General features: G+C 33.6%; 5 protein-coding genes across 5 annotated transcripts; 2 read left to right on the top strand and 3 right to left on the bottom strand.

The window, feature by feature from the left end:
• Positions 1-6,230: 6,230 nt before the first annotated feature.
• On the bottom strand, positions 6,231-8,050 carry LOC114755196 (uncharacterized). The gene is made up of 2 exons (XM_028944066.1): positions 7,733-8,050; positions 6,231-6,937 (listed from the first exon to the last, which is right to left on the bottom strand). The coding sequence occupies exons 1-2, from the start codon at positions 8,048-8,050 to the stop codon at positions 6,872-6,874; spliced, it is 384 nt and encodes a 127-aa protein (XP_028799899.1). The 3' UTR covers positions 6,231-6,871.
• Positions 8,051-26,063: 18,013 nt separating this feature from the next.
• LOC114755203 (somatic embryogenesis receptor kinase 2-like) lies at positions 26,064-32,261 on the top strand. The gene is made up of 11 exons (XM_028944072.1): positions 26,064-26,465; positions 27,249-27,381; positions 27,518-27,589; positions 27,912-28,055; positions 28,814-28,885; positions 28,977-29,048; positions 29,134-29,246; positions 29,478-29,609; positions 29,713-30,054; positions 30,783-31,177; positions 31,601-32,261. The coding sequence occupies exons 1-11, from the start codon at positions 26,381-26,383 to the stop codon at positions 31,913-31,915; spliced, it is 1,875 nt and encodes a 624-aa protein (XP_028799905.1). The 5' UTR covers positions 26,064-26,380; the 3' UTR covers positions 31,916-32,261.
• Positions 32,262-36,737: 4,476 nt separating this feature from the next.
• Positions 36,738-41,540, bottom strand: LOC114755188 (protein phosphatase 1 regulatory subunit 37). The gene is made up of 7 exons (XM_028944061.1): positions 41,451-41,540; positions 41,206-41,282; positions 40,593-40,725; positions 40,351-40,454; positions 38,058-38,229; positions 37,797-37,937; positions 36,738-37,709 (listed from the first exon to the last, which is right to left on the bottom strand). Exons 2-7 carry the CDS (start codon positions 41,253-41,255, stop codon positions 36,738-36,740), a joined length of 1,572 nt encoding a protein of 523 aa, XP_028799894.1. The 5' UTR covers positions 41,256-41,282; positions 41,451-41,540.
• An 8,762-nt stretch (positions 41,541-50,302) lies between these two features.
• On the bottom strand, positions 50,303-51,103 carry LOC114755195 (L10-interacting MYB domain-containing protein-like). The gene is made up of 2 exons (XM_028944065.1): positions 50,786-51,103; positions 50,303-50,704 (listed from the first exon to the last, which is right to left on the bottom strand). The coding sequence occupies exons 1-2, from the start codon at positions 51,101-51,103 to the stop codon at positions 50,303-50,305; spliced, it is 720 nt and encodes a 239-aa protein (XP_028799898.1).
• A 2,565-nt stretch (positions 51,104-53,668) lies between these two features.
• On the top strand, positions 53,669-58,619 carry LOC114755194 (angio-associated migratory cell protein). The gene is made up of 11 exons (XM_028944064.1): positions 53,669-53,848; positions 54,737-54,927; positions 55,117-55,158; positions 55,517-55,636; positions 55,764-55,906; positions 55,980-56,127; positions 56,224-56,307; positions 57,022-57,137; positions 57,390-57,448; positions 57,939-58,029; positions 58,197-58,619. The coding sequence occupies exons 2-11, from the start codon at positions 54,780-54,782 to the stop codon at positions 58,419-58,421; spliced, it is 1,176 nt and encodes a 391-aa protein (XP_028799897.1). The 5' UTR covers positions 53,669-53,848; positions 54,737-54,779; the 3' UTR covers positions 58,422-58,619.
• Positions 58,620-72,089: the final 13,470 nt, after the last annotated feature.

The raw sequence follows: 72,089 nt of genomic DNA, 5'->3' as shown, positions 1-72,089 counted from the left end.
GTTTCCGAAGGGATTAAAACCATCGGTTGCCAATGCAAGACGTACATTTCTAGGATCATTGGCAAAGTCTGGAAATTTCGCATCAAACGCTTTCCACGCCTCCGAGTCTCGTGGGTGCCTTAACCTACCATCTAGGTTTTCCTCAGTCGCGTGCCACCTCATGTGCTGAGCCATTTTTGATGACATATACATTCTTTGCAACCGTGGTTTCAAAGGAAAGTATCTAAGAAAATAATATATTAAAAATTTAAAATACCGAATATTTAAATACTAAATATTGACTCAATTTAAAAAATTGATGACATAATCAATTGTTTTAAGAATTTCAAATATCGAATATTTTTAGAGACGGAACAAGTAACACGCTGTAATAATTTGTACCTGAGAATTTTGGCCGGTTTCTTCTTTTGCTTCTTGCCCTTCCGTACCGACTTATAGCGTGACGTCTTGCATCTCGTACAAATCTCTTTGTTGGCATCATCTCCCCAGTATAGCATACAGTCGTTTGGGCATGCATCTATCTTCTTATAGTTCAAGCCAAGCTTGTTAATAATCTTTTTTGCTTCGTAAAAAGATGGAGGGAATTCAGCTTGGGGGAAAGCATCTCCCAGTAATTCCAGCAACATAGACATCGCCTTGTCAGTCATACCGCACAAGCATTTGATGTGATACAGCCTCACCAAGAATGACAACTTCGAATACTTTGTACACCCAGAATAAAGAGGCTTGTCAGCTTCGGTCATGAGGTCAAAAAATTCCCGAGCAGTTTCGTTTCTTAGAAACTCCGGTTGAGGTCCCTCTACTTCATCTTCGTTGGGATTCGAGCTTTCGTGAACACCAAAAGCATCACGCACAGCATCATTCACGGCATCGGCTTCATCCACTCGAACTCCCATCCGTGAAACTACTGGCACTGACTCAGCACCCATATCTAGCCGTTCCCCATGTAGTTGCCAAAATACGTACTCTCGCGGAAAAGGCTTAAAGATTAAATGTTCCCTAACAATATCTTTGGGATGCCACTTTTTGAAATTACATTTAGGACAGGGACACTGAATCTTACCATTTACGGCAGCATTGGCGAAAGCAAAATCCAAGAAATAGTTTAGACCAGCCAAGTATTGCGGAGTCGACCGGTGCAAGTTGATCCACGACCTATCCATCACTAATAATGCTCAAATTTCGTGAAAATATGACACAGAGCTCAAAGAGAAGTTAAAATGGAATTCAGTTGGAGTGCTTCAGCTTATAAAGGAGGCTGGTGGAACGGTCATTTTTTTGTAGCGGTTACAAAACCGCTACAAATTTGTAGCGGTTTTAACGGAAATTTTCATTTTCCAGCGGTTATTAACCGCTAGAAATTCTAAATATCGGTTACAAACCGATAGAAATTTCTAGCGGTTTAACGGGAATTTTGTCTCCATCGGTTTTGAATTTTCTAGCGGTTATAAAACCGCTAGAAAATTAGGTAAAATTTGCTAATTTTCTAGCGGTTCCTGTGAACCGCTAGAAAATAAGCAAATTTTCTAGCGGTTCACAATAAAACCGCTAGAAAATACAGTTAAAATCCAGTTGAATTTTCTAACGGTTTTTGAACCGCTACAAACGATATTATTTTTAAATATTAAATAGAAATACCGCACAATAAATTAATAACATTACGAAAATAAATATTTATTAAATTAATAAATGATTATAGAATTATTTTGATTAATTAACATGTTTAACGTGTTTAATAAATTGTAATGTTGATGTTGTAATAAATAAATAAATATTTCAATATTAATTAGTACTTGACATAAATAAAATTATAGAAATAAATCAATAAAGTAAACAAATAAATATAAAATTTAAATAAATATCTAAATAGTATATAAAACCGTAAAATCAAGATTCTAATAAAATCCCATACAATGAAAGCAAATCATGGGTGGGGGCAGAAGCAGCATCATCGTGATCATCCTCTGCTGAATCCTCCGGCTGGGGGTGGGCAGGCCGCTCAACCTGCTGGGACTGGACTGGCGGATGGGGGGGGTAGGGGCGGGACTGGTGGCATGTGTAGGTCGGGGATGTCAGGAACCGAGATGTTTGGAGCTATACTGACCACCACATGACGCAGAGCCGTAGCAGCTGCCAAGAGCTGGTCAAGCTGCGTCTGGAGCTGACGATCACGCTCCTGGAACTGACGATCACGCTCCACGATCCTGGCCTCGAACTCTTGTCTGAGCTCCTCTCGCAATTCCTCTGAGGATGAGGAACCCGGCCGCTTCGCACTCGCATGAGAGCTCCCAGCAGTATATGAAGGGCCAGCGCCACTTGAGCGGGGCAACCTAGTCGGTGTAGGTCCAAGTCCAAGCCCGCTAACTCGACCAGGGTGCTGCGGCCGGCCACGACCCGCTAAAAGTGAGGCGGTGGGATCCAAGGCAGACCCCTGAGACTCACGCAACTCGGAATCGACCTGAGTCATCCGTGCCTACCAAAATTAATATAAAGAAGTTAATTATAATATAATGATATCTACACTGTGATATTATATTAATATTTAATTTATTACTTACCGCTATCTCCTCAACCTCATCCGACGCACGCCCGTCTCGGGGTCTATACACCATCGGCCACATCTCGCCATAAGTGGGCGTGTATCCCCGCTCCTGCTGCGTCTTTTCCCTCTGTAAATGAAATCAAAGAAATAATTAGTTACAAATTAAATACATATACATATTTAATAAATTTATTTCAAGTACTCACAATCTCGTCATAAGTGATCGCAAAGCTCCTGGATCCAGCCCTATGACGTATCGTCTGATGCCTGACGCTCCCAGCATTTCTCCTAGAAAGAGCCTGAAGCAAAATGTAAAAAAATTAAATTAAATGAGTCAAGTCGGATAAAAAATAAAGAAATTATAATTAATACAATATTATCATACCATCTGGTCAGCCGTCATCCTAAAATAGACGTAACTGGACCAGTCTTGGTCCGGGACTCCACCAGGTACATCTGCCAGTATCTCCTGGAGGGGCCTCGTCCCGTCACCTTTCTTCTCCCTCCACAGGTCGGCCCTCCTGTTCTTCCATGCCATCCCAAGCCTCTTGATCGTGTCAGCCCTCAACTCCTCCCCCAGAATAAATTTACTCTATGATTAAAATAATAAATTAACTAAATAACAAATTATAAACAAATAATTAAGCAATTTCAATAATAAAAAAAAATAATTAGTTTTTAACTAATTTAAGAATATTATAAATAAAATATAAATTAATCAAAAACAAATAATAATTAAACAATTAAGTAATTTAAATGAAAAAATATTTTTACTCAACTAAATTTAAAATTATTATAAGTAATAAATTAATGAAATCAATAACAAATTATTTTCATTTAACTACTTTTAAATAATTTAAATAAAAAATATATATTCATTTAACTACTTTTAAAAATATTATAAATAACAAACAAATTAAATAAATAAAAAATTATAATCAAACAATTAAATTATTTGAAAACAAAATATATAATCATTTATTTAAATTAAAAAAAATTATAAATAACAATTTTATATTACCTTCATCATTTCCCACCTTGCTGCTTCTTGTCTGAGGTGATCTTCTTCCAGTCCTGCACGTAGATGGGGAACAGCGTCCACTGCTGACCAAGGAGGCGCACGTACTTGTTGTACAACTGGCCACCTTTCTTCGTCGGTTGGCCCAACTCATTGAGCGGCACAACCACTCGTCCGCTCGTCATCATAGACAGCTCTCTGGCTGTCAGCCTCCGATAGGACCTGTTCCCCTCAGTGTCTGCAAAATTTAATTAAGAAATAAATTATATATCAATAAATTAATACAATTTCTATATAAATTAAATACTGATCAAAACTTTAAAAAGTTAAATAAATACTTACCGACAAATTCCACCTCATAACCAGCCTGACGTCTCGGAGCAGGACGCTGCGCAGCCTGGGGATACTCATTCCCCTGATCCTGCTCCTCCTCCTCCTCCTCGTCAGCAGCATCAGCATCAGCATGGGGTTGCTCATCCCCAGTAAAATGAGCCTCCTCAGTCCGCTCAACATCATCCTGCTCCATAAAACTGAGGATATCCTCCTCGCTGAGATCGTAGTCATGAATGCTGGGGAATGGCTCACCAGCATCATGATGAACCTCACTGGGTCCAGCTCTCTCAGGATCAACTGGGTCTTTCCCGTGTCGACGAGTCATCCTAATAACAACAAATAGTAATTATTTATAAATGAAATAAAAAGAAAAATTATTTATAAGCTACAACATAATAAAATAAATAAAATAAAACATAAAATAAAAATTATTTATCAATAAAATAAGGATCTGCAACTGAATCAGAACTCGAATATGTTTGTGGAGAAAATTCAGCAGAGCTTCGCTTCCAGAACGATTGAAGAAGTGAGAGTGTGGGGGGGTATATATAGACCGAGAATTTCTAGCGGTTAGGCACAAAACCGCTAGAAATTTCTAGCGGTTTTGGGCCGAACCGCTAGAAATTCCCAACGGTCACATGTGCCTCGGGAATTGGCTAGCGGTTCGGTCCAAACCGCTAGCAATTTCTAGCGGTTGCCCAGAACCGCTAGAAATTCTGGCGGTTCGGTCTAGAACCGCTAGAAATTTCTAGCGGTTCGGTCCACAAACGCTAAAAATTTCTAGCGGTTGTGGACCGAACCGCTAGAAATTTCTAAACTCCTCGGGGAATGAAAAATATTTCTAGCACTTCATGCATCAACCGCTAGAATTTTTCGGTGTCTAGCGGTTTATTAGCCTGAACCGCTAGAAAGTAAACGCTACAAATCTGGCGCCAAGTTCCCGCCAAAGCCCGGGGAATTTTCTAGCTCTAATTTTCTAGCGGTTAGGTGGTAACCGCTAGAAATGTGCGGGCAATGGTCAAACCGTCTGTATTTTGCAGCGGTTTTTATAGGAACCGCTAGGAATATTTGGAATTTCTAGCGGTTTTGTTGAACCGCTAGAAATGTTCCGCTGCTACTTCAACATTTTCTTGTAGTGAATCCAATATTTCTCGTTCTAAATTTTAGACACTTTTTTTCCCCCCAAGTGTCAACTAGACACCTTTTGAATGTATCTTATAAATGGGATTATACTTGCCCCAAAAACCATATCCTACTCCTCTGATCATCTTTATAAGGAGGAAAGAGAATGTTTTTTTTATATCCTTTTTATAAATCACCTCATTTAACTTTTGGCATGGATGTACTATTTTATCAATTTATTACAATATAGATAGTTATTTTTTTTCAAAAAACGATATCTATATTACATAAGAATAAAGTTAGAAAGTTACTATATTTTAATTGAGAGTTAATACAATTTGAGATTTTTCTTAATCTCTATGAAATAAACTTAAATACCTTATAAATAGGACTAGAGGAGTATATACGAGCTGGAGAGAGTATTTTCTATGACATAATGTTTTCCAGAATGTGACTTATGATCAAAACCAAGGGAGTGATACTTCTTTTTTTTTTTAACTTAAAATGCCCCTAAGAGTTCAAATAATTATAATAATGGGGATTAGATATTAAAATGGCCAGCTATAATTAAAGAAGAGTAAATTTGAAAATAACTTCAAATATCAACTACTCCCTCCGTTCCTTATTATAAGAGATAAATAATCAAATTACGTTGCTAAAAAAAATAGTTAAAATTAGTTGAGAACAATTAATGTGTAAAAAGTATAATATTTTTTTCAACAATGCCCCCATTAATAAGGAGAGAGAGTATGAGAGAGAACAATTAAATTATTAAAAGAAAAAGAAGTGAGAGGGAGAGAGAGAGTATGAGTTGGAGAAAAAATAAATAAAGGAAAAATAGGAAATCAATACAAAAAAATAGAGACAACTTTTAAGTGTCTCTTATATATGGGAACATGCCATAAGCATCAAATGTCTCTTATAATAAGAAACGGAAGGAGTAACCGACAATATTTTTTGGTATGAGTCAATTCGTTAAAGATGCTTCATAATAGTAAACTGAGGGAGTTGTGCCTTGGGGAGAATTAATTTACCAATGCTCACATCCAATTTAATAATACCAAATTTCATCTAGTTATATTAAAAAATGTAAATAACAAAGGGAGTAATTTTATTTATTTATACGTAAAGTAGATAAATTTTCTCTTGTAATATGAAGGAAAAAAATGTAGAGGGGTAAGATTGTCTTTAAGAATAAAGCAGATGACTTAGCAATAGAAGTAAAGGAGCAAAATAGATAGACATGAACAAATGTAGCTTACACAGAAACAAATAAATAGATAAGATACATGAAAAGCAAGGTTATCTACTTCAATGAACATGTCAGATGTGACGAGCATTTAACTCATGGACGTTCTCATTTTGTCTTCTTATTACCGACTCTTCTGTTTATAATATATTTAAATTAATGATAACCACTTCAGAAACTGAGATATTATACTATAATAAGGTTAATTAAGATTAAGATTAATTAATTGTTCAATATTGTCATCTCTTCGACGAGTTCAATATTATAATGTCTTGAAACTTCATCTCCTGCAAGTTTTTCTGTGTCATCTGTGTTGTTTTTTCTCTTTTTGTTCTCTTTCTTGTTCATAGGATTCATTTTACTAAGAATGGAATTTGTAGAGATGCATTGGATTGGTGTACGGCCTTTGAAGCTGAATGTTGGGGGGTGGCTGAGGGCTTGAAGGTGGCAAGAGATCTAAAAGGAGAGGAGGTTGTAGGGGAGAGGCCTGCTGACTGTGTAAGAATGGTAAGGGAGAACGTAGCTCTTTGTAGACAATTTAAAGTATCTCTAAAACGCAGATCTAGTAATCAGTATCTCTAACGTTTGTTGGTTTAGTGAAATCCAGCTAATTAGTTTGAGGACCTGGTCCTGGAGTTGGCCCTGGCCTTCCAGAATGACGCCTTGCTAGTAGCTGCACAAAAATGCAATAACCACATCAATACACGCACATAAATCATCGTATCAATGTAACAATCAACATATCAATATACTACTTCAGATTCAACTTGCAAAGATATTTATAGATCATGTACTGATAATATATATACATATGTAATATTTTTTTCCCCTATTTTTTTACTTTTCACTGAATTAAAAAAAAAATTCTCACCAGCTGGCTATATCCTGTACATACTATAAAATTTAAGTTCTCATAGTTTGCCAAAAAAAAAATTGTAACACGGGTGAAATTTGACTGTTCAATCAATCCAAATCTATTCAGAACTTTTTTCCCCCCGCATAAGAAGTGTAGAACATCCAAAATTAATGAACATAGAACATCCGAAATTAATGACCAATCAGAATATTAACTCAAATAAATCACTTCTTATTAAAAAAAATTAGAAACTTTATTAGTGGATGAAGCTCCAAAGCTTAAAGCTTAAGAGTGTTTGATGATGATACATAAATAAAAATTAGTACTAGAAGCTACTTCATCGGTTCTCTATTATAAAGCATTTTCAATCACCTCACTTAAATCAAGTAAGAGAGGTTAAATCATTAAATATGTCTTTAAAACTACAAAATTTATCAACTCATCCGAGGAGTAATGTGGAAACTGATTCAGAATTAAATTCTTCTTTTAGTAACTTGGAACAGGAACATAATAAAATCAAAAAATGTTAATTAATGCTCCTTTAAAATCAACAATAGTGTGGGTTTTTCGCAGAGATCTTAACACTGAGCTGGAATATATATTTACACACACCTGGTCTGTTGTTGTAGCACTTGGATCTGGAGCTGGTTGTGGAGGGGAAGAAGGAACGACGTCGTCTTGTTTACTTGCTGCTGCATGATTGTTGCATCCACCGGAGTAATCTGCACCGCATGAGAGAGCATTGAGGCTCCTTGGATCGTCGTTGTTATGGACTGAGATCTCATGTAACCCTAGACACTTCAACAGAGACCTGAGAAGTTGTTGAAGGAAATGGCTTGGGTGGTGAATATAGAAAATGGCTTTCTTCGGCGGCGGCTCTGAAACCTTCGGTTTTTGTTCTTCTTGTGGTGGAGTCGGTGACCTCTCCATTAGAGATTCTTGTTATTGAGCCTTCTTCTTCTTCTGGGTCTTGTCTATGTCCGAGTGCTTTAATAAGCGCACCTAAATGCTTTGTTTGTTGTGAGCTCCCACGCCTTTAATTGATTCATGTTTCATAGCGGACAGGTGGACAATACTACCCTTTGACCAAATTTATTTATTGATTACTCTGTACTAACACGGCATTAACTAGTTTCTGCAATTTCTTTTTCTGGTTTAAAGAAAGCAAAAGGAAAGAAATCTCTCAAACTGATGGGTGCTTGAAATTAAAGAAAAGGGGGAGTGAGAAGGAGAAGGTCAATTTATATAAATGATAACTTTAGCATGACATAGTATATAACTTCAAAACTATCACCCAAAAGCCATAAAAAAAAGTGCCTGGTATTAATTGAGCCACGGGCTTCCACCCATCTATTGATTATTATTTAACACGTTGTTCTGAAAATCCTATATTTCTTGTTCTAAATTTTAGACACCTTTTAAATATATCTTATAAATGGGATTATGCTTGCCTCAAAAACCATATCATATTTCTCTAGTCTTATTTATAAAATAGAGGGATAATATTCTTCTTGATCCTTTTTATAAATAACCTTATTTACTTTTTAGCATAAATGTACTATTTTGTTCATTTATTACACCATAGATAGTTTTTTTTTTAAAAAAAGTATGTATACATTAACTAAGAGTAAAGTTAGAAAGTTACTATATTTATGGAGAATTAATGTAATTTAAGGTTTCTTTTATCAGTCTGTATGAAATTCGTTAGAAACGCATTATAAATAAGACTAGAGGAGTATATATGAGACTAGAGAGAGCATTTTTTACGACAAATGATGTTTTTCAAAATGTGACTTATGATCAAAACCAAGGGAGTAATACCTTTTTTTATACTTAAAATGCCCCTAAGAGTTCAAATAATTATAATGATGGGTATTAGACATTAAAATGGCCAGCTATAATTAAAGAAGAGTAAATTTGAAAATACCTTCACATATCAACTAACCAACAATATTTTTTGGTACGCGTCAATTCGTTAAAGATGCTTCATAATAGTATACTGAGGGAGTTGTGACTTTAGGAGAGTCAATTTACCAATGCTCACATCCAATTTAATAATACCAAATTTCATATAGTTATATTAAAAATGTAAATAACGAAGGGAGTAATTTTATTTATTTATAACTAAAGTAGATAAATTTTTTCTTGTAATATGAAGGAAAAAAATGTAGAGGGGTAAGATTGACTTTAAGAATAAAGCAGATGATTTTATTTTTATTTTTTTAGCAAGAAAAGCAGATGATTCAACAATAGAAGTAGAGCAGGAAAACAAATAGACATGGACAAACGTCGCTAATATAGAAATAAATAAATAGATAAGACAAATGAAAAGCTAGGTTACCTACTTCAATGAGCATGTCAGGTATGACGAGCATTTAACTCATGGACTTTCCCATTTTGTCTTCTTATTACCGAATCTTCTGTTTATATTGTATTTGCATTAATAATAACCACTTCAGAAACTAAGATATTATACTATAATGAGGTTAAGATTAAGATTAATTAATTGGTGATACGTGATAGTATTTAATTTGATCAAAGATCCTACCTTCCCACTCTATCTTTAGGTCATCTCTTGGACGAGTTCAATATTTTAACGTCTTGAAACTTCATCTCCTGCGAGTTTTTCCATGTCATCTATGTTGTTTTTCTCTTTTGGTTCCCTTTCTTGTCCATAGGATTCATTTTATTAAGAATCGAATTTCTAAATTAAGAAGGGAGAATTACAATAAAATTTTTTTAAAAAATAATTACTAAAAAGTCCTAATAACACTACTACAAAAAAAGAGTTTTCATAACGCTAATTTATAGTGATTATTAGAAAAAACATTGTAAAAAATATAACGATAACATTTCTGTAATTATAGGCGTACTTTTAATGGTAGTTTTTTAAATATCCACTGTAAAAAATAATTTTAACAGCAGTTTTTAAAATAACCGCCATAAAAAGTTTATCAGAATTTTTAAATCCATCACGCGATAGTTTTCACTTTTCAAATCAGAGCTCATAGTCCTCTATATCATCCTCACTCGATTTTCTCCCTCCTCCTACATTTGTCGACATTTATCCATTACTTCTATCATTTCTGTCATGTTCTTCCATTATCTTCGTTGTTGCTATTGCCGTCGCCATCTCCTCATCCTCTTTATTCTTATTAATGAGTTTTTCACCTCTATTCTTTCTGTGGATTTCATAGTTTTTGTGGTTTGATATGATCATTTTCTTTGGTTAAAAATATGATGTTTAATATGAGTTTAAAGAGATTTAATTTTTAGCAGATCTGAGTCTTTGATTTTATCTTTATTAAATCTTAGTGGCTTCGATCTGGTGGCTGAAGGTGAAGCTAAGTGACGCTATTACGGTGGGAAAAGAATCTATGTTTACTCCATCAGAATGCTTTTAACTGGTGAGAGATTTCCTTTAAGGCTTTGTTCTCCAGTTCCATCCTGATCAGTAGGATGAAACGTAGCCTAAAAAAACAAAAAATTTTCACGATAGTTATTTACATAACCTTCGTGAAAAGTCACATACCACGGTGGTTCTTAAAACGCTGTGAAATCCTCTACATTTTACTTCGATGGTATAGACATCGGTCTCAAAACCGCTGTAAAAAGCTCATTTTAACCGCCGTTAAATGTTTTTTTTTGTAGTAGTGATAACAACGTAATCAGTCTGTAACGACAAGTTCTAACCTAAGAAATAATAACTTCTGGATTTGCTTTATAATTATTTTCCTTTCTTATGTAATTTTCTCAATTAATAATTTTTTTCATGACAACTATTTACACTATTTATTATTAGTTTACAATTTTAACATCATTGAGTTTTAAAGATAGTAACTTTCTTGACATAATATTCCTCATCTATAAAACACTAATTTGATCGAAAGTTGACACCTGCCACATACCTCTTTGCCTTTATCTGTAGTCCTGGTTCAACTCATACTTTTAGAAATGGCTAACGTTTCCTTTTTATCTCAAGTTTTTGAAGGCTTTAATTTCACAGTTGTTAGAGGTGTTTATATTATAGCAATTTTAGTCTTCAATATAAGAGTAGAATGTTCTTATAAAATAAACAATTAAATGACAAGCAGATATGGATAATCTAGATTTATTTATGCATATATATGATGTTCACTACAGTATATATCTAGATACAAGCTCAACAATCACATGATAAGAGAAAAGCACAGGAAAGGAGAGAAATCACCAGAGGAAGAACAGAATATTCAAAGAGGACGAGAAGGCACAGAAAGAGAGAACCAGAGAATCATCACATATTGCACACCCTTCCCTCTCTCCTCTAACGGCATATATCCTTCAGTCATTCCTTAATTTCCATGTGAGCCTCTTCTCATGTGTGCTACAATGTGGGCCGTTTTCTTCCTAAAGCCTCGTTGTCTCCTACATCAGCTCATTCTGTCCAACCTGGCCCACATCATTTTGATTCACTCCTTGGCCCATAACATTACCCCCCATTCGAAAGAGACCTTGTCCCCAAGGTCAAAGGCTAGGTAACATTGCTGAAAATCAGAGACAGTCTCCCAAGTAGGAGCAGGAAGTCCTTCCCACTGATCAAAACTTGCAGTATGAGGTGGTTCCCTTGTTGAAGCATATTGGAATCCACAATAGCCATGGGTTGGATGATAAGGCCTTCTGGTTGTAAGATTAAGTTCTTCAACAATGGGACCTTTGTTACACTGCACAGCAGAACCCAATCCATCGTCAGTCAAGTAGAATTTCACCAGCTACAACGTTTGGTTCATATGGATGCTGTCTTAGAATTTTTTATGATGCAGTGTGACACGATGAATGCGAGTGATCTTGATCTGCCCACAGATATTCCTGAAGATATGAAGGCTCTGTTACATGGATACAAGCAGGTGTTTGCCAAACCTATGGGTTTACCTCCACTAAGCACTCATGAGCATCATATAATACCGTAAGAAGGTGTTGGGCTTGTCAAGATGAGACTGTATCAGTATCCCTTCGATTAGAAAGATGAGATTGAGTGGATGGTCATGGAATTACTGCAAGAGGGTTTGTTACAACCTAGCAATAGCCCAGTCTCTACACTAGTTATTCTTGTCAAGAAGAAGGATGAAGGATAGTACCTGGCGGTTCTATGCGGATTACAAAGCCCTTCATGCCGTCACCGTAAAGGATTCATTTCCTATGCATGCCGTGGATGAACTATTGCATGAACTTGGTGGGTCTTCTTATTATTGGAAGCTTGATTTGCGTTCCAATTATCACTAGGTTTTGATGCATGTTGTGGATAGGGAGAAAATGACTTTTTGAACACATCATGGGTTGTATGAGTAGCTTGTAATGCCTTTTGGGCTTACCAATGCCCCAGCTACATTTTAGGCTCTTAAAAAAAATTAATACAAACTTGCACAAAAATGGTTGGAAGATTGAATTAATAAGAGCCTAAATGTAACTGGGGTGTTGGTCAGCTCAAAAAGCATTACGAGCCACTCATATAATGCATGATGTGTCCAAAAAGTCGTTTTCTCCCTATCCATAACATACATTAAGACTTGGTGATAACCAAGACGCAAATCAAGCTTCGAGTAATAAGAGGACCCACCAACTTCATCCAATAGTTCATCCAAGGTAGGCATAGGAAATGAATCCTTTATGGTGATGGCGTTAAGAGCTCTGTAATCCACACAGAACCGCCATGTACCATCCTTCTTCTTGATAAGAATAACTGGTGCAGAAAATTGGCTATTGCTAGGTTGCATCAAATGCTCTTGCAATAATTTCATGACCATCCGTTCAATCTCATCTTTCTGACTGAAGGGATATTGATACCATCTTACCTTGATAAGGCTAACACCCTTTTGCAGTATTATATGGTTCTTGTAAGCCCTTAGTGGAGATAAACCCGTAAGTTTGGCAAACACCAACTTGTATCCATGTAACAGAGTCTTCATATCATTAGGAATGTCCGTGGGCAGATCAAGATCACTTGCATCTGTCATGTCACAATGCATCATAAAAAATTCTGAGACAGCACCCATACGCACCAAATGCTGTAGTTGGTGAAATTCTGCTCGATTGACAGTGGATTGGGTTTTGCGATGCAGTGTAACAAAGGTCCCATTATTGAAAAACTTAATCTTAGAGTGGCCAATAGTATAATCAGTGACATGAGGGCCCAATATAGCGAGCCATGATGAGCAATCACCACGTTGGATGCTGCGACAGGTAACACATAGGCAGGAAATTTGATAAGATGGCCCTAAATCTGAACTGGAAGAGTGCAAATCAAACCCTCACTGTTCATGGCATGCCTATCTCCAATCATCACCCATACCTTGCCCGTTGCTTCAACAGGTAATTTTAAATGTTTCACAACTTGAGGACGAGCAAAACTGTCAAAACTGCCCCCTTCAAGTAACACTTGTAACACTAAGCCATTAATGGAGCCCTCGAACCGGGTAGTAGCTTTACCCTGTTGACCTTGAAAGGCGTGAAGGGAAAGATAATGCATGCTAGTAGTGTCGTCCTTAGGCTTTTTAGTCCCACCAAATATTACACCAATGCCATCATCATCACTATCATGACAATCCATCAACACGTATCGTCGATTACAGCAGTAGTGTGTTGGAGAAAATTTCTCATTTCATGTAACACAAGCCCTTTTCTTGTCAGATTAGCATCTTGGCCAGTGACTTTTTTTTTTTATAGTAGGCAATGGTTTCATCATCAAGGTATGAAGGTAAGGTGCTCTTTGTCAATGCTAGCAGAGACTGTATTGTGGTGGTAGAAGCAAGCAAGGGTTTCCTATACCCTCTACCTTTACTTGGGCCCCACAACATGGGCTTAATTGAATCGACCGGTGGCCCAATTTTGGCATTAAATAATTTGGCCAATTCAAGAACTGCACACTAGGTTTTAATCCACCTATAAAGCAATCCAACAAGGCGTCATCTGATATGCCATCTGTTTGGTTAGCGAGGGCCAGAAACTCACGACAGTAAGCATTAGCAAACTCTATCTGCGTCAGTTGAAATAAACAAACCCAGGGCTGTTCATACGGGAAAGGACCATACTTCTCTTTAATGGCACAAAGCAACGAAGCCCAATTGGTCATCAGACATGTCTTTTGTTGCATTTGGAACCACAGAATAACATCGCCATCAAAATTCACCAAGGCGATGAGTATCTTCTATACATCTGGAGTGTGATAATAAGAGAAGTATTGTTCCGCTTTGAAAATCCAAGTGGTCAGATCAGTCCCACTAAATTTAGGAAAATCAAGCTTAAGCAGTTTCGGGGAGCCAGATGCACTAGTCCAATCAGAAGACCCACTTGAATGGGAGCCTTCACCCACCTTCTCATATCCGCGGTTCAAAGAGCCCAATTGCCTAGTCAAGTTCTCAAGTACAACTTCCAACTTATCAAAATGAGGGCTAGTAGAGTTCATGAAGATGTCTAGTGTGGACTCTAAATGATCAAAACGGGTGCCCAAAGATGCCTCCATGCCATCCATTCGCTCTTTTGAAGTCATCTCTAATTGGCCAATATATTCAGTCAATGTTTTGTCCTCAGCTTGCACATCTTTGAAGCATGTTATCTTGGCCATAGCAATAAAAGCACCAAATAGAATGTTCTTATAAAATAAACAATTAAATGACAAGCAGATATGGATAATCTGGATTTATTTATGCATATATATGACGTTTAGTATAGTACAGTATCTAGATACAAGCTCAACAATCACACAATAACAGAAAAGCAGGGGAAAGGAGAGAAATCACTTCAGGAAGAACGAAATATTCAAAGAGGATGAGAAGGCACAGAAAGAGAGAACTAGAGAATCATCCATATTCCCCATCCTTCCCTCTCTCCTCTAACGGCATATATCCATAAGTCATTCCTCAATTTCCACGTGAGCCTCTTCTCACGTGTGCCGTGATGTGGGCCGCTTTCTTCCTGAAGCCTGGTTGTCTCCTGCAGCAGCTCATTCTATCCAATCTGGCCCACATCATTCTGATTCACTCCTTGGCCCATAACAAAGAGCTAGATAACTAATTGGAGAAGATTAAGGGTCCATTTGGTATGAGGGAAATGAAGGGAAAGGGAGGGAAGGAAAAAGTTTAATGAGCTTGATTTAAAAAATTGAAAAAGTAGGGTTACAAGCTTTTAGTTAATTTTTATTATTCTTTTATATTACTTCTTTTTATTAAAATTTTAAAATCCCACTTCTCCAATTTTTTAAATAGAGTTTATTAAAAAAATTTCTTCCCTTCCGTCCCATCCATTTCCCTCATACCAAACAACTTAAAGAAATTAGTCAAGTTTTTTTTTATTACCCAAAGTATTCTCCTATTCGAATAGTAGGAGACTAATCTCTTGGGATACTATCAGACGCCGTAGTAGGGACTCCTACCCATAATGGTTTTCTTCATACATATTGTCCCAAGGATCGAACTCGAAACATGATGCTTAAGGTTTCCAAATCCTTTTTACTTAGAACAACACTTGTTGGTTAAGTTGTTTAATTGTAACAATTGTGTGTTGACTTCTCTATACTATTTTCTTTAAGGGATAATTAATTTGCAAGTCTTTATAGTTTCAATCAATTTTGAATCAGGTCCTTATAATTTTTTTTCTTTTTATCAGGTCCTTATACTTTCACTTGTTTTTAATTAGGTCCTTGTATTTATTTCTCTTTTTATCAAGTCCTTATAAGATCACCTTATTTTTAAGTAAGTCCCTGAATTTTTTATTCTTTATTTTATAAATTCTAATAGTACTATTCTATAAACATAAAATAGTATATATTATGTAATATTAGTTTATAAACAATAATATTCTAAAAATAATGAATTATTATAATACTTTTATTTTTTTTAGCAAAAAAAATTAATTGTTTTAAAAAAATTTCCTTAATTAATTAATTATATTACTTATCTTTTATTATATAATTATTAATATTTTATATTTCAGTATTAATTTACTTAATTAAGTTTATATTTAATTAGTAAATAAAAATTAAAACTAGATGGACCTGATTAAAATTTTAGTGAAATTATAAGGACTTAATAAAAAGAAAAATAAATGCGAGGACCTAATTAAAAATAAATGAAAGTATAAGGACCTGATAAAAAGAAAAAAAACTATAAGGATCTAATTCAAAATTAGTTAAAACTATAAGGACTTGCAGATTAATTAACCCTTTCTTTAATTATGTGCATTGGAAACTATTCTTTGATGGGAACCTCTCATAATCAATAGGGATATTTTGAAAAAAAAAATTATAAATTTGAGAAACAAAATGAATTGGGGTATTATATTTAAGATTAAATCTAATTCCAAAGTAGCTCTTATATTAAGAACCGGAAGTAATAGTTAATTTTTAGTGTTTTAGGGTTTGCCTTGTAAACTTTAATATAATTTGGTGTCAATTATGCGTTGCTGTTTCATGTGAATTCAATGGCATCGTAACTCAACGACATGAGAATTTTTTTTATAAGTTGGGAAGTCATGAGTTTGATTTAAATTGTAACTTCAAGTCACCAGATATATATTCCTTTAATTCAAAAACAAAAAACTCTGGACTGTTTCATATCATAAAATTGGCTAGTATAAAAGAGGAAGAGATAATTTATTTTATGAAAATCTTTCTATTTGATCTAAAAAAATCTCAGATGGTATGGATGCATATGCTAAGGGCGAGAGACATATTAATATCATTTTCCTTTTAAAATAACTTTTTTTAATTTTTTATTGAAATATGTATTTTTTTAATCACTTAAAATATTTTCTTAAGACTTAAATGCCATCAGCTCATTATATACGAGGTCAATCATTTAAATCTAGCATCACTTTTTGTTGAAAGGGTTAGGTACAACATTGAACTTGTTATTCTCAGTAATCTTTTCATTCTCTGCCACATAATTTTTCACATAACCAGGTGATTTCATTTTTAGCTTTTGTGAATTTGCTTATAGCATGATACAAATTCAATTTTTTATGATAAAAGCTGTTTAAAATGTTCAATTCAGCACTATTGGTTAATTCAAACTTTAGTCTGGTACGAAAGATGGCTTTGCCAAATTTTAAGAAAACATCCCACGTCCAGGCCTCCTTGGTTTGATAGAGACATTTTGGCGAACATATAGAGGGGGAAAAGCGAAAAATGAATTGAAACCAAAAAAGAAGAAGAAGAATGGAAATAGAATTAAAAAGCATGTTTGGCGTTTCAAATAATTTTATTGGAATCCTAGGTTAAAATTTGTTTGGTAAGCATCATTCCAAATAAATAATAGAATATTCAATTATGAAGTAATCCACTAATCCAGTCGATTGATTTGTAGGGCCTAGCCTGCCAGCTATTTCCCAATCTTATATGGTACTCCTCTGGTTCTAAGGTAGAATAAGAAGATTTTTTTTCTCCCTACTTATGAGGTTGGGAGATAAATTTTTTTATATAAATATATAATTTTATTGTTCATTTATTATTATATTAACTTTGTTCTAATATAATATAATGTATGTTAAATAATGATAAAATTAAAAAATTATTAAATTTTGAATAAGATTTAATAAAATTTAAAATTTTTCGTGTCTATATAAATATATTAGAAGTGACTTGTTAATATTACTATCTCCAATCCTAATTATAAGATCTCGTTTATAGTTATAAATGAGATCTTATAATTAAGATCGAAGGTAGTATTAAAAAGAAGATGTGTCATCTTCCATAGTATTTTTTTTTTGAAAAAAACACACATTTAACCATGTAACATTATTTTTTATACTCATTCTTTTTATTGCCTCCCTTAATATGATACTCAGTTACCAAATTTATGGTGCGGAGTAAAGTTGAAAAGTTGAAATGTTAGCTTTTTTTTTTTTATTTGCCACACCTTATAATCTAATTGACATCAAACATTTTTTTATTGTTTTCTTAAGTGTGAAATTGTGAGGTCAAACTCTTTATAAAAAATATAATAAATATAAGAATTATGAAAAAACAAATATTTTTCTTGATTCGTGTTTTTTAATTTAAAATGCCGTATATTTGAAGAAACCTACTACCATTTGACTTGAGATAAATGCCCTTCGCTTTTATAGGAAAAGTAATTTTTTTTTTCCAACTTCAATTTTTGTTCTTTTGGGATATGCTACCTCCCGTCTTAATAAAAAATAAATAAATAAATTTAATATATTAAAAAATTAGTTAAATTAATTATTTATTCTAAATATGTATTAGTCTCTCAAATGAAGGAACAGGAGACCTATAATAACCCGACAACGCTACCCCTGTGGCTAATAGCTAATGGGCATTTTCGGGGCCCAAAAGCCTTTTTAATTTTGTCCACTAGGGCCTCCACGTACTCTATATTTTGGTCCAAGACATTTTCGGCTTTTACTAATTAACTAGAAAGCAAGAGAGGCTTGGACACTCGGCTCATGTAGTCATTAATATAAAATTTAATTAACTAATTTGAATAAATTAAAATTATTAATTAAATTAGTTAATATGATTTTTTTAAAAACACACTAAGCATCTTTTTTAATTCTCTCCCTCCCTCTCCTACTTAATTATTGTTAGGAGAATATAAATATATGGTTAATTTGAAAAAAAAATTGATAACCATGCATGAAATAAAATAGATCTTACATATAGGACTAATATCAGCTCTTTAATTAGGTCCTACAATAAGAATAGGAAAAGTACTACAGGAAGTTTACACCCTCATTAAAAAGAGTATTTACTCATGAGATCAATTATTAAAAGTCACCAACCAATTATTAAATAAGGTGTTTTTGAAAATAAATTTGTATTTTTAACATATTTATCAGTCCAACCAGTTTTAACTACATGTTTTTATTTTTGAGAATTATTTATTGGGAGAATTACAATGAAGTCTAAAAGAAGAAAAATAATTACTAATAGATCTCAATAACAACCTGAGCAGCCACTAATGAGAATGAAAACCTCTGAGACTTGTGTTGTAATTTTTTTCTTCTCTGAGAACTTATTGTAATTCTCCCTTAATTATTCATCTCTCTCTCTTTTTTTTTGTGAAAGTAATTATTCTTGTAACAGGGGTTAGAGGAAATAAATTTTAAGCATAAAATAAATCTTCAGGCCCCAGAAAAATGTCAAATGGATTGGTCAACACGTGTGGGCATGAACATGATTCTTGAAAACCAAAATTAATCTGGTCCCTCCACCTATGTTTGATGATTGTGATGCTTTGTATTTTGTCCCGTAATAAATAAAAAAATATTTTCATGAATCCAAAAAATAAATGCACACGTGATAGTAAAATTTAAAAACGCTGAATATTAATTAAAAATTACAAATATTGAAAGTTTGGAAATTTGGATGGTGCAAGGCAAATGATGGTATGGCACAACTTAGTATCCTTTTCTGTGTCCAACACACATTATTCAAGTTTTACGTCCTCAAGTTTGGAAGCATGACATATATGGAATACCATTATTTTTTTCTTATCCTCTCCTTAATTTTATTTATATATGTTTTTAAAAGTTATGGCCTTTAAGATTTTAATTATAAAAAATCATAATTTGTTTCTAGTGTCTTGTAACCTTATTATGGGTAAATCACAATAGAGAGAGCTAGTGCCAAAACCACAAAAAATAACATGTTAGGATTAGCTAAATGCGTACCCATTTGAAAATTGACTCTTTCTGATTTACACGAATTTTATTTACAACCCGTAGGTTAGCTCACACTACCACTCCTATGACTGGTAGAATGAAATTACATAAAATAAAAATAAATATTAACTTTGTCAATTAAATACTCCAGTTCATCTGATTCAAAATATAGGGTGCTTTCTAGGAGAAATTATTAGTTTGTAATATAAGTTACTTGCAGAGTTTTCTAATTGTAACCATATTTATTGATAGAAGACATTGGATATCCAAAAAGAGTAGAAAAGTCAGACGGGTCTAAAAGTGATAAAGCTGAAATTTTTTTTCCAATTTTAAATCGATTTAATGAATTAACTATTTAATCTTTCTTGCGGAACAAAAAAATGATTGGTAGTAATATATGTTTTGGACTGGAGGGTGTATGGTTTTAGTTTTTGAATAAAAATAATAATAATAAAAGTGCAGTTATTTTTAAGCATGATAATAAAACAATCCAGTTTTTTTTTATAAATACATGAGAATATTCCTAGGAAAAAATTTTGAGAGTCTGTTTCAAAAACACACAAAAATAAAGGATGCCATTCGACTTAAAGGAACCTAAAGAATGATAAGAAAAATATTTAAGAACTTGGATCATATCAAATACAAAACTTAAACTCATAGTGTCATATAACCTGGAACCAGTCGAGAACTAACAGATGTCTTTCGTTAAAGCAATTATATGATCCACAGGCCTATTTCAAGAAGTTATTTTTCTTCAATATTTTCAAATACCCATATTTTGTTTAATGAAAATTTCTTCATATATATTTTGACTTGTATGATGTGAAATGATTAAAGATTTAGAAGATGGGGTTTGGCTGGTCCCATGTTGATGAAATTAAGAGCAAAAAGATTGAAGAAAGCATGCATGAAGCTTTTTAGAAGTGTGCCATAATTCCTTTCTTCCAGCAACACCAATGATCCACATCATTGCCCTTCTTCAAATGATTCCATTGTGACCATTCAGAGTTTTTTGCCCCTTTTTTTCAATGTTTCCAAATTTCTTCTTTTCTTTCACAATATTAATAAATAAATTAAGATTATTGGATTAATGCATCAATTAAAACAATGCATATATCCAATTAAGTTGGGGTGAGGGGTAAGAATTCTCGTCACTTAAGTGACTAGGGATTCAAAATCTCAGCTCTTGTACATGTTACAACTTAATTGGAAAAAAATCATTATTTGCAGATAATCTCAATTTTGGATCCTCTCATTATTCTTTCTCTTCTTTTCTTCTCCTCATTACAAATTCACATTTGGATTAAAAATTGAACGTTTAAAATTTAATATTAACTTTAGTTCTCAATGTAAAAACTAGTTAGGAGTTAGATTTGGTTTTGAAATACTACCTCAATTCACTTTATCTCTCAAATTTAGAATCTTTTCTCTAAAATTTTTTTATTGATTGTAAAGGGTTCTACTAAGAGATAATTTAAGTGTACGTCATTAAATATGATAGTTTAGAAAAGTCAATACATTTAATATAGTTAACTAACTTAACTAATTTTACAGTATCTTATAAAATTGTATTATAATATTACATAAATTATTTAGAAAATAAACTACTAAAATTTGATATGAACATTTTATAATTGCATACTACATGAAAATCAAAAAAATATTTTAATAAAATATTGAATCTCAATGGTTTATTTTTCAATGTAAGGGTGTGAGTGGGATGAGGAGAAGAAAAAGGAAAAAAGAAAGACAAGGGTAGAATCCAAATTTGATAATCTCTCCTATGTATACATAGAAAACGTGAAAAGATGAGGCACATAGTCATGATATGATAAAAGGCCTATGGCTACTAAGAACTTAATTTCCTAAGGGCCACACAAGTGTGCGTTTGAAAACATTAGTGTGATTACAAAATCACGTTTGAGGTTTTATTCCTAATTAAAGAATCTGTCTATGAAGAATTGGGAAAAGGGAATGCATAAGAACGCAGGCTTGGTCATGCTCAATAATGATCCCTAGTGGAAGAGCCCCCACTTTGTGTCATTCTGTCTCTTCACCCAACAAATAAAAAGTATCAACAAAAGAGAATGTCAATATAGTCAACTACTATTTGGAAAGGAATCATCCCCACCAAAATTATGATATTCAATATTTGCTGGCAGAGAAGAGAATTGATGCATGTAAGTCAAATATAGTAATGGAGTAATTTTTAGATTCTTTTTGTGAAATTTTACCTATGATCTTTCATATTACTTTAATGATAACAAAGTTTAATTTAATTGATGTTAATATCAATTCAAATTCAAAGTCTTTTAATAATTTATAAGAATACTGATTAGATATAATAAGTGGAAATTTTGATTCTTGTGGGATGTTGATAGGCTTAGTTGGCTTGGCGAACCTAATTCGACTCATAATAAAAGAGGAAAAAAAATTAAAAGAACACACTGAGTTGAGTCCAGTATTAGACGAGACATTCACCTATTCCAATTCTTTTCCTAAAAAAATGATGAACATTGATTGATTTATGTGACTGCTATTATTCTTCATACATCTCATTCAATAAACTAATTTTATAATTCTTGTGAAGATTATTTATTATTTCAATCTTTGAAAATTTCTTAGCTTATTAGTATGTAAAAAGGTACAAGCTAAGTATTGCATGTTTATGATTCTAAAGAGTGTTAGTTTTGATCTAAATCTTGGTTTCAAGGAATATATTACCTTGGGTCTTTATTATAAGAGTTAGATAATTGATTTATAAAAAATTAAAAAAAATTAGTTAGTTAATTATTTATAATGAATTAATGTTGTTTTCCCCCCCTAAAATACTTCTATTAATCATGTGCATTAGAAGTACCACATGATGAAAACTCCTACACATATGCAATTACTATAGACATTATTTAGAAATAAAATGGATAAATATTAGAAACAAAATAAAATGATGTCTCATATTTAGGATCAAATTGAATCTTTAACTTGTTTTTATATTAAGGATAGTAAATAATATTTTGGATCAATGGAATTATACTTTTGATCATAAATAGAATTATGACTACATATTAAAAAAAATTGTAACATATTGATGTTATAAATAAAACCGTTGAAGTGCGATTTTATCCCAAAAGTCTTTACTTAGGAGCACTAGCACCCAAAAAATTTTTAAATGCGAATTTGCTTTAAAAGTTTTAAATTATAACAATTTCATTGATCATTAAAATAGTGACATTAACTGTTAGTATTTTTAATGTTATGAGGTAAAATTATTACAATTTTAAAATTTTGAGATAAATTTACACTTGAAAAAACTTTCAGGTACTTAATACTTATTGGTGAAAACTTTTAAAGTAAATTTACACCTTAATCTTAAATAAAATTATTCCTTCTTTATTAAAAAAGATTAATAAATAAAATTAATTTTTAATTTCTTTTCATCACACCAACTCTCCCATGCATTGCGATGACCTTCTTAGCCAAGTATTGGGTCAAAAGTTTACCTCGAGAGGCATTTTGAGTTAGGCATAAAGGTAAGGCAAGGCTTGACTCGATTTTCATTCAAGTATGCATATAATATATATTAGCAAGAGCTAGTTGACAAATTTAAATAGATTAAAAAAATTAGTTATTTGTAATAAATAAATATTATTTTTTTTAAAATATTCTTACTAGTAAGTGTATTGGTTATAATTATAATTATTATAAGAACTATATTGGGAAAAATAGATAACTATGAGAGACAAAATAAATTGAGATCTTATATTTAAGATCAAAATAAAAGCCAAACAAGTTCTTATATTAAGAACTGGAAATAGTATATGTGTGTGTCAAAGTAGTAGTTGATTTTCTTTACAATAATCGATTACTCTAGAACTAGAATAATACTCCTTTGGTTTTAAATATAAACTCATTTTATAATATAAATTACACTACAAAATACATTCTATATTTAGGACCGGAGGAGTACTAATTAATTGAATGATGTGAAACACTACTAGATCAGCATTGAATTAACTGATTGGACTTTGGAACCATTTCAACTAATTTATGCTTACTTTCATGCGAATTATCTTCCTTTTTATTGAATTAGTTGATTGTAGTCAAGACAAAGCAAAATTAGGAATGAAATTTGAAATAAATTAAGAGCTTGCTTGGAATGGTGATTGGAGCCTTTAATAACAATTTTTTAATCATGATTTATGAAATACAAAATAACTACTTAGTTTATATAAAAGTGTTTATAAACACTTAAAAAGTTGTATACAAATAAACCCTAAAATAAGGGGCTGATTTCAACTTTTTTTTTTTCTCTAACAAGCCTATGAATATTTATTATGATTAGAACCATTAGGAGGAAGCGCCCCCTTGCTCATTCTTGAATCTGCAGTACTTGTTAATAACCAAATGGTGTGCAAGTGTTCATTACATGAATTTTAAAATTCGCTGCCTTTGGTCAAAATCACATTTGATTTTTTCTGTCACACGCACACATTATTCCTTCGTTCTAGATACGAAGATCGATTTACGCACGTATTTAATTGCAGGTTCAATTTTAATTGTGGTATCTTTACAACTTACTATTTATGATCTTAATAAGATTTAATTTATATTTTAAACTAAAATACAAAATTAGACCTTATATTAAAAACCAAACTAGTAGAAAATATTGATGCCATTGCTATCAAGAGCTTCAACAAAATCTCATAAAAGAGGCGTCAGTTTAAACGTTCCGAAAATCTATTATAACTAATTAGTCATTTGAATAGGGCTCTATATTATCCTGAGTTTTGTATGAGCTCTGAAAACATCTTTGCTTTTTTTTTTTTTTTTTCCCGGCCAAATGAAAACATCTTTAGTTGTAGCTCATAGATTTAGACTTTAACTTTAATGTATGACACCATAACATTTTCAAAATTATAGTCATCTTATCATGGTTCCTCTGCCAGTTCTTTTTATGGGAAACTTTCTAAAAGATTTTCTTGATCCTTTTTTCAAGGGACTTTACATGTTTATAAAAGCATTAATTGATTGTTTTTCCTAAATACTCTTAATTATATATAGACAGTGATAATTTTGAAATTTTTTTGAAAATATGAATATATTTAATGAGAGTACCTAATTTTAATTAGCTGTATCAATATGTATGAATTAAACGCCCTTATAAGAAAGATCCAAAAAAATATATGCTACTTCTAGTTCTTAATATAAGAACTGCATAATTAATTTGAAGAGATTGAAAGTATTAGTTAAGTTGATTGTTTATCACAAATGTGTTGATTTGTTTTAAGTATCATATTTGATTATGTGTATTGGAACTATTCATTGAATGGAGCCTTTACAATTAATAAAGATATTTTAAATAAAATATTATAGATTTAGGGTATAAAATATATTAAAATCTTATATTTTGGACTAAATTTAATACCTAATTAGCTTTTATATTAAGCATTCGAAGTAATACGTAAAAAGTGATTTTCCACTTCAAGAAATGACTTGAGAACATCTTTACAATATTTAGTAAGGCCAATTTATAGATGGAGAGTTTACTTCATTGAATTTGGAAATCAAGATTTAGTGACATAAATTCATTCATTCATGAAAACACTAAAACATGACAAGAAGGAAAATATATGATGAGATGGTGTGGGGTCCAAAATTATTCTAAATTCACAACTTTACAATTACATAGGCCCATTAATTTGTTTCTTAATCAATATCCCTAATCTTTGTTGACAATGACACTACATTTCCCTATCTATAGAGTTTGATTTATACACACACAGAGAAAGGGAGGGACAAATTAAAACCACTTGATCACTTTTTAACAATAAAAAAATTTAAAGTTTTTGAGAAAGCGTTTAAGAAAGCACTTACCAATAATAGCCTTCCATAGGTTGCTATGGAGTAAATAGAGTTGATATTTTCTTTTTTGTTTAAAAAAAAAGAGTCGATATTTTCTTTGGGAAGTTGGCAAACCCTTTTTGAAAAATGTGGGCCCATCTGACGTGGCAACGGAAAATGGGTTTGTGGGGCAGTGGGGCCCACTAGACTCCCACGCTCGCTTTGACTCGAAACGGGGTTTTGCCCCCTGCCTCCTGTGGGTCACGTCACTTTCCACAATATAGCGGGAGGGCGTTTTGACTGCGTTTGGGCAGCGGGCAGCACCGTTTGGGCAGCCTCCATTTCTCTCTCTCTATGTCTCTTCTATTCACTCTTCTCTGTGCACGCCTCACTCAAAAACGCGCACACAAAACTACGTCACACTGAACTGGTTGGGAGTTGCGAGAGATTTGCTCGGCGAAGAGAGGAAAGTCGGGAAGAAGGAGGGGGAAATGTTATGAATTTCTTCTGATTTTTTACTTTTTAGAGGATTTTTTCAGTTCGGATTTTCTGGGTTGTTCTAGAAGGCATATTTGGATGAGATCGGCTTTTAAGGCTTTGAGTTTGTTCCTGGGCCGTAATGGTGGAGACTTGGGAGGTTAATATGTAAGATTTCGGAAGTTATGGTATTGAGTTGTTTGGGTTTGTTAGAGTTTGGAGGAGAGTTGTTCTGTGATGGTGTATTGTGGGGCGAGATATCATTCGGATCTGCGATTTTTGGCTACTTAGATGGAGACGAAGGTGTGGACTCCAGCTATTTTCTGGTTGGTCGTGATAGTTCACTCTGTATGGCTGATTTCTGCTAACATGGAAGGTATGTATGGATTTCTTTTAGCTTTTGAGCTCATTCATTCATTTCCTTTCCTACTCTCTCAACAAAAAGGAATATCTTCAAACTTTGTTTGAGATTTTGCTGGTTGCTTCTTTGATTGTATTGACTTGGGGTGATCGGGTTTCTTTTCCCCTCGGAAGTTTATACGCAACTCAGGTTGATACCATTTTCCAGACAGCCTTGGTGCGTTCTTGGTTGTTTCATTGTGATCTTTATATCTCTTTTCCTTTGGTTTGGGACAAAAGGAGAAAATTGTGGGAGAAGCGATCAGATGGAGTATCTTCTAGTGATATTTCATCCCTATTGTAGTTCATTTTTCCTATGGTATTATGGGATTCTCCTGGAGTACGTTTGTAGAGAAACTCTTACTGCTGGATGGCTTATCAGATGCTCTTACTAAGGTTTATGATGCCCTGCGGCAATGTAAACCAAGCAATGATGCCACGTGGAATGAACAGGGTAAATCGTGGCATTGCTTCTACCAGACTCTCCTGATTCAATGTTTATCTGTACAGCATACTGAATCCTTAATCCCTGTTACTTTATGAAATCGATTTTTTTTTTCTTCGCACGTGTGTCTAGTACATCACCGAAGATTAGATCTCCGTTTACTGATTCGTGTAATTCAAGTGCTGGGAAACTTGTTTTTGTGCTTGAAATGTATCGTTTAAATCAATGTGATGCGGTTTATTTCTGAGTTTGCAATGCCTAACATTTGTAGCTTGCAGCCCAAAGCTGATTCTTTGTTCTTGTATTTTGATACAGGTGATGCTTTGCATAGTCTGAGGACAAATTTGCAGGATCCTAACAATGTTTTGTCAAGTTGGGATCCTACACTTGTCAATCCATGCACATGGTTTCATGTAACTTGCAACAATGATAATAGTGTAATAAGAGTGTAAGCTTTCTGTCCTTGATATTTATCACTTATATGCCCATTCTGTATCTGACATCTGGTTCAAAGCATTGTCACTAAAGATGCTTTTTCTAATGTTGCCTTGTGTTTTTATTTTTTTTCACGCTCCTGATGACAGTGATCTAGGAAATGCTGCTTTGTCTGGTCAGCTTGTTCCGCAACTAGGCCTGCTCAAGAACTTGCAGTATTTGTATGTTATCTCATGCCTTGATTCTTTGATGTTTTCATCTTCTTTTCTTTTCTTGTTTATTGTTTAATGAATTTACAGGCTCGGTAGTGAAGTCATCCATGTTACATTGTTTCATTTTGGGGCGTTAAAAGTCTTCTTTCTTCCTTTTTTGACGCTTGAATATTCTCCCATGATGTAACAAATGTTTTTGAACATAAAAATTGTTGAAGTTATGGAACAATGAACATGCCACTTTTGGATTATTCTCATTTGAGTATTTTCTAAATAATGACATTGCAATCCAATATTTCCATAATTTTTTAATGTACATTTTTCATAACAGGGAACTTTACAGCAATAACATTACCGGTCCAATTCCAAGCGACCTGGGTAATCTTACTAACCTGGTGAGCTTGGATCTGTACTTAAACAGCTTCTCTGGTCCTATCCCAGATTCATTGGGCAAGTTGTCAAAATTGCGTTTCCTGTGAGTATACTCATCGTTCGCATTATTTTTCTGACACCTATGGTGTGGTGGTCCTTCTGAAGAATTTATCTCGTTCCAAATTTCATTTTGTTTGTACAAGGAACATTGCTACTTTTGTTTATATCACTGGTTTGTGTGGGATGATAAGTATGTAAAATGGCATCTTGTTAATCTCAAATTGTCTAATGTTGAATGTGGGTTCATTGACTACAACAAATTTAGCAAAGGGAAGTCGACTCTGTAGACTACTAGATCCAACAGTATAACAGTGCTGCATTAAAGCTAATTATTTGCTTTATGTTAGATTCTAGAATAAACTGAAGTCTTTAAAATCAAATGTGCTTTAGCATTTATATTTGGGAGTTTGAATGAATCAGTAGAAGCACAATTTTTATATCCAACAGTCTTGAGAGAAATGTAACTGTCACTCAGAACACCCGTGGTTCTAAATGGCTATTGAGACTTTGCGTTGACTTATCACTTATATGCACGTAGAAGATTAAATATGGCAATTATTTGAGCTTGTGCGTTTGCCTTTTTCTTGATATGATTAGCTAACACAAGGCTTTGCTATGAGAATAATAATGGGAGCAAATGATGGTTAGGGGTTTGCTATGTTACTTTGGTATAAATTATAATTTCTCTATTGAGGCAAACGATTGTTTTGTTGCATTGGATTTCAGTCTGTGACTTTTATCTTTCTTCTATTTTGTGTTAATATAGATCTTAATACTTTCTTGACGTTTGTCTAAGGATAGTCGGCTTAACAATAACAGCTTGACGGGTCCAATTCCTATGTCGCTGACTAATATTTCATCTCTCCAAGTCCTGTGAGTGCCATTTTGCCTCAACATGTGCTGTTTCTTCCCCACTTTTGAGAACTGCTAATGTTCTGTTCGCCATTTATACTTCAAAATGCAGGGATTTATCAAATAACCATCTGTCTGGTGTGGTTCCTGATAATGGCTCCTTCTCATTATTCACTCCAATCAGGTGCTTCATTAAGCATTGACCTCTAACTTAATTTGATAATTTTAATTTGTAAACTTTGCTTAATCAACTGCGTGTCTGCTTGCAGTTTTGCTAACAATTTGGGTTTATGTGGGCCAGTCACTGGGCATCCTTGTCCAGGATCTCCGCCATTTTCTCCTCCTCCCCCTTTTGCCCCGCCAAGCCCAATTTCTGCCCCAGGTAAAATTCCTATTGTTTTTGGCTTAAAATTTAGAGTTTATATGTCTACCTTATTTATACATTCTAATGGCTTATGTTCTGATATCTTCTAGACATGAAGAATTATATTTCTCCAGCTTTCAGAAGTTTTAGGATGAATTTCTCAGCTGTGACAATGCCTTGGTAGTGGAACTTTTATGAGTGATGAAAGAAGCACTTATGTCTTGATTTTTCTGTTTATGGAAATTTCAGGAGACGGTGGTGCCACTGGGGCAATTGCTGGGGGAGTTGCTGCTGGTGCTGCCCTGTTATTTGCCGCTCCTGCAATTGCATTTGCATGGTGGCGACGAAGGAAACCACAAGAGTTTTTCTTTGATGTTCCTGGTGAGAAAACATGGCTGAGATTGGTTTATCTCATTAATTATACACATTTGGTCAATAATAAATATTAATTGGATGATTTTGACTTCTTTGTGTTTGTTTGCAGCTGAAGAGGATCCTGAAGTCCATCTGGGACAGCTTAAGAGGTTTTCACTACGAGAACTGCAAGTTGCCACAGATAGTTTCAGCAATAAGAATATTCTTGGAAGGGGCGGGTTTGGTAAAGTGTACAAGGGACGCTTGGCAGATGGTTCATTGGTTGCTGTAAAAAGACTGAAAGAGGAGCGCACACCTGGTGGGGAGCTTCAGTTTCAGACTGAAGTAGAAATGATCAGCATGGCCGTGCATCGCAATCTTCTCCGTTTACGTGGGTTCTGTATGACACCTACTGAGAGGTTACTTGTTTATCCCTATATGGCAAATGGAAGTGTTGCATCATGCTTAAGAGGTAAATATTTTCCATATTTGTTCTCCTTAGTCTTGTTAAGCCAATGGGCATGGAAATTATTGAAGCACTTCTTTTAACTTCTTGCTATGGAGTGACTTTGACCGGAGGTTTTAATGAAATTTGATCGACTGGTGTGTTGATCATTTGCCACCTTCTGTTTTTTTCAGCAGTTGATCACTTTTATATTGTTGGCTAATTCTCTCATTTTCCATATACATATATAGACCTCTGCCTTCTGTTTCTACACCCCTTTTTCTTTGTATCGGTATGCGTTTAAATGATGTTAACTGTATGAATTAAGGGATAACCTTTTCTCATTTAACATTTAGTCCGCTTTTGTATAAATCCTTAAGGGTTGTGCACCTGCGGCTTAAACTTTAGGGAGACCTTTAGCTTCCTGCAATGTCTTTGTGTATTGCTCGAAATCAGGTTGATTATTGTTATTTCCATGCTTCAACATCCCAACAGGGACCTTTCTTTTTCAATCTAGTGTCAGCTTTTACTGCCAAATAAATCTCATGCAGACATTTTGTGGAAGAAAATAAAAATATATTAAGCAATGCTAAGTTATGCAAATTGTAGTTGCTTTAACTGCAGCTTAAACAGCACTTGTTTTTAGAAATAAAGAATAGAATGGACCAGTTTTACCAATCATTTATCAAAAAAGTCTATGATTTATGACTTATATGTTGAGATAGCCTTGTGACTTTGTATTTATATTATTTAAGAGCGTCCAGCAAATCAACAGCCACTAGATTGGCCAGCAAGGAAGCGAATTGCTTTGGGATCTGCCAGGGGTCTTTCATATTTGCATGATCATTGTGACCCAAAGATTATACATCGAGATGTTAAAGCTGCAAACATATTGTTAGATGAAGAGTTTGAGGCTGTTGTTGGTGACTTTGGGCTGGCAAAGCTTATGGATTACAAGGACACCCATGTCACAACTGCTGTACGGGGCACAATTGGGCACATAGCTCCTGAGTACCTGTCAACTGGGAAGTCTTCTGAGAAAACCGATGTTTTTGGGTATGGTATTATGCTTCTGGAGCTCATAACTGGACAAAGAGCTTTTGACCTTGCTCGGCTTGCAAATGATGACGACGTCATGTTGCTTGATTGGGTATGTTCACCGCAAAATAAATCCTGTTTTAATTAATTATATTTTTCCCTTGCTGTAAATTTAATGCTATAATTACTGTATTCTGTATTTGCTCTTCCTATAATTTTGTCTTGGGCATGGTGTTAATGCACACAAATGGTAAAAGGAGGGAGGGAAAGCCTTTTCCCTTTTTATGATATTGGTTGATTCGACACTAGAAGTTTGCAAGCCCCTCGAATATTACATTTGATTTCACTTCTTGTTTGGGCCAACCACGTAACATATGCAGATAGAACATGAATTTCCAACTTAGTTCCCCTTAGTAGATGTCATCATCCACTATTATTGATACAGCTTCTGGTTTGGTAGAAAGATACAAGAGCGATTTGGAAAATTTACATTTTCACTGATGACATCCAAACTGACACCGCTGAACATTTTCAGGTAAAAAGCCTTCTTAAAGAGAAGAAGCTAGAGATGCTGGTTGATCCTGATCTACAGAAGAACTATGTAGAAGCTGAGGTAGAACAGCTCATCCAGGTTGCCCTTCTCTGCACTCAGGGCTCACCTATGGAACGGCCTAAGATGTCAGACGTGGTGAGAATGCTTGAAGGTGATGGCCTGGCGGAGAAATGGGATGAGTGGCAGAAGGTTGAAGTTCTTCGGCAGGAGGTGGAGCTGGCCCCTCATCCCAATTCTGATTGGATTGTTGATTCGACTGAGAATTTACATGCAGTTGAGTTATCAGGTCCTAGGTGACTTTGGCACAGTAGAAAGTGACAGAGAAGAAGAATTATTATGGCTTTTCCCCCCTTTTTTAACTATAAAGTTCTCTTTTACTTATTTTTTGATTCCTCCTCTTTGCTTTCTCATGGCGTACCATAATCTGATTATATCTGATCTCCTGTAAGTTCAATGCATTATATTCATTTACATTTGTGCATAGGGACTGCTTTGTCAGTTGCTATTTGTATCATCTTGTGCAGTTTGACAAAGTGGTGTTTACTTGATGAAACAATGGTAGCTTAATCTTTACACCATGTCTGACTTGACTTCTATTTGGAGATTATGATTGTTAAGTTAATTTTTATATTTTAAAAATTTATTCTTTTAGTTCAAAATATTCTTAATTTAATCTTTGCTCCTATTCTGTGTTATTTTGTTGTATGTGCAAACTATAAATTTTTATCATTTTTTAGTCATATCTATTTAAAATGTTCGGTTAATATATAAATTGTATAATAAAATTTGAAAATTCAATATTTTTTTTTCATCAGGGTTGAATAAAAGCTTTTATCAATTCAGAGGATCTAGTTACAAATTTTTAGACAATAAAAAGACTACAAAGAGTATTTTCTTATTTCCTTTTCATGATCAATTGGTATCCAAGCAAGTGGATGATTCTTGCTCATGAAGTGGTCTAATGAAATAGAAGGCGATCTTCCACATAATTTAGGTCTAATGCCAAGGGAGTTTTAGAGAAAATTATATGACATGAAATATTATGTTCTATTAAAAACATTTTTTTTAATCCGGAAAAAGACATATTTTCTTTCAAAATATAAATGGGCCCCAGATTTATGCACCGCAGTATCCTTTTGTGGTTCAGATAAACATTTTTATATGAAAAATGTGCTTTCATTAGAAGTAAATTTAGCTATTTTATAAAACTTTTTGCTCATAAGGTTATTAAATAATAAGAAATTACGACAAGAATACCAAAAAAAAAATGCAAAAGAAAATAGTAAGTGTTGTTTTTTTTTTGGGGTGTTTGGATGTTGGAAAAAGGAAAAAGAGTGTTGATGTAGACATGGAGTATTATCGCCGACCTAGGAGCGGCGCGCACTAACCGTTATTGTAGGTGGGAGTGTTTCTCAAGTTTCAACGCGTTATTTGATATTATTATTTGATTTGGTTTGATTTATGCATCAATAAAATAATATTAAAAATACTGACTCAGAAAACCAAAAAGAGAGAACAAAATGAATGGACATTCATCTTTTTTCGACAGTGAAATAGTGAATAGACGTTCACGGAGCCCACCTTATCATTAATGTGGGTTCCCATTGTTACTGGCAATTTCAACAGATACAGTTCCTCATCTTCTCATCCCAGCATAAAATAAAATACTACCATCTTAATATAAAAATTAATTAACTAATTTAAATAGATTAAAAAATTTATTAAACGAATTATTTATAATAAATAAGTATTATTATTTTTAGAATACCCCTATGTATATTAGTTGAAAAAAATGGATAGATATGAGAGACAAAATAAATTAAAATCTTATATTTAGGATTAAATTAAATATCAAATTAGTACTTATATTAAAGACAAGAGGTAATATATATCAAGTTAAAATTTTTAACTAGCATTGAGTATCACATCCTCGCATATTAAAAAATATATTAAATTGATAAAAAAAATTTCCCACTTATTCCTATTAAAAAAAGGCGTTCAAGAAAAACATGTTGTACATTTTCTTTGACTTATTTTCTCTGTTGAATCTAATAGGGTTAAGATTGAAAAAAAAAATCATTAATTACCTTACAAGTAACTAATATACAGTAATAAACTCTTTTTATATAAGTAACTTACATATAAAAATAAAATTGTAATAATATAATGTTAAGACATACTACCTCCGGTTCTTAATATAAGACCTTATTTGACTTTTATTTTGATCCTAAATATAAAATTCCAACTCACTTTGTTTCTCATATTTATATAATTTTTTTCAAGATAGTCCTTCCAACAATAGTAGTTATAGTCAATACACTTGATTAGTAAAAATATTTTAGGAAAGACAACACATATTTATTATAAATAACTAACTAACTTCTTTTCTTAATCTCTTCAAATTAGTCAACTAGATTTTATAAATAGGACCGGAAGTAGTAATTAACAGAATTTTTATTATAAATTTCGTGAAGCTACTTAATTTTGTTCTTTTAGCAATGACTTGGTTTTGTTAAAAATAATTATTTTTATTTTTTAATTGATATGTACTAAATTTGACCACTGCATCATTCATTATTACAAGTAAGAACTTCTAACTTTGTATAACCTTATCCTTCATTTATATGCCAAAATTAATCATGAACTCAAAATTATAATTATCTCTTAAGGTTACCAAACGCTTTACGCATGACAAAATCAATTATAAAAACTAGTAATAATGATTTATGAGATAATCATAATTTTACTTTTATAATTAATCATCCTTTACCTGAGTTTGTAAAGTCATTTCCAACAATAATTTTGATTAACAAAATTATCACAAATCTATCACATTATATTGGTAGGCTTAATGGCAAATATACATGCTAGTATATTGGTAGGCTTAAATTTTGCCGCGGAAAATGGTTAGATCTTAAAATTTAACTAAACAAACTTCCTTGTATGTTGAAAGATATTACAATATTTTTTATTTTTTATTATCAATAAGCTACATTAGGCTAAAAAATAAAGCTACATTGTTTATAATTTAAAAATAGTACAATTACCAGTAGGTTTTACAAGATGCATTGATATCGATATTCATTTTAACCTTAGAAGATTTTGTGTTTTTGATAATAATAAAATAACATCCAACACTCTAATAATAATTCTTTTTTGGCCAAAAAATAATAATAATTTTTAATAGCATTTAACATTCTACTTTTATTTATAGTGTGCAGCATCCTGATGTTATTTTTCTAGTGTGTCTAGTGCTTCTTAATTTTATTGTTTAGTTATATTTAACATTCTAATTTTATTTATAGTTTAGGTCACCAAATGTATTATAAATAAAATTAGAGTGCTAAAAGGGAACACAAATAATATCAATATTGAATGCACTAAAAGATCAAGATGATGAATATAATTGAAAAATAATATCATGGTGTTTGTTAACTTCTTTTAACAGACCATATTTGAATTGTGTGAGGTTGCAATTAAATGCTTTCTTGATTCTCTACTGAAGGCAACCAAACAAGCCATATCATCAAAGAGTAAAGCTAGAAACCATATTTCCATTCCACTGGCCAGGATGGTAGGAACCAAACGGACCCTAAAGCTATGTAATAATGTAATTTTAATCTCAATTCTCTTGTATCAAATGGACTTATTTTTTAATTGAAGACTATAAGTGCCCGTTTGGTTCGATGCATTGCATTAGCATTCCCTGTAATCCTAATACAATAGCCTCTTTCAAGCTTTTGGTTTGTACATTTAGGTGGTAAAGGGGATTACATCCATAATAGTAAAGAATGGGGATTATAACATGTTGTAATCCAAAAAAGACAACATTTGCCCTTTCCTTCTTCATCATCTTCGTTGACCACTACCAACCCTCCTCCACCAGTGGGCTTCCCTATGTTGAGGACACCCCTTTGTCAAGTGAATAACTTCATCTTCCCTGTTCACTTCATCATCATGAGGATGAAAATGAAAAATGAACTAGTGCTAGCAAAAAGTAAAAACAAAAATATGAAAACAAAGATACAAGCAATGAAAATAGGATTGGAATAATCTTCACCGGAGATGATGAAGATAAGGTAGAGAAGGAAATCCTCATTGCCAGGAATCATGGGCTATGGCGGAAGTAGAAGAGAGGGATGGAGGTAGGGTTGGAACAAAAGGCAACGGCATAACAGAGCATTAGGCGTAATTGTGATGAAGGTCGGTGACAAGAATCTAGACATCCGATAGTGAACGTAGATCTAATCTTGTGCAAGGAGTGTTGGCAGTGAGGAAGGTTGGTGAGACTTTGATCATCCAACAATGAAGCTAATGGGAGAGGGAGGGATGACGCACTTGGAAGTGAAAGAAGTCAGGTGTAAGGATTTTTTTGGAAGGGGATGTTTTCCGTTTCTAACTTGTGAGAGTGGTGATTCTACTTATGTGACGCACCTGGAATAGAACATGTGGGGTGAGGAATGATCATTTTGGAGGAAGGATGACGGTGAATGAAGACCAACAGTGATGGGTTAGTATTGTATCAGTGGACAAGAAAGATGAGGGAAGCAGTAAATAAAAAAAAAAAAATTATTTGTGTAAGGGCTTTTTTGTAATTTTGATTTTATTTGTATTTAATTAAACATAAATAATAAATTTAATTTTATCATTCTCAATATTGTAGCAAACAACTTTATTATAATCATAATTACACTACATTGCATTCTCAATTATTACGTGCATATTGATCCCATGAACCAAACGGACCATAAAAATCCAGTGAAAAAAAATACATGATTCACCTTCCCCACTGTAATCCACTGCCAACACAAACATCAAGGTGCTAAAACAACTAAGAAATTTAAACATAAACAGAACTGAAAATGAGAACCTTTTATTCCCAACACTAAGAATTTTTACAATCATTGTCGCCTCACTCACCATCAACAAATTCAGCACCAACAGGAAAGAAGGCTTCATAATATAAATTCAAAATTTTCACTGAATGCAGAATATAGGTACGAAGGATGCGGAATATGGTATAAACCGGAAACTGCATGCACAGCAAAAACTACACCACAACTCTACAGCACTGTCGAAACTCATTCACAAGGAAGATCTCATACATATCAAGGACCTGTCAGAATTCATGATGGGATCTGGTATTATCTAATTGAGTGAGAGATCCAGCATTTGAGTTTTGTGAGGTAAATAAGTTGGGGTACGAGAAATATGGGTCCTCATCCATTGAAGGTAATCTCTTGGGCTGGTGGCCAGATGTTTTGTCTTCTGGTAGACAAGAATCAAGGTCTGGCTTTAGTGTGTCAAATGAAGTAAATCTCGATGAATCAGAACCAGGGGCGGCATTCTGATGATTGGGGGACTCATAACTACTTGCGCCATGACCATTGTAGTCATCCACAGCTTTTTGCTCAGTATAATTCCCTGTTTCTGGTGTTCTGGACTGATTTATATTGTTTCCTGTATAAAATGGGTTCTCAGAACTACCGTCTGGTACATTTTCACCACTTTTCTTGGTAAGCTCGTTAATGCGAATTTGCGCAAGAGTAGCTGCTGAGCGAGCTGCTGCTGCAGCACGTTCAGCCGTTTCAGCAGCAGTATGAGCAGCAACCAACACATCATTCAAGTCAACATCAGCCTCAGCTGTGGTCTTTGAAAGGGAGGGAGGTGAGTCGCTATGCCTCGCAGAAAATGATCCATCAGAAGACATTGGAGGGGAGATGAAAGGCACAAACTGTTTCTTTTCCATACTGCCAGCGAAATCATGGGGTTCATTTGTATTGACCATCGATTTTTCTTCTGTGTATTCAGACTTTATATCTGCAGAACCTCCAGAACTGCTTGATGAATGAAGGCCAACTTCAGGGGGTGGAATAGATGGAGAGGATGTAACCGTTTCTGGAGCCATGGCAAAATTCGCACTTGACCTCACCGATACTTTAGGAACTTCAGGAAATTCTAATACGTCGGAATCAGAATCAGAATCAGGTTCTCCTTTGTTGGGTTGGTCAGGAGCAGAATACAATGCTTCATTGTGTTTTTCTTCAGGAAGGGGCACTTTAGATCCACTAAAGAATTGTGTTGGGCCATTCTGACAAAGTGAGCATACGCATATATTATAACAAAGTGGAAAGAAAAATGAACACATTCTTGTTAGTCACTAGTGTCTAATAGTTACCAGTAAGTCTTCATGTTTCTTCAAGAACTCAGCTTCCGAGGCAGTTGGATCCCAGTCTACGTCATGCTCAACAGCAATTTCTTTTAGAAGTGTCAGTTTCTTTTCGGGTGAAGGGGCACGAATTGACAGCAGCTCTATTAACTGCAATTGCAAATTGGACAAATAACATCATAAAAAATAGCATTTATAATTGCCAATAAGTCCCTTGCCAAAAAAAAAAAAATTGCCAACAAGTCCATAGCCGATATAAAATCATAAAACCTGGCGGTTAACACCACAATCTGGCATGAGCTCAGTTGCTGCTGATATAAATTCCTTCCCATATTTGGAAGCAAATAACATTTGAACCTGCAACAACTCTGGTAGGTCGGCACACCTTGGTGCAGCAAAACATACACTAGATATAGCTTCCTTCAAATCTAGAGGACATTCCCTGAACAATGTTGAAGGTTTGTTAGAATACATACAATTAAAGAATATCAATGGGCTTTTCACAACCTAAGTAGACAGATATTTTCAGCATTTGTATTTGACTGCTTTTTTTCCTCAGAATACAGTATTTGACCCAGATTTTGAAACTGCTGAATTAGCCAACAATAAAAGGGTTTAATTGCAGAGACAAAAACTTACTGCAAATGTTAGCCAATGATTTTTACCGAAACATCACCCTAACACATGATTTAAGCTGTGACAGTTATAACAAGGAAAAGTACACAGTTGAAAAAAAATGATGTGCAGGGGTAAGAACCCCCACCAAACCTTCATCTTCCTTCTGTTACAATTCTTTATGTGCTAATGTGATCCCATACATAAAATTTGCCGAAGTCCAAAACTACTACTCCCTCGATCCCAGAATGTATGTCACCTTTAACTACTTTACATAAACCAATAGATTTTGCTAAAGCTAGTTAGACATCTTGAACTTTTCAAAAATTACCTGAACTTTCCAAAAGTACCCTTACTAAATTGTAATCTCATGTTAATGATATCTCTCTTAAATAGAGATAAATTTGAAAAAAGAACAATTAATTTTCACCACATTCTACAAAATGACTGACACATTGAGTATCACAAATCTCTTAGAATGTGAGTTACATTTTGGGACGCAGGAGTATTACTGGAAATCACAAACTCTTAAGGACAGTAAACTAGCATTCTTATAATACAGGAGTAAAAACCACTGCTCTTAATATCACTGTGCCAATACGAGGATGCAGTAGTTGATGCAGTAGTCTAAGTATTTTCCACATAATGCATCCCCGCAGGAAAAGATATCAACATGGATTCCAGTTTTACTTTGGTAGAAATAAATCAATGTTATATTCAGATGAACAAACATATTGATGTAGGACAAGAACGTGAAAAGGGAAGAGAGACAAGGAGAGGAGGGAGAATAGCCAGAAGAAAGGGAGAAACCAGATGGATAGAGGGAGAAGAGAAGAACTCAAGATAGGGAGGGAATACTCAAAAATCAATTTTATTCATTTCATCAAAACGCATACAAATGAGAATGTATTAAGATGTAATTATAAGCCTTAACCCTAATCCTAGCAATTAAAAACAAATATTCTAGAAATCCCAAGAATTAAATAAAACATTCTAGAATAATCTAAGAGATAACCTAATAATCAAAATTACACTTATTCAAACCAACTCTTAATTCAAATTTAAGGGATCATAGTAATAAAACAAAAATCCTAAATCCAATCTAACTAATCCTACATCCCATCACATCTCTATCTCAAATGATGGTCATAATTCGTGAAACAGCATTAAGCTCCTTTTCCATGAGCAACCTGCTCTAGGTAACAATAAATATTCAAATAAACAAGTAGACAAATAGAAAATATTCATTCAACATTAGTATCAAAATGTTCTTCCCATATTATGTCTCTTTTGCTCATTTAATTCCACACATTAGTTCTGCAATTTGTTGATGCAAATGTCGGGAAAGCTATCTTGTTGTTAAATATTGAAATTAATTTGGGTGAAAGCAGCATGACTGATCATTTAAAAGAAGGGCAGAAACGAGAACTGGGACTAATTAAATAACATTTTTTTTCTCCCTCCAGTGCCTTAACTTTTTAGGAACCAAACTATCTTCAAATTCAACTATCAAGAACACATAGGTAAATGCCAACTGAATATTAAATAAATTTCAACATATTTTTTGATCTGTCACGCGTAAAATAAAATTATAACGATGATCCAGTGATACTGGCAGAGAATTGAGCAAGCTTGGAAAAGAAAAATGCGGAAGTGAAAATATTCCTTTTCAGCATTTTTAGCTTATGGCGCGCTCCCTGGACCACAGTCTTGTTCCAAAATAACTACACTTGCCTCCAGTAATAAATCAGTTCTTTAGGTCACAGTAACACTGATTTACCTATTTTAATGATGGATAAAAAATGCCTTTAGCTTAATTAGGAGCATGTCAAACACGATACTAACTTAAGATATAAAATCTGACATGAACACAATTGTCACACAAATAACAAATTGAAAGCATAAGTTAAGCCAGTCAGTAAGATTTCTGTTTTGCATTGTATAATACCTCTGAGATTCAATTATCGGAAGGCGGACAGCAATAAGCTCACAAAACAGTTCAATGATCTCTTGAGCAGCCATCATATTTTCTTCTCGGACAATATGCTCCACCTGCGCAAGTTATCACATCATGAAAAGCACGGCAAATCACATATAGCAACCAAAAAAGAAAGCCCCGAGGGTCACAGGTTCACAATTCACAAATAAGTGGAAAAACAGAAAGACCGGACAACTTTTCATGCAAATTACCCTTATGCGAGCAGTAGCTTCTTGCCCAGTCTCAAGTAGTTTAGCAATGTCACGGCGCATCTGCTTTAACTGGATCTCTCTTCTGTTTCTTAGCAGCTTTATACGAGGAATTGTCAACTTCAGAAGGGTTTTACTGGAAGTGTGAATACGAAAAATTAAGTCACTTGCTAGGAAACTTCGAGAACAAAATGAAATAACAGAGCTAATCCAGGTAATATAGCAAAAGGACCAACAGCAGGGACTAATTAAAACTCCAGAATACATAGCCTCCTCATATGTAACCAATTGAACCGGGTAAGGGGGCCATCTGAAAGAAAAAGATGCGGTGAAAAATCTAGAGAACAATAAAAGCTCCGCGATGTCCACTTAAATTATTAGCAAAAACAAGACATTGCAACAATTCAAGTTAAACAAACCACCACAGTTCATTAAGGCTAACTAAAAGGAAGAAACCTATTCACTATTTGCGACTTCTAGCAATCGCGAATTGCTACAGAATACATTCAAGACTGTCTAGCTTTTTGGTTAAAAAAAAAAAAAAAAGAGTTAGATCAGTGAACACTAGGACAATCAGATAAATTATCTAGGGAAGAAGTTATCAAAAAATTATTACCATTTGGAACCTTTGAAGCCCTTGGCGAAGAAGGAATCGAGCATCGACATGGTGTTGATCTCGATCAGAATCAATCACTGACCAAAAACAAACGAACAGAAACTAAGATCGAAAACCACAGCGAATGAGCGATATCAAAGAGAGTGTGCGAATTTGAAGTTCCGATTTTCAGGTGAAATTGATCGGAGAAGGTGAAAGAAAAACTGAGAAAGATGACTACAAAGAGAGAGAAGTAAAATCAATACCTTTGAATGTTCCTTAGCTAGCAAGAATTCTGAAGGATCTTAAAAATCAAGCTCGTAGATTTCCTCTCACTCTCTTTCGCTTTTAATTTCGCTTTTAATTCTTCTTCGCTGCGCGTCGGGTCTGCGTGTGGATAAACGCGGGGATTGTGGGGAGGAAAGAGATTTTTTCAGAAATTTTTACTATTCTTTTTTTTTTTTGACGGTGAAGAAAATTTCTTCTCAAAAACACTAACTTTCGTACAAAACAAATTAATAAACTCACTTCAATAATCATTTACAAAATAATTATAATTAAAGTTTTGTGTTTGCAACCCCTTTTATTCAAAATTTGTCAGTCGCCGTTAATGTTTTGAAGTCTTGAATTAATTTTATTTTAATCTAAATCACACATATTTTAATATTGTTCAAAAAATATTTTATAAAATAAAAACATATATTAAAGTCTTTTAAAATAATTTTGTTATTTATATTTTAGCAATGACCAATGATATGCTTTAGTTATGTACTCGGCTTTGACATATACATATGTTTAAATTGTAATAAATCAAAAAGACAGCTCCAACTAATTTGGATTTAAGTTGGGTCAAGACCTTATAAAGTATTGAGAGGTAGGAATTAGGATTAAGAAAGCTCATTAAAAAAGTGTTTTATATAAGAGATTATTTGTTATTTAAATAGAAACTTTGCCATTTAGTTTGGGCAAATCCATACAGGTGAAATTCAAGAATTTAGGGGAAGGTGATATTAAAAATTTGATTGTATAATGAGAGTTTTTAAAACCAAAATGACCTCACTTTCCTCCAAATGAGAGAATGATGTAGTCTTTTACAATTTCTAATTAATTTTAAAATAAAATTAATGCAATCATTCTTTTTAGATATTGCTCCATATCAAACATAATTTTAAACACTACTAGGAAAACATCATTTTACACGGTCTTATCTATTCTGGTTATTATGCCAATGATTTAACAAATGAGGTAGCGGCATTTTTATAAATAACAATACAATTTTTACATCGGTTATCATTATGATTGGTATCATTATTAATTTTTACATTGGATGGTAATTCAACCAGTGTAAACATACTTATATGACATCAGTTATTAGAAACCACTAGCCTCGACATGTTTGTGATTAAACTGTCATTTTTATGTGACTGATGTAGAAATTGAAGACTTGTTATTTGTTCACACCTTCCTCCTACCGCACTAAGTCTTCAGTTGATCCGCCCTGCTTTATCTTCAATCTTCCTCATGCAAGAGTAAATCCGTTTCGAGAATCCTAGTAAATATAGTCTTCAATCTCAAAACTTTTCCTTGCTTATGTTATTCTTACTTTGAGTTCAAGCCTTACTTTCCTTTGCATGATGAGGAAGATGGAGTTGTTGAGTTTCCGTCTATCTCTGGTTCTTTGAAATCAAACAAAGTTTGTGTTGACTTCAGTGTGTTCGACTTTCAATTTCTAGGTGCTTCCCCAGTGCTCATGTTTGTGTGTACGCACGTTTGAGTTTGTGATTGCTTCCCTATTGTCACCTTTGAGCTTGCAAGTATTTTTTGTTTGTTTAATTTTCTATAATAATGAGTATGGATTAATAGACAGTAGCATTGAATTTGGTTATTTTTCTTTTCTTCGCTTCAGTAGGAGTAGCCTACTAAAGTTGTTGCTTGTTATATCTTAAGTAAAAGTAGGATATTATAACAATAGATCGTACTTAGATAAATGCTAAATGAATGAGTAATTAGTATTTGAATGGGGTAAAGGAGTTTTTGGAGTTTGCTAAACAAAATGGTGGTGCTGATGACATCATCAGGCAAAGTTGCTAACTTTGGGTTTCTTTACCCACCCCAGATCATCACGGGAGGCACCACTGCTTCAGCGAGAAATAAATACATAGCGGAGAGGCCCAATGAAACCAAAATTGATTGTTTCTTCGTACCATACATTCACGAGTAAGAAATAAATATTTTATTATTTTTTTAATTGAAGTTATAATGCTTTTGTTTGCTAACTACCCATTCTTTTTAGTTTTCAGTGGTCACTGGCAGTTGGTTGTGTTGTTCAAGAAGACCTACGTCATGCTCCTATGCTCTCTTCAGGACAAGCCATGGATTGCACTGGATAATACTGAGTACATGAGTTTTCATGGAAATCAAAATACTACATACATACATATATATAAGTTAGTAATAATTAACTTTGTGGTTTTCAATATGGTAGGACTATGAAATCATTTACACACACTACCGGTAAAAAGCCAACAATGAACATTGAGGAATTTGAGTAGATCATTCAAACAGTAATTATCACATGTTAATAATTTGTTTTGCTTTATTCTCAATCAATTTCTGCTATTTAGTCATTTTGTTAAGGTTGTCTTCATTTATATGCCTTTAAACCTGCGGCCACTGAAAAGCAACCTTTACTGCCTTTATGTCCTCAAGCACATGTGTAATATTGTTGCCCTAAACTCAGCTAAATTTATTGAGGAGGTAAATGTGTTTTTTCTTGATTTTTGTGCTGTTTCTTACATTTTCAATTACATACTTAATTGCTTTTTGACTTTGATATTTCTAGATGTTTAATCTTGTTGATCTTTTTCCTGAGAAAGATATTCAAAATATTCGTGAGTGTTGGGCTGAATTCTTTCTTTCGCAAATAGAATACAACAGTGAATTCATTATTGCCTTTTGTCTTTGATTATACATTTTAAATTTTGTCTTGTTCTTTTTCCATTGATTAATACCTTGTTTGGCTTTTGTCTTTAAGATGATTAAGCTCTCCTTCTCTTTGGCTGCTTGGATTATTTGCCCAGATTTAAGCTCAAGCATCATTTTGTCTTGTTTTTACAAATTTTTGTAATAAGCATATCTTTGCTCTTTGTACTACTATGCTCGAGAGCACGCTGTTTCCAATAAATTTTTCCTTCAAAAACCTTGTCCATAAAGTTATTTAATCGCTTTTTTTGGAAATTCTAGGGACCTTTTATATATTATATATAATAATGTGTTACAATAGTTCTGCTCTGGCCATTCATACTAGGTGATGGAAGAAAGAAAGAACATATAATCTTATTTTCTGGGAAAAAAAAAAAAAAACCAGACAGTCACTTTACACTAGTTGTTGCTATAACCAATACACAGCTTTCCACCAGTTTTTTTATCACCACCGCTGCAACAAAGTGAATGTCTACGTGAAGCAATATTTTCACACACTTATTTCAAAGGAAAAATTGCAAATAAAAACCCCTTGTATATGTGGAATTGCGATTTGAGACATTTAATTTAGAAAATAGTAAATAAAAACCCGGTCCTATTTTTGCAAATATGAAATACGGGTAAAATATCTGACATACTTCTCAATCAAATTGTGATTTGATTTACTAAAATTATTATTCGCTAAAGTAAACTTGTTATTTCTTATAGTCAACTCATCATTTGGCATACCTTTAGTCAAATTGTAATTTGGTTTACTAAAATTGTTATTCGCTAAAGTGAAGTTGTCATTTTTCATAGTCAACTTGTCATTTGGCTGAGGAATATTTCACACATTTCACCCACATTTTATATTTGTAAAAGTAAGATTGGGTGTTTATTTGCTATTTTTAAAATTTAGGGTCCTAAATTGTAATTTTACATATTTGGGGGTATTTATTTACAATTTTTCCTATTTCAAACAACAAGGTCAAAGTTAACACTATGATAGATTGTAGTTTTAATAAATATTCGACTAAAGGCATCAGTTTTGCATTAAATCAGTGTTAAAATCTTTATATTCAATACCGCTTGCACAATCTGTGTAAAAAGTGAGGACTTTTAATATCGGTCATTTTTATACCAAGTGTTATTCTGATATTAAATGCTCATTTTAATGACTTTTTTTTTTGGTAGTGAAAGTTTAATCCTACTCCTAATCCCACTTTCACAATCAATCCCATTCTCATTCCCAATCCATCCAAAGATTCGTATGATAATATACTTTGTAATCTTTCAATATCACCGTTCCTAAAATTGTACTTTTTTTAAAATAAAAACCATACTCTCTACTTATTAAAAAAACATAAGTTGACGATGAATAAAAATACTTTTTTTTTAGGGAGAAGAAGCTGAAAACATCCCAAACTAAATTAAGGAAACATGTGAAAATTAATCCAAAATATATTAATATGAACAAGATGTCTTACACAATTGGGGACATAAGCAATAATTAGATTTAGTATTAGCACTATATCATGTTAAAACGTCAAAAGAAACATTGTGTACTTTAATAAAGACGTACGTGTCTGGAGCAAACATCCCAAGAATAGTGAAACTTCCAATAAAGGATTTCAATGTAGAATACGAACTCCACTGCCTTTCATGAGTGGTATATTTGAATAAGATCAGCAATTGATTACTAGAGTTGCATAGCCAACATCAAACAAGAAAAGAAAAACTCATGGAAGAAGCGAGGTGAAAAAATATGTCCAATCTTCTCGAATTTTTGCATATGTCTAACATGTGTAAGACTTAGCTTGATGAAGAGTTTCAATGCTAGGTGCAAGCTTAATGCAGATGCGCGCATGAAATTAACCATACCCCAATCGAGACTGTAATAAATAAGTAAACTAAGAAGCCCAAAAAAATATTGCATTGTGATAGTTGCAATTGCAGCCGCTTTAATAGGGAATAAGTGATATATCAAAAACCAAGTACTCTTAGCAATTCTAGGTTCATAAACTCAAGTAAAGAATGGAAGCAATGATGGGAAATGAATAATTGAGCCCTGGAATGAAATGCAACAATTGATCAAACACTTGGGATGCATGTCAAGAAGGAACTATTATGGAAAGAATGTGCAATGGTAGAAGCCAAATCACAATTGCTGACATAGAAAATGGAGTCCATGACAGAATTCACAGTGCAAACCTAGATCTTAACCACATTTGCTAATGGAGTTGGCGTAGTGACTAGTGAGCCCCATAACAGCATGGACGAAACTAACACAAGGATGGGACTTTTGGCATTTGAGGCAATGGCGAAAGAGTTGCTGACGTAAGGTGTGTTTGGCATCACGTTTGAGAGTCCAAACTGACTTCTCAACCGGTAAAAGCTAGCTTTTATGAAATGGTGATGTTTGGCTCAGCGATTTGGCAATCTGACTTTTCTGCCTCAAATGAGCTTTTTCCATAAGCTGCATCATCTTACTTTTGACGGTGAAGACCATCAGTGCGGCAGAGAAAACTACTGGAGAGCATTTATTATTACACTTTAAATTCTTTGCCTTCCTAACCCTCTTTCACATACATATCTCCTCTATGAAAAAACGAGAGAGAATAGAGCTAGCAGCAAATGATTTACACACACACATATATCCATTAAATATATTCAATTAAGTATTTCAGTATTTTTTTTAATTTCTTCATAATAATAAATTAATTTCTTTATTTCTAATAATTTTATTTTTAATATTTTCTTTATAATTGTCACATTATATACAGTTAATATTAAATATATATTAATAAAATTTATGTCTTTTTAATCATTTTGCATCTAAACTGACTTTTTTATTAATCATCCAAACAACTTTCAATTTCTTAAACCGACTTTTTTACAAAAGCCAATCCAAACATAAATCACAATTTACCATCTGACTTTTACCCAATCTGATCAGATTGCAAAAAAAGTTACTTCTCCACTGCTAATCCAAACACACCCGTAATTGTGGAGAATTAGTTTCGATGCTTATAGCAATGATAAGTATTATAGTATTTTTCTTTGTAGTAAAATGTACATTATTCAAATATAGTTTCAATGGTTCAAAATTAAAATCTTGAACGGATGATTTTCAAATAAAAATTATTTTTTAAAAAATTAACAATTAAGAGATTATTTTTATTATGAATTGTGTAGCCATTAAAAGAAAATGAACATACAAAAAAATTAGATTTGGACTGTCGACATTAAATTCATGTAGTCTAAATTTGATAATTACTATGGTGCTCATTAATTGAGATGAGCGCTGATTCCTTTACCCTATACAATATCAAAAGCAAATGATAATTAGGTTTCATTGGTTGATGATGAATTGAGTTCTACTCCATCATTATTTGGGGTATCACCTTATTGCTCTATCTTCTTCTCCTTCCCTATTTAGGGCAAGTTTTGGATCATCCCATTTTGGATCAACACCGTATGCAGCTTTCAAATCATTCTTTTTTGGTTCATTGCAGTTGTTGCCTTTGTTCGGGTCATCTACAATTATGTATCATCTTCAAGTGTCATCTCCTCTTTATTCACTTAATCTTCTTGGTTAAGGGCTAATCTTTGAGAAATAGCATCAGGTTCTCCATTGTCATCCATTTTGATGGTGTAAGGGCTCAATGAAGACACCTTTGTAATGATCACATCCTAAACTGACTCTGGGTCCGTTTGGATGAGCGATTGGAAAAGCAGCTTATAGGAAAAGTAGCTTATGGAGAAGTGAAGTTGGTAAAAGCTAAATTGGATAAGCTGAATTGTGTTTGGATTGGAGTTCAGAAAAGCTAGTTTGCAGAAGTGAAATTGGTAAAAAGGTGTTTGGATTATAGTTGAGTAAAAGTGAGTTTGGTTATAAAATGACTAAAATGGGTATAAGTGTTAATAAATAATGAAATATGATAAAAAAATGATTTGACATAATACAATGAAATTAAAATAATTTATTATGAAGAAGTCAAATTAATGAGTGAATTAAATTTTAAAATTTCAAAAAAATTATAACAAATATTTTAAATATAATGTGAAACATGAAAAAAAATGAATTGATATAATACAGTGAATTATTGTTAATTTGATATGAAGAAGTGAAATTGATCGAGGGAATTAAATTTGAAAACATAAGAGAAATGGAAAAAAAATTGCAAATATAAAACGAAACATAATTTGAATGGGTAAACATGTTTTTAACTCCAATTTACAGTATTGCAATAAAGTGAAACTAAATAATATTACATAACTAATCAATAGATAAGCTATGGATAATTTGGTCTCTGATTGCATCACGGACGCGATTCATATGCGATGAAGACTGTGATGTCACATTTGAAGATGATGGTTGACTAGCTTCAGCCTGATCATGTTCGCCCACATTATTACCATTTTCAGCTTGTTCAAAAAACAAGTCGGAGCTCGAATGTCTCCTTATAAGGTTATGAATGGCCATTGTTGCACAAACCAGATACACTTGTGTTTGGAAGTCGTAACTGCGCATATTTCGGAGGACTTGAAATCTATTCTTCCAAACACCGAATGTTCTTTCTATTGTGCACCTTAAACTGGAATGATAATAATTAAAGGCTTCGTTGCTATTTCGGAATCCTACTTGTCGTCGGAAGTCTGGAAGGTAGTAGCGCTCAGATCTGTATGGACCTAGATATCCATTTGGTGTTGGATATCCCGCATCAACCAAGTAATATTTCCCTAATGATTCATGAAACAATTTGAGAGATTGTGAAATGAATAAAAGTATGAAATAATTAAAAGAACATGTATGATTGGAACACATAAACATATACCTGGAGGTGGATGAGGGAAATTAAGAGATGAATTTGTAATAGCACTATCAAATATACGAGCATCATGTGCAGATCCCTCCCATCCTGCCAAGACAAAAGTGAAACACATATCCCAGTCACATATAGCCATGACATTTTGTGATGGATATCCCTTTCTACCAATAAATTTGTCTCGTTTTGCAGCGGGGACAACACACTGTATATGAGTGCCATCAATTGCTCCGATTGCGTCCTTAAAAAATGGGTAGTAACGTGGATCGTTCTCAATTTTTCTATGAGTTCCACGAAATGTTGGATCTATGGGTCGAATAAGTTCACTCGATAGGCTAAGACAAGCTTGCAGTACATTATGAAAGTGCCGACTTACAGTTTCCCCTGATCGTTGAAATCGTTCCTGGATCATCCTATTGCATTGTCCATGTGCAACCGTGTTTAAAAACATCGCAACCATTTCTTCAATTCCTACGTACTTAGACTTTTGTAAACCATGTTCCACCAATTTAGTACATAAGAGGTGGAAAACATCTTTATCCATTCTAAACATTTCATGACATCGATCATCATGCCCATTCATAATGCCTTGTACCCATAAATTTCCTGTCTGCTCACTAGTTCTGCACGGTTGTTTAAGCAAGTACATTTCACAATAATGACCAACCAATGCACCTACTGCTTCATATTGTGTTAATTCCTCATTAATTATGGCTGAATGGTCATCTTCATTTGGCTGTGAATCATTATTCCAATTCCATAAAGTATCTTCATTCCATGGTGAATCATCGTTCCAATTAGCCATTTCTGGAATTAACCCCGTAATTATGGTGAAAACAAAATGTAAGCATTATAAGGATTACACTAAACAAAATGTAAATAATTTTCATACTGCAAACAGAAAAACCAAACGCATAGATGACAAGTAGAAATTAACGTAAATATATTACATAATGATTAATAAAGTTCCTACAACATGCCACATCAGTTTAGGTTAAAACAGCAGGTAGTTCAGGTTAACAAGTGCAATAACAATAGTTAAACAGCTAAGTCCTAAACTAAATCCTATTCTGCAGGTCACTTCCATGTGTCTGGGTCTTGTGCTGCCGGTATCAACCACCTCAACAACTTGCTTCTATCATGCATAAGCCCCAAATAGGCTCGCCTAGCCCACCTCAACCGCGTAAGCATCTTGGCACATGCATAATATAGTTGATTGTCATCATTAAGCTCCTCAACGGTAATCAGGTATGCCAAAACCTTATCAACTATTTGGGGATCTTCAACCAATGCTGCTGCTCGCTTGTCAGAAGCAGCTGCTATGACACTCAGGCTATAGAAATTAATGTAGTTGCAGCAACTTTCTTCTTCTTCTTTGCATCTGATGTCTCACCCCTCTTTCTCTTTCCATAGCTTCCTGAGCCACTTGGTCCAGTACTTGCGGGGGTGTTTATGTTGCAAGCAGCGAAGTCATTTGTGAAGGCACTGGCTGTTGGGTCCACACCAAAGTTTTCATCCTCACTATCCCCTGACCCTTCTTGTTGGTCTAGCCCGACTCTATAAACATCCTCCTCTTCTGTGTCAGGCTGTGGAGCAAACGCTGGCTGAGGCTGTGAGGCTGATGGTGCGTACGCATACTCTCCCGAAGCCACAACATCTCTGAATATTTTCATCAGATCTGATGCAAACATCAGCCCCTGATGTCTAAATTTCTTGAAATTAGGGTCCACCTACATGAACATAATTAGCCATAATTAAGCGTTGTTCCTTCTGATATTCAAAATTAAAACTCAACTAACACAAATAATTACCAGTATTTTTCGTTGCCACCACTCATCAGAGGCCAACACCCTATTTGTGGCTGCATCATAACCAATGCCAGTCTCCCCAGACATCAGTTTTTCCCACAACTTCCAATCTTTTCTCAATACATCGAATCTGTTCTTCAGTTGCTTCCTGTCATACATTTTCCCGCTCCTTTCCCGAAAATTCTTTTCAATTTTCAACCAACCAGGTCTTGTAAACGATGTTCCTTGTCTTTCTTTGTGCACTATTTGCTCGGCACAAACATCGATTAGAATTTTTGTCGTGTAATGATCCCATGTCGCTTTTCCCTTGTCATTATCCATTTCTCTACGCCCTTTGATCGATATAAGAGCAACTAAATCAACCAAAGCCCTAAATATGTAATAATGAAAGCCGTATTATATAACACATACATTGTAACCAAACAAACATATATCACCAAGTAACACATTTTAATTGCATAAGCTGTTTAGTTTTCTTATTCAATATTTTTTAAAATTATAAATATATAATCACAATGTCAATGTCCACTATTTTCCAGTGGTAATTGATTGTGAACATTTTGAAATTAAATTTTCAATATATCATATAAATTGAACCTAAACTACATTACATTGATTAATTTTTATCCTAATTTAACTATGTAGGAGTAAAATAAAAACCAAATTAAGAATGATGAACAAGATTATTTACAAAAATAAGTTATATTTATCATAATTAACTAATTTACCTAACTTTTTTAATATAATTAAATTAGTTAAATAAATATCATATTAGAGAGAAGTAAGAGAATATAACAGGAGAAAGAACAACATTAAATTTATTTTGATTGAGACTTCCCCAAATTAATTCCAAATGATTTTTAAGTAATTATCCACATAGTCCTTAATTTCTTTGTATAGTACAAATTAATGTCTTATTACTTTGCTCTATCAACTCCGTTAATTAGCTTTATCAAATGAACCATCCGGACACACATATATACACATATATACACCATGTTACCACCTCATTCTCTTCTACCTTACCCTCATAGAGATCAAATCCTATAACCATAAAAATCAAGAGACCGAAGCTAAGGACATGCAAAACAACAACCATTGTAATTCTGAAAATTACAATTCCAGAGGTCCATATCTCGCCATTAACAACGTATATACGCAACAATTTCTTGAATCCTATAACCATAAAAAATCCTAGAAATATCTCGCCACATCCGGACACACATATATACACATATATCCTATATACGCAACAATTTCTTGAATCCTAGAAATTTTATGCTACATTCGGTCCCTGTTTCGGTGTCACAACCAGTCGGTCCTCAAAATGCAGCAATCATTAACAAATCCGAACTAACACACGATAGGAAATTCTTGAACCATTAATCATTGTTTCAGCCTTGGAGAACAGAGGAAGAAAATCGATATGCAAGTAGAAATTTCATGCTACATTCGGTCCCTGTTTCGGTGTCACAACCAGTCGGTCCTCAACAAATCTGAATTCAAGCAAGATAGGAAATTCAAGGACGACAGAAAATTCAGGGAGGAAAACAAATTCAAGGACGACCGGGGATCAAACCGGAAAAGCGACATAACCGGCCAACCTGCAGTAGATCCAAGCTGCCAGAGGTAGATCCAACGGTATATTGCACTGGGAAGCCAAGATCTCCACGCACGGCTCAAACGCAGAGGCAGACGCCGGCGACGTCGGTTGCAGACGGTGAGAGCAGCTCCGACTTGTGATGAACGAACGGCATCCACCAAGCCACGGACACCTCACCCCAACAGCTGACCTCGCGATGATGACCGGACGGAGTTCATGGTCACCAGCGACGACCTTCTCAGACGCGACCACTGACGGTCGTTCTCGAGCCGAGCAGAGACGGAGGAAGCAAGCTGGGAGCTCGGGAAAGGAAAAGAGAGTCACGAGGGTTAGGGAATAAAGGAAGGCAGATGTGAAGAGAAAAATAAAGGTGGTGTCAGAACGGTCATAAGCTGATTCCCAGGGGCCAGAAGCTGCTAGGCACGAGCTTATGCCAATCGTGCGTTCAGGGGGTTTAAAAAATGATAAGCCCAATTGCCATATTGCTCTGCCAAACGGGCCAAATTTTCCACCGGACTTATAAGTGATTATAAGCCACGTTTGGGCCAGCAAACGCTGACCCAAACAGGCACTCTATTGTTATGAATTTAACCTCCCAAAACAAACACAAAAACATCTCATCTAATCTACTACCTCTGATTCTTAATATAAGACCCTGTTTGACTTTTATTTTGCTCCTAAATATAAGATCTCAATCTACTTTTTCTATCATATTTATACACTTTTTTTCAAAGTAGCCCTTCTAATAGTGATAGTTTTAGTCAATACACTTGATTAGTAAGGATATTTTAGGAAAGACAACACCTATTTAAGACAAATAACTAACTCAACTTACTTCCTTAATCTCATCAAATTAGTCAACTCAGCTGGCTCTTATAATTATGACCGGAGGTAGTAGGTGCTCCCACTGAGGTTTCTAACTAATTCATATATACCAATAAATATTTTAGTAATGTATAAATATTTTTTATTTTGCAAATAATTAAAAGTAAGTTGCACACATTTAAACAAAAAGTTATAGTTACACCTAAGTTTTTAAACAAATTTTCTAAAGGGGAGATGCCAACAATTTTTCCTTGAAAATACGATAAAAAAAATCAGATATTTTCTTTTTTCCAAACAAATAAAATCTGATATGGGCGAAAAATACGTAATTTTGTAAATTAAAACAACAGATTTTTTTTTTAAATTTTATTTTCAATTTTTCGTTTGTCCGCCCCGCTAGATTCCATGATTCATAAGCTTGCCCCTTGCCGCGATGCTGGGGAGACAGGAGCGCCGAGAGAGCCGCCCGTTGCCATTGCCGCCGCCGCCGCCGCATACGCGATTCTTAGCACTTCCGGCAGCGCAAGTCCACACGCCGCCGCTACCTTATTCTGGTGCTGACCTGTACGTTCGTCGCCCTCCGATTCCTTGGCCGTGGTTGGCTGCGATTCTGCGAAAGAGAGAGCCGTCCGAAAGTGGTGAGTCTATTTTGTTCTAATCTCATCTCGTTTTGTCTTCTCCTGTCATCCATTAACGAACTAAACTGTTATAGCTTCATCTCTTTTGTTGCCGAGGATTGAATGCTTGGTATCATTTCCTTTTGTATGAGTTTTGTGTATCTTCGTGGCCTTTGGAATAAGAAAACGATACAAAATGCTCTGAAATTCACGCATACGGGTAAGGGCAAATTCATAGCTTCATCTCTTTCGTTGCCGCGAATTGGTGGTAAGGGCAAATTGAATTGGTAAGCTTGGTTGATGCACTATCCAATACTGTGAAACAGTGAAATGTCGAGTCTCACTTATCTTCGGCAAGACTGTAGCCAATTTTCCTGTTTGAATATTGAACCTTGACTTCAATTCCAGAATTACAGTTGCTTGAAAAACCAGACCAGACTTCAAGATAATACATTTAAGCTTTATATTCTTCCTCATCATTTGCAGACTTTATCAATGATATTAATATTGATATTAGTATAAAGTACCGTTACACTGTGCCATTGAGGTTTTCAGTGATCATGTGAAGAATTTCATCATTGTTTGCTTTTCAAAATGTAGCATATCCTTGTGGTTAACTTCTTTCCTTTCCTTTCCATTTTTCTGTAAATATTTCTGTAGCATATTTGGTTTTTCTGTTTTATGTATTCATCCATGTTTTGATTCGATTACTGAACTCTATCCTAATTCTCACCATTATGTCATACAATTGGATGGTTTTGGCACTGTTGTCACACTTTACAATCCATTACAATGAATAAGGAATCCCATGAAGATAGGAAAGGGATGGAAAATATTTGGCAGAGAATGGGAAAAGCAATTGGATGCCAAATCTGTTTCAATAATTCCCTCTTTTATATTTGTGTGCAGATTCCAAGAGTGTTTTAATTACATCAAGAATTGAGACAAAAAGATGAATGCCCCTTCTAGTCCATCTCTTCGTGATGATGAAGACAATAATGAAGAGGTTTTTCTGGATGAGTCTGACATCATCCGAGAAGTTGCCTTGGACAATGAAGATCTTCCTGATGCAGATGAAGAATTTGACACGGAACAAGTTGGTAGGACATTGCTGCAAATCCATCTGGATAGCTATACTGTCTTTTAAATTTCTTGATCTTCTCAATGCTTTCTCCGAGTGAAAATTGTTGGCTGTTACTCTGAGTCTTGTACTACTATTAATACTTGAAGATGTATTACTTTTTACTGTTTAAATATTTTTGTTTATCATTTTCATCTAATGATTTCAGAGGAGCCTGATGATTCTGTGCACATCTTCACTGGTCATTCTGGTGAGATTACTATCCTTTAATTTGTGTTTTACTTCAAGCCTTGTTCTCACCGATCTTTTGTTTATTACCTTAAAATTCAGTATTTCAAATAATTTTAGTTCTATATTTTAACATTCTAGGGAGCAGGGAACCATCTACTTATTAGGTAGGTCTTTCTTAACATGAAATTATTAGGTCATCGGCTTCAAAATGTTTCTGTTGTCTGTAAGTTTATTCCTGCTGAAGATTTTATTCATTGGCTGATAATGTTGTTTTCCAAAATTTTTTGAGGTTATGTGTCGTATGTCTTTATGAGATTTTGTTGCTTCAACATGATTTTTATATTTAATGTTTCCTTGGATTTTTTCCCCTTAAATAGGAGAATTATACACAGTTGCATGTAGCCCAACAGATGGAACACTGGTGGCAACAGGGGGAGGTGATGACAAAGGGTTTCTTTGGAGGATTGGTCAAGGAGACTGGGCTTCTGAACTTCAAGGTTTGACATGACACAAAATTCACTAATGGATGTATCTTAACTCAGGATAGAGTTATAATTAATGGATTTTTCATATCACATGACTTTTATCATGTTTTCCTGACTGAGTTTTTGTTGCTTGGTGCAGGTCATGGAGATTCGGTGAGCAGTTTAGCTTTTAGCAATGATGGACAGTTGCTTGCATCAGGAAGCTTAGATGGAATTGTTCAAGTATGGGATGTTTTAGGAAATCACAGAGGTGCTCTAGAAGGTCCTGGAGGGGGAATTGAGGTAGTGTCAAATATTTGGTTGTGCTGCTCTGCCTTTAGCAATAATTAAACTGGTTAAATGTATGAGCTTTCAGTGGCTTAGGTGGCATCCAAGAGGACACCTACTCTTAGCTGGTTCTGAGGATTCCACTGTTTGGATGTGGAATGCTGATAGAGGTGCCTTTCTTAGTACATTTGCTGGTCATGGTGGTAGTGTAACCTGTGGTGATTTCACTCCTGATGGTAGTAACTGCTCTTCATCTTGATGCACATTTTCCCCCTTTTCAATTGTTATTATTCAGATTTATTTTTTCATCTGCTTATGTTTTGGTGCTGAAGGGAAAATAATATGCACGGGTTCTGATGATGCTACTATGAGAATATGGAATCCCAAAAGCAGAGAAAACCTTCATGTTGTGCGTGGTATGTGAAAATTGCCTTTGATGCATCTCTGTCATTTATACAAGGTCCTGCACTTATTACATCGAACTATGAAATTGAGCAAAGAAAAAGGTGAAAGCCTGCATCAACCTCCCGCTACAATGAATGGAAAGATTCTGATATACTTTTTCTTGATATTGTTTGACTCTCATGCTGGGATATCCATCATGTATACATATATTTGCAAGTTAGTTTGTATTTGGAGCTTCAATTAAAATTATACATAGGAACCTGTGATTTCTATTTGTTAAAAATGCATTTTGCCAGGCATGCATAGTTCTAATTCAAAATCCCTGAAATTTGTGAATGTTCAAGGCTGAGTGGAAGGATGTCATCCTTCAAAATTTGTTCGGAACAGTCCAATTCAAATTATTCTCTGATATTTTTTTTTTCAAAACTTATAAAGACTAAGGTCAAGCCTGGTCTTAAAATTTCAGAAAAAACTTCCCTTCGGCTTCATCAAAGAATTGTTTGGATAATTTAAAAGCATGATCCCTTGAATTATTAGCAGCATCCCTTGTGTCTCCAATTTCTGGTCTTATCAACAATCTTGAGGTTAAAATGAATGAGTATCTCTTGCTCTCATCATAGGATTTTTAAATGTTTGGCTGCAGATTTCTTTTTCGTTGTTCTTTTTCTCCTCTGTTTTTTAAGGTCATCCCAGAAATTTTTGACACGTTGAACCTTGCCTTCTAGGTCATCCATATCATACCGAGGGATTGACATGCATGTCAATAAGTTCAAGTTCAACTCTGGCACTTACTGGTTCTAAGGATGGTTCTGTCCACGTTGTGAATATTTCTACAGGGAGAGTACGTGCTACTATGTCTTCCTTCATGATTGTCAGAAGCTTTTTTGGCTTTATGTTGAATAATATTTCAATATCTTGAGCTCATATTGTTACGTGATTGCTTCCCTCCTACTCATTGTAATTTATCAAAAAAAAAAACAAAAATCCAGTGTAGTCAATTTTTTTAACCTACTAGGATCTCTTTCTTACTTGGGACTTTTGGACTTTATTGTTGGTTAGGTTTCTAAAAGAACATTTCTATTGTGGTTGACAGGTGGTTAATTCTTTGGTTTCTCATTCTGATTCCATCGAATGTGTTGGGTTTGCACCAAGGTATGTATTAAGATGGACAGGCATATGTCTTGACTATGTCGTTGTGAACATGTGCTTTCACACAAGTTCTGCCTAGTTTATGTGTGCGCTTGATGGAAGTCTTATTGGCTAAGTTGTTGGAATATATAGTGTTTTTACAAGACCATGCCCCTGTTTTTGCATATCATACTGCGGGTGTAAACTACTAAACTCATTTCTTGCTGAACAAATGACTGTGATATTAGGAAGAGTTCATATTGAAGAATTTCAGTCTTTTTACTGTCATTAAGAACTTCTTATCTTTTCAGGGGATGTACCTTTTGGACCCTGATTAGTAAGGGCTAAGCAATTTAGATCAATTCATTAACAAAGATCCATTATTCTTCCTCTCTTCTACATCTCACTCCCCAATATTTCTTTTTCTCTCTTTCTCTTCTGCGTATGCTTGTTTTATTGGCCATACAAGGAGGGCATTAATAACACTTTTGTTCCTTAAAATTGTACACGATAGTGACACTTGGGTGGCAGTTGGGAGCATGGATAACAGACTTATGATATGGGATATAGAGCATTCATTAACCCGAAGCATGTGCGACCATGAGGTACGTTGGAATATTGTTCTGCACAAATCTTCCATTCCTCTGTATTCTAAGAAGTTATATACTTTTCTAATTTTCATTTGGCTCCAACTATGTTCTTGGGTTTTGGGGTTGCAAATTTTCACTGCTAGTTGTAATAAAGATTTTTTTTTTTGGGGGCATTTGAGCAGGAGGGAGTGACATGTTTGTCATGGCTTGGTACGTTCTATGTGGTCACCGGTTGTGTGGATGGAATTGTGAGAGTTTGGGATAGCCGATCTGGTGAATGTGTCAGAACATTCAGGGGGCACTCAGATGCTGTTCAATCTATTTCTCTATCTGCTAGTAGAGATTGCGTGGTCTCTGTTTCACTTGATGGTACTGCTCGTGTTTTTGAAGTTTCTGGGCTTCAATAAGCAGTCTCATCTATAATTATGGATCAGGTTTTGAATGTTTTGTTGAAGTGATTGGACTAGATTTGGGTTTCTTATATCAATTTGAAAAGAGAGCTGTTTTATTTATTGCTCATAAATAATGGCTAGATATGAATTTTATATAAAATATTAATGTTGATTTTTGTATTCTATATCTTAGTATTTTGTTTGATTGCTTAATCGACTCTCCTGAAAGTGTGGTTTCTTCAATTGCATAGCGGGCAACTAATACTTTAAATATCAATGAGCAGTGCGTGTGAGTATAATATAGATAAGTAGGAATCACTTGGTATTGGGATGTATTGAGTACGAGTGTAATATGTAAAGCGGGTTACGTTAATTTTGTTTATTTTTTTAATTTATGTTGATTGGAAATTAGCCTCGATATTGGTTTAACTAAGATTTGATTTTTCTTGTTTGATATGCTAAATTCAGTGCTCCAATTCAAAGAATAAAATATTACCCTTTAACCTTATTTTACCATGAATTGGAAGATATGAATATAAAAGGGTTGTAACATATTGGGATTTAAATGTGCAATTATAAACTTTAATCCAAGTAATCATGACAAATCAAACATACAAAGCAATCAACACAACATTAGCATTAAAGTTTTTGAACTTTGCTGCTTTCTTAAATCCTTGTGCTTTTTTTTTCTTTTGTCTCTTTAATCTTTATAGGCCCTTCTTAAATGCCAGAACCAACCCGTAATGTGGCATATTTCACGTTAGAATCTAACCGTGACAAATACATTAGAGCAACATAATTAAAACGTCCATTTTTCCTAATCCTATTTAATTTTAATTTTGAATTTCACATCCATTTACTGTAAGGTAAAATCTCGCATGCTATCCGGATCTATTTGATAAAAATCCCAAAACATTTTTTCCAAATTTGTTTTTCAACTATTTGAGGCTTGCTGATATTTTTGTAATTAGTTTTCACTAACTATCACTTGGTCAATCAATCAAAATTGTAGAAAGTAAAAAACTTGTTTTTTTTGAAGTATCCTCTTCATTTTTACCTCTTCTAACCTCAAATGTTGTTCAAGGTTTTTTTTTTTTTTTTTCCATTTGTATGATTTTCAGGCAATGTTCAAAAATTCTGGACATATTTTTTAAAATTACCCTTCATAACTTGGAACTTTTTAAAATATAAAATTTTGCCATTTATTTGAGAAGGCCAATGTTACACTACATAAATAATTTTAAAGTATATTGGGCTTTTGAGAGTTTTAATTTTTTTTCCCCTAGGTTTTTCAATTTTTTCAGCATTTTTCTCGTTAGGCCAAAACTAGCTTGATTTTCTAAAATCTATTCTAGTTCTTAGTCGAATCCTGTGCTCCAACTCAAATGTGGCGGCTCAACTCCAATCCAACCAGCAGGCTTCATCATTTAAACAATTTTAATATCCAAATCAAATTATTAGTAAGTCCAGTCAAACTGCTTGGTCTGCCGCGTCTCTAATAATTAGTTGTGAATGTTATGATATTTTCCAAACGTGTTTTATCCCCCAGAATTCAAAGACCCTTTTATAGCTTTCATAAATCATTATATTACTCTCATCCCAATTCATTAATGTACATCTAATCTTACGTTAACTTCATAGGCATTGGTGAACAAACGCCATAATACTCTACGATATTTCATCTTCTCAATCTTCATCTTTATTGTAGTTTTTATCAAACTTTCCGTATAAGAATATAACTGGAAAAACTATTAAAATTGTATAAGATTCATTGTTTCAATGCATATTCGATGTTTCCACATCGAATACTTTTTACAATGTATATTGAAATTTTCACATGTGAAACAAAAGAGACAAAACATTAGGAAATAAATAAAAATGAAATGTACATTCAATGTCTTTCTACATTTAATGTCATTGCATAACTACCATAATTCATTATACAATTTTACATACTAGCACCCAACATAAGCAAATGGCATGGTACAAAATTAGATAGATAGTACTTTGAAAATTTTATATTACTTGCGCTTATTTCATTAAAAAATCATTCCGAAAAAACATAACCCTAAGTTGATTCTTCCCCTCACGCACCACACCTATGCCGCATATTGCTTGTAGAGCTCTATTTATAACTCATTGATCAAATCCTTTTGTGTCACAGTTGCTCCCCCTTTTTTTCCTCTCCTTTTGTGAGAGCATTTGTTCCTTCGCTTGTATTTGTGACTGTTGGTTCTCTGCTACTCTCCTTTAGTGACAAGAATATTAAATCAATTGATTATATTAGAAAGCATGAAGTTCCTTCTTACTCTCTCCTTCTGTGACAGATTCCTTGGTATTTGTTCGTGGTTTGTGAATCTCAACAGCTCTCTCTTGAGTAAGCTCTAGGTGTGATAAAGGAATAATCATCTCTTGGACTCACAAACTAATAGTGAACTATTTAGATCTGGCTTTATAAATTTGTAAAAGAAAGGTACGTTTATGTTAAGCACTTTAACCGTTGAAATTTTATTTAGATTGTGTGTGAAATGCTTTGTTGTCGGTGAGCTCGTGATGTGGATTTGACATTGATGAGTGGGTGTTTCTTTGTCGAAAGGCGTTAATGGTCAAGCCATCTTTTGCTTTTGCATAGATCTCAAGAGAGTGTTCTTAATTTTTGTGAAAAGTTTTGTAGCATCAATTAGGTGGCTCTCTAAATTGCAATCGCAATCACTTTAATGGTTATGGTTAGGATCTAAAATTTTCCTTATTCAAACAACAATGGTGTGGTTTAATTTAGCTATTTGCTTTGAGTCATCATGGGTATTATTTGGTCTAAGGCATTAGGAATATATGATTGGGTTAGGTAAGACTTAGTGTCGTTTTGGTTTAATTCGTGTTCAGTCTCTGTTCTCTTCTCTCTTCTGTTTAGTTTGATAGATCTAACAAAAATCAATTGTTTGTATTTGTATTTTGTTTTTCTGTATAGTTAACAATGGAGTATCAGAACGCTTATTATTAGATGAAGATCAAGAGGATTTTTTTCTTTTCCCACTTGGAGCCTTAAGGAATGTCCATATTTGGTGATCAGATCAAAGGAATACCAAAGGTATACTATTGAGTATTTCAATTCTATATTTGCTTACATTGAGCGTTGTTGACCATTGATTTCATTGTTGTTTAAATATATTGCAATTTTCAGTTGATTTGTATATTTTTTTGCTGTATATGTTGGTATGTTTTGGGAAACGTATAATTGGTAACTCATAAGCCAGGTCATATATAATCTCTTGGATCTTTATTCAACCAAGTAGGGCCTTGCAAATGTTATGGTAAAACCTTCAAACATCAAGTTAAAATTTTCCCATCTATCTGCCCATTAACATTCACGAAAGTTTTCTTTCTTCAGAAGCTCCTTATGTCTTTTAGAAACATAATTCCTAACATTGTTGAATTCCTAACAATTGTTGATGTGTTATTTTTATTCAATATTGTTACCAGTAATTAAATTGTCAAACTGAGAAAAGTAATAGGATTTTCTTGGTATGATCTAAGATTATGAAGTTTTTTTTTTTTTGGTTTCTTTGCCTGAGCCTTCTCATGTAATAATTTGATTATGAGATTGATTTGTTTTAATTATGGTGAAACAGTCGTTATACTAACAGTTTTTATGGTAATGAACTTTTCTAGATCTCGCATAATGTTCAGTTCGAAGATTTGATAATCCCATCTGTCAACAATAGTGGCAGAATGTGAAAACAAAAGTTTGGATTTGATAATCCCTCCTGCATTTTACTGTTTTTTCAATGTTTAATGTTGGGCAAGGACTTAACCATACAAAGATCAGAATTAGGTCAATAACTTTCTCTTTCTCCCTTTTGCATGCAGTTGTGCTCTCTTATTCTTTCTTCACTCTTATATTCTTCGTTTTTTGCAGATGGTGGTGATAAAATGGAAGAGAGACAAACTTGCATTCAGAATGTCTAGAAACCTCAAAATAATTTTACATATGATATGTAACATATCAAGAGGAGAAAAATACTTATGTTGAGCCTTATAGCATGTCGATATTTGCTTATCAGATCAATGATATACCAAAGTTATATTAAGTATTTCAATTCTTTATTCATTTATACATACATACATATATATATATATATATATCTATCAATTCATACAATCAAACCTTTTACAACTCAAGTAAGCAAATAACTCTTGTTGATATATTATTTCTCTGAAATAATATCATTTATACTTAGCAGATAGAGTGTAGGATGAAAAAGACAATGAGCCGGTCTAGTGAATTTGTAAGAACACTAAGGGGGCACTCAGATGCAGTTCAATCTAGTTTTCAGCGCATTAGTAGAGATTGCATTGTCTCTGGTAGGCTATCAGATTTTTTTTTGGTAGGAGTTCCAGAAGTTCTCTAGAAAGACAAGAAGATTTTCAAGGATTAAATCGCAAAGTAAGAATTTTTTGGACACGAGACAGGCAAGTTAGAAACGCCAATGAAGTCTTAAGGGCTCAAGTATGAGAATTAGAGATGATTAAGAGCCAAAGGTTGTACCAAGAATCTTAGTGAGATGATTCTTGAGGCTAAACCTGAGAAGGAACCTAACTGTAAGTTCAAAAAGTTTTGGGTCGAAAAAGGCAGTGATGGAAAGTATGCCTAAAATTCTAGAAAATTTTTAAAAAATTAAAAAAAAAGAAAATGAGGTTCTGAGATCCATATGGGGCCAAAAATGATAAAAAGGCCCCTATGGCAAATTGATGAAATTCCTAGGGTTTTGGCTAATTATGAATATTAGCCGAAATTAAATTATTTAAAATATAAGTAGGTCTTAGATAGTTGGAGATAAATGGGAAATAAATACTTGAGGAATTATCACAAGTTTTAAAAATGATTTTGTCTCCAAAAAGCAAAGAGGTTTGCTTTAACATAATTTAAAGCCTATTTATACAAAATTGAGATAAAGTCAAAATAAATTGTTTGAGTTGACTTTTGAATTGAGAAAAATTGAAAAAAATTCTGTGATGAAAAGGTAGTATTGCTATTCAGAGACAGATATTCAGAGTCATAGACAGGTAGATAGAATTTAATCAAGTTAATTTGAAATAAATATTATTAAATGTTTTAATGAAAGAACAAAGGGAAGAACATCACTCCTTCTTTAATGCCATGTAAGGTTATTTGTGATAAAAAAAAAAGTGTCAAAACATCTTCCAAGATTATCGGGTAAGTTAAGACCCGAAAAATTACCCTATACGATAGAAAATCGTAAAATAGGTGAAGTAATAACCAAGGGTATAATTATGCATAATTTTTTTTTAATATTTTCCTCTCTATTTTAATACAAATTTAACGAAGGTATGTGGATGAAATTGCATAAGTTGTTAAGGGGCATGTTTGGAAGAAATAAAATTATGTAATAAAATACTATGTTTCCATACATGTATAATAGATGGTATATAAGATCTCCCATGAGGTGGCTTTGGGATTTTTATGTGGCAAGAATCAAGAAGGAACGAGGCTTGATGAAGACAAGTATATATGGTAAAAGTAAATGGTGAATTTGAAGGATTACCGTAAGTTAAATTCGGCTTGCATTATAAATATTCCATCCCCTCCCACATGTTCAAGATTTTCAGCCAACACAAGAGAAGAGGGAGGGGGGCCAAAAATGTGAACGGAGAAAGGAGAAGAGAAAGAGCAAAGGAAGCTATGTAAGATCAAGCTTCAAGACAAGGTATGTTTATGATTTTTGATGTAGTTTATCTTGCTATTTGTCTTATTGAGCTTAGCCATGGTTTTGATAGATTTTCAAAGCTTGAAACCTTAGGTTGAGATGCTGGTCAATGATGTTTAAACCGTGAAAAAGATTGATTGATGTTAGAATCATGTTTAAAGGTTTAAAAGGAATAATAATCAAGTGATTTTGAGATGATTTGTGAAAAATTCATGGTTGTCTACCTAGGGCTATATTTCAGCTAAGGCTTGTTCTTGAGACTAGGGTTAGATTTTGATAATTTTGATGCTTCCAATAAGTTTAGGAGATGAAATTATGTAGGGTACAAGTAAGAAAATAGGTTTGAAAGCATTAGAATTGAAAATAAAAATTTTGGATTCCAAACCCTAACCTCTCAGCCAAGTGAGATTCAAAGGGAAGGATTTGGATTTTATTAAATCCAAGCTCATGTTTTAATTCCTCATAAAAATGGAGTAGGAAATGGTCAAGAGAATGATTTTAGAAGTTAAGAACAAGAAAGGAAAAATTTAAGTTAAAGAAGAGTCAAGTTTGAAAGTAACGGTTGTTAGTGATTTTCATGACCTTGATGGAGTGGTTATTAATGTGCAGTGTGAATTTAGGGCCATGAGACACTAAGAAAGAGAAATGGAGAGGTTGATCTAGCAACCTTGATAGTTGGAAGCAAAAGGAGCAAGAGGAAGCAAAGAGAAAGCTTAAAGACACAAGATAGTGAATTTACTCTTATTGTGTGCTCGATATGTATGCTTGAATTTGATGTTGCTTAATGATGATTTAGAATATGAAAGATTGAATGTTGCTCTATTTCTTATATGTTCTATGGCCATGTGTGAATAAAACATTAAACATTAGAGCATATCATTTTATAAGCATGAAAGCATAAAAGCATGAAATCAAGTATGTCACCCACTTAGCATTTATCTTACATGCATATTGTGTAATGTACGGTATTGAGATTTTTCTGAATCTCATCCTCCCTTGACCAACTCTAATGGGTGTTGATGCATGAAGAATAAGGACAAAGAAAGAAGAGAAGAAAGTGACAATTGTACCATGTGTTTAATGTAACCTTTATGTTAATGTACATATGAACATGCCTATAATGTCATACAATGATGAATAATGATATTGGCATGTATGAATGGACTTAATGATGCATGGAAATGATCAAGAGTATCTTGGAATGATTGCATGCAAAGAAATGTATAATTATGAATTATTAATGTAAGTAAAGTGGGATAAGTTATCATTAAATGAGCCCCGAATTTGTGATGAAGTGAAAGTAAGGCAAACAATAAGATCTGTCCATGAAATTTGGTATGCTTAAATTAAACATCTTGAGCTTTAGAACAAGTGGTAGATTACTTAAAATAGATGTGTGAGTTAAGAGTTATGAGTGCTCAAAATTTGGACAGAAAAATTGAAAAGTCTAATTTTTACCAAATAAACAGTAAATTTTCACGAATTAACTAAATAAATTGACAACGTTTAAGTCTATATTTATATTTTTTTCTTGTAGAGAATTGAAAGAGTTTTAAATAGAGACTTAAATTATCTCAATACGGTTTTTCTAGAATTAGTTATGAATTTTTAAATTTGGACAAAAATGTAGAATTTACCAATGAATAGTAACTCGAGAAATTAAATACAAGATTTCAATCTAGGGATTGTTTTGTACCCCACTTGAACAGAAATGTTTCCGAACCGCTCATGTTTTTGAAGTTTTTAGGCTTTAATATGTAGTCTCATCTATAACTATGCATTAGGTTTTGAGTCTTTTGTCAAAGTGATTAGACTAGATTTGGGCTTTTGTATTAATTTGATAAAAGAGCTGTTTTATTTATTTCTTATAAATAATGGTTTGATATGATTGTTATATAATATATCAATGCTGATTTGTGTATTCTATATTTTAGTATTTCATTTGATTATGTAATCCCTTCTTCTAATATTAGTTCTTCAATTGCATAATGGGCAACTAACAATTTAAATATCAAAGAAGAGTGTGTGAGTATAATATGGATAAGCAGGATATTTAATGGCTTGGTATTATTTACACAAACAATTTTTTCCACATAATGTAGGTTGAACCAAAAGAAAAAACATTGGGATGTGCTGATTATGAGTGTAATAAGTAAAAAGGGTTATGTTAGTTTTGTTTATTTATGTTGATTGGAAAGAAGTCTTGATATTGGTTTAGCTAATAAGATTTGGTTTTTCTGGTTTGATCCACTAAAATTGGTGGTCCAATCCAAAAAATAATGATAAAGATTTTACACTTCAATCTCATATAACCAAGAATAGGAAGATATAATTATAAAAAGGCTGTAACATAGTGTAAGGATTTAAATGTTTAGTCATAAACTTTAATTCAGGTAATCATGGCAAATCACATGTTAGAATCAAAGTGAGACACATACATTAGAGCAACATAAATTAGACCTCCTTTTTTAATCCTAATTTTGGATTTTCCATCCATCGATATATCTTATAAACCTTGTATCTATTCTGTGATTGGTCTACATGGTCTGTATCTATGGGGCCACATCAGTAAGAAGCAATTCTATTGGGCCACATGGATGACTTCGATTGGTTAAGTTGGGTTATGAGCATCGAGGTCATCAAATGTTTTGCATTTATTAGATTTTCACCGTCATTTGAAGTCAACATGTGTGGGAATGTCCACGCTTGCCTTGGCATTTGTATTTGAGGTCTTGGCCGACATTGATATTTGGCAAGGAGAAAGTACGGAACCCGAACATTTCTTATCTAGGAAAAATGGATCCACTTCCACCCGATTCTACATACATTGATCTGGTCCATGTTCATGGAGGAAGATTACGAACCGCTTAATTTCATTCTCATGGAGGTAATGTTTGTTTTGGTCTCTGCGGTTTGAATTAATGCCTCCTAACTGTCGCTTGGAATCCAATGGTCGAGTCGGATGGGACCATTTAGGAGGGTGTTTGGATGTAATCAACTACGGTTTTAAAAGTGTTTTTACGGTTTACGAAATAAATATATAAATGAGTTTGTCTCGTTTGCGAAAAAACGCTTTTTAGAAGCACTTTTCAACATTCCCAAACACCCCCTTAGTCTGGTATAGTAACTTGTAACATGGTCTGGTCCATGTAACCATATCAGCCCAATCAGTTTGACCCGATCATTGGGTAATTTTTTTGCTTAATTTTGATAACCGAATTTTGTTGACCGGATTCCCCTATTTTATAGCTCGAAACTCTTCAAATTTATAAAATTTTGGCCTTACACTACAAATGATTTGAAAATATATTGGGCTTTTGAGAGTTTCAATTTGTTTTTGTTTTGATAGGTTTCTCAAGTTTTTTTAGCATTTTTTTCATTAGGCCCAAACTAGTACGATGTCCTAAAGTCCATTATAGTGCTTGGTCTGCTTTTGGGTCTTGATTTAGATGTGATAGCTGAACCCCTGTCTAACAAGGCTTGATCATTAGAAAAATTTCATTATCCAAACCAAATTGTTAGTGACTCTAGGCCAGACTCTTTGGTCTGGTGCGACTCTTTAAACGTTAGTTGTAAATGTTCTGGTATTTTAATTTCTAGATTTTTTTATCTCCCGAAATTCAAAAGAACTTTTTATAACTTTCATACATACATATTAGGTTCCTCTTAATTCATGAATCCAAGTTATTAAGTAGTCTCTTCGGTCCTCTATATAGAGCATCTTTTAGAAGGTGTTCTTAATTGGTTGTTTTCATAAGGCATTTCATTGTTTTTAGCAGTATTAATTTTTTTTTTTATAGATGCCCTTATTTAATCCGGATAATGAGAAAGAGAAGAAATTAGTATGATGTTAGAGTTTAGTGTAACTAATAAGGATAATATCATTAATCACGTGAATTTTATGATAAGTTTAATGTTTTATTTATCGTTATTCATTTTTAATTGGAAATGACTTAAATTTGGAATGAAGGGAATATTAATACATTCATGTACCAGAGAGGGGGTTTATTTATTGGATCTATATGATAACAGTCAAAGAAATAACAGACCAATCAAAGTTATTTGCACAAGAGAATTAAGAGTTCTTATACAAAAAATATATAATTTAAATATTTATTAATGTACTTTTGCTTCTACGTTAATTTGATAGGCATAGATCAAAAAACACCGTAATACTCTATGATATTTTATCTTCTTAATTTTTGTTTTTAAGAATAAGTTTTAATTTAGGCTAAAGTATATATTTGGTCCTATAACTTTGTATAAGGTTTCAATTTGGTCCCTTAACTTTAAAAAGTATACTTTTAGTCCTTCAACCCTAAAATTTTTTTTTTTTAAATGATGATATTAAGATCTTAAATGCTGATAGAATATTCTCAAATGCTAACATATTAAGTTTAATTACAACAAATCATCATTAAAGTCTAATGATTTTAGTGTTAAAGGATCACATGTATGCTTTTTAAAGTTAAGGAACCAAATTGAAACCTTATACAAAGTTAAAGAACTAAATGTCTACTTTAGCCTTCAATTTAATATTCGTTGTTTCAATGCATCTTCTTTGTTTTCTATGTTTAATATTTTTTATGATGTATATTGAAAATTTTAGATGTAAAATAATTTATATTGAGAAAAATATTAGGAAATAAATAAAAATTAAGTACATTCATTTTTTTTAACATTTAATGTCATTGCATAACTACCGTAATGCATTATACAATTTTATATACTAGCACTCAATATAAGCAAATGGGCCAATACATAATTAGATACATAGTGTTATAAAAAAAAACAAAAATAGATACATAGTACTTTGAAAATTTTAAATTACTTGCACTTATTTTATTAAAAGTCATTCTAAAAAAAACCTAACCCTAAATTGATTCTCCCCTACCCACGCACCACACATGCGCCGCATATTACTTGTTGAGCTCTATTTATAACTCATTGATCAAATCCCTTTGTGTTAGAGCTGATCCCCCTTTTATTCTCTCCTTTTGTGTGAGTATTTGTTCCTTGGCTTGTGTTTATGATTGGTGTCTCTCTGCTACTCTCCCTTGGTGACAAGAATATTAGATCAATTGATTGTATTAGAAGGCGTGAAGTTCCTTGTCGTTCTCTCATTTTGTGATAGATTCCTTGGTTTTTGTTTGTGGTTCGTGGATCTCATCAGCAATTCTCTCTTGAGACTTGCAAACTAATGGTGAACTACTTAGATATGGCTTTATAGAGTTATCATAGAAAGGTATGTTTATGTTAAATACATCAACTCTTGAAATTTTGTTTAGATCGTTTATGAAATGCTTTGTTGGCGGAAAGCCTGTTGTGCAGATTTGACATCAATGCCGTGGGCACTCCTTTGTTGAAAGGCATTAATGGCCAAGCCATATTTTGCTTTTGCACAGATCTCATGAGAGTTCTCTCAAATTTTTTGTGATAAGTTTTGTCGCATCAATTAGGTGGCTCTCTAAATCGCAACCTCAGTCTCTTTAGTAGCTATGGTTGGGAACTAAAATTTTCCTTGTTCAAATGATAATAGTGTCATTTTTCTATTTTCTTTGAGTTGTCTTGGTCCTATTTACTTTTAGGAATTAGGAATTTATGATTGGATTCGGTAAGACTTAGTGTTGTTTTTGGCTTAAATCTGTGTCTGGTCTATGTTTTCTTTTCTTTTCTATTTTGTTTGATGGATTTGACAAAAATCAATTGATCGTATTGGTATTTTCTTTTTCTTTGTATAGTTGTCAATGGAGTCTCAGAAAGCTTATGATAATGATGAAGATCAAGAGGAAAAAATTTTTTACTTGGAGCCTTACGGAGTGTCTATGTTTGTTGATCAGACCAATGGAATACCAAAGGTATATAAAATAATGAGTATTTCAATTCTATATTTGTTGACATTGAGCCTTGGCGACCATTGATTTCATTTTTTGTTTAGATATATTGCAAGTTTTTATTGATTTGTGCGCAATATTTTTTGGTGGATATGGTGGTATCTTTTGGGAGAAGTAGAATTGGTAGGTCATAAGCAAGGTCATATATTCTTGGTTCCTAATTCAACCAAGTAGAGCCTTGGAAATGTTATGGTAAAACCTTCAAACATCAAGTTAAGTTTTCCCAAGTATCTGACCATTAACATTCATGAAAGTATTCTTTCTCCTAAAGCTTATTTTTTCACGAAATATGTTTCCCTACAAATGTAGATGTTTCATTTTGATTCAATAATGTAACTAGTAATTAAATTGTCCAACTAAGAAAAGAAACTGGATTTTCTTGGTATGATCAAAAGATTATGAAGGTTCTTTTATCATTTCTTTGCCTGAGATCCTCATGTACTAATATGATTATGATATTGATTCGTTTTAATTGTATCGAAACATTCTTTATACTAACAGTTTTTTATGATGATAAACTTTTGTAGATCCTATGCAATAATGTTGGGATTGAAAACTTAATCATTCCCTCCATTCAGGAGCGCAGCAGCATGTGGAAAGAAAATTTGGATTTGGTGATCCAAGTCTATAGAGGGTTAAAAAGAGAACTTGCCTCCTGCAATATTTTTTTTTTGGTCAGTGTTTAATGCTGTGCAAGGATTTCAACATACAAATAGCAGAATCAGGTCAAGAACTTTCTTTTTCTCTCTCCCTCTAGCATGAAGTTTTGCTCCCTTGTTATTTCCTCACTCTTATCTTTCCCTTTTGCAGATGGTGGTGACAAAATGAAGTGAGACAAAGTGACATTCAGAATGTCTAGGAACCTCAAAATAATTTTACATACAGTACTATTTATCATATCAAGAGGAGAAAAATACTTATGTTGAGCCTTGTGGTATGTTGATATTTGGTTATCAGATCAATGATATATCAAATGATTCAAAGGTCTATGAATGAATATTTCAATTCTGTATTCATTTATAATATATATATATATATATATAATCATACAGTTAAACCTTTGTACTACTTAAATCAAGAAATAAGGCTTATTGATATATTATTTCCTTGAAATAATATAATATAAACTCAACAAATAGAATGTAGGATGTAGAAGACAATGACTCTTTATATTTTGGTTTGTACTTCACAGATATACGGAGACAATAAAACTAGTATAAATTCTATATCTTGCTCCTGAGTGAGAAAAAGTGGTTCAAGCAATTATATCCCATAGATTTCCAAGCATTATCAAGTGCATGCTCGTGAAGATGAGTACTAAAATCATGAAGTCCCAAGAAAGTTCATGTTGAAGATAAATATCAAGACAATCTAGATATGCTTCATTGAAACTAAGCCATAGCTTATTAATATTTTCCTGGCACATAAACAATATACAAGCGGTATACCAATGGTTATGTCATTCCATATATCCATTTTGCTGAGGATGATGTGAAGATGAATTCAAGCGGTTTTAGGCAACGGAGTACTTTTGCATCTCAATGCATATTAGTCTAACTTTTACCATACTTCCCTACAAAGCAGACATTATGTAAATTTTCTTGAATGCTGCTCTCTCTTGCCTTTTCTCTTTGTCTGTCGTTGTTAAAATGAGCAGCGACGTGAAATAACGGACAATTAAGAATGAAGGAAAAGAATGACGTGGATGTTGCCACGCACGCTGACAACATTTTTCTTGCAGAGTATGAACACATGCTTAGAGGATGCTCTAAGATGGAAGCAATGCATAGATTTATTGAGGAGCATATGAGAAAGAAAAGGGCGAGTGGAAAACCATACAAAAGATGGAACTTTCTGGGTTCATTCGAAGCTTTGGCATTTGGGAAATCCAATATTGGCTGTAATGAGAATAGGAAACCGACAAAGTTGATTGTAACTTGTAAGTGGGTCTTGTTTGTACCAATTCTTTCAAAGTTGTCCGCTTTTTTATTATTAAAATTCCAAATTAAACAAAATATTATATCCTGAAAGATAACGCATGGTTGTAATGTAATTTCGAATGT

The sequence above is a fragment of the Neltuma alba genome, unplaced genomic scaffold (assembly GCF_004799145.2).
Source record: "Neltuma alba isolate B1F8T4 unplaced genomic scaffold, ASM479914v2 tig00010237_pilon, whole genome shotgun sequence".
In the NCBI taxonomy this organism is placed as follows: Eukaryota; Viridiplantae; Streptophyta; class Magnoliopsida; order Fabales; family Fabaceae; genus Neltuma; species Neltuma alba.
The sequence above is the reverse complement of the archived record's forward strand: the minus strand, read 5'-3'. Positions and strand labels throughout refer to the sequence as shown.

Excerpts from the sequence above, each read along its gene's own strand:
- LOC114755196 (XM_028944066.1), bottom strand. The coding sequence starts at position 8,050 with ATGGAGAGGTCACCGACTCCACCACAAGAAGAACAAAAACCGAAGGTT. Across the intron at positions 6,938-7,732 it reads GTGCTACAACAACAGACCAG|CTACTAGCAAGGCGTCATTC; the intron begins GTGTGTGTAAAT and ends ATTTTTGTGCAG.
- LOC114755203 (XM_028944072.1), top strand. The coding sequence starts at position 26,381 with ATGGAGACGAAGGTGTGGACTCCAGCTATTTTCTGGTTGGTCGTGATA. Across the intron at positions 29,049-29,133 it reads TCATTATTCACTCCAATCAG|TTTTGCTAACAATTTGGGTT; the intron begins GTGCTTCATTAA and ends GTCTGCTTGCAG. Across the intron at positions 29,247-29,477 it reads AAGCCCAATTTCTGCCCCAG|GAGACGGTGGTGCCACTGGG; the intron begins GTAAAATTCCTA and ends TGGAAATTTCAG.
- LOC114755188 (XM_028944061.1), bottom strand. The coding sequence starts at position 41,255 with ATGTCGATGCTCGATTCCTTCTTCGCCAAGGGCTTCAAAGGTTCCAAA. Across the intron at positions 40,726-41,205 it reads GGCTTCAAAGGTTCCAAATG|TAAAACCCTTCTGAAGTTGA; the intron begins GTAATAATTTTT and ends TCACACTTCCAG. Across the intron at positions 37,938-38,057 it reads ATTGTGGTGTTAACCGCCAG|TTAATAGAGCTGCTGTCAAT; the intron begins GTTTTATGATTT and ends TTGCAATTGCAG.
- LOC114755195 (XM_028944065.1), bottom strand. The coding sequence starts at position 51,103 with ATGGATAATGACAAGGGAAAAGCGACATGGGATCATTACACGACAAAA. Across the intron at positions 50,705-50,785 it reads GGTGGCAACGAAAAATACTG|GTGGACCCTAATTTCAAGAA; the intron begins GTAATTATTTGT and ends ATGTTCATGTAG.
- LOC114755194 (XM_028944064.1), top strand. The coding sequence starts at position 54,780 with ATGAATGCCCCTTCTAGTCCATCTCTTCGTGATGATGAAGACAATAAT. Across the intron at positions 54,928-55,116 it reads ATTTGACACGGAACAAGTTG|AGGAGCCTGATGATTCTGTG; the intron begins GTAGGACATTGC and ends TAATGATTTCAG. Across the intron at positions 57,138-57,389 it reads TGAATATTTCTACAGGGAGA|GTGGTTAATTCTTTGGTTTC; the intron begins GTACGTGCTACT and ends TGTGGTTGACAG.